Genomic DNA, 72,089 nt, shown 5'->3' with positions numbered 1-72,089 from the left:
TGCGAAAGTCCAATTAAGTGTCTAGATCTATCTCTATAGATCTTGATGCCCAATATATAAGCAGCTTCACTGAGGTCTTTCATTGAAAAATTCTTATTCAAGTATCCTTTTATGCTATTCAGAAATTCAGTATCATTTCCGATCAGCAATATGTCATCTACATATAATATCAGAAATGCTACAGAGCTCCCACTCACTTTCTTGTAAATACAGGCTTCTCCAAAAGTCTGTATAAAACCATATGCTTTGATCACACTATCAAAGCGTATATTCCAACTCTGAGAGGCTTGCATAAGTCCATAAATGGATCGCTGGAGCTTGCACACTTTGTTAGCACCTTTTGGATTGACAAAACCTTCTGGTTGCATCATATACAACTCTTCTTTAAGATATCCATTAAGGAATGCAGTTTTGACATCCATTTGCCAAATTTCATAATCATAAAATGCGGCAATTGCTAACATGATTCAGACGGACTTAAGTATCGCTACGGGTGAGAAGGTCTCATTGTAGTCAACTCCTTGAACTTGTCGAAAACCTTTTGCAGCAGGTCGAGCTTTGTAGACAGTAACATTACCGCCAGCCTCATTCTTCTTCTTGAAGATCCATTTATTCTCTATGGCATGCTGATCATCGGGCAAGTCAACCAAAGTCCACACTTTGTTCTCATACATGGATCCCATCTCAGATTTCATGGCCTCAAGCCATTTTGCGGAATCTGGGCTCATCACCGCTTCCTCATAGTTTGTAGGTTCGTCATGGTCAATGTCGGTGTCAAAACCGGCGGATCTCCAGTAGGGGGTCCCGAACTGTGCGTCTGAGGTTGATGGTAACAGGAGACAGGGAACACAATGTTTACCAAGGTTCGGGCCCTCTCGATGGAGGTAAAACCCTACGTCCTGCTAGATTGATATTGATGAGTATGGGGGTTACAAGAGTTGATATACCACACGATTGTAATGGCTAAAACCCTAGAAGTCTAGCCTGTCTGATTATGAGTATGATCCTCTCTACGGACTAAACCCTTCGGTTTATATAGACACTGGAGGGGACTAGAGTTGTACAAAGTCGGTTACATAGAAAGGAAATAGTACATCCGGCCACCTAGCTTGCCATCTACGCAAAGGAGAGTCCTATCCGAACATGGGAGAAAATCTTCTATCTTGTATCTTCATGGCCCAATAGTCCGGCCCATGTCCAACAGGCCAGCTGCCCGAGGACCCCTTAGTCCAGGACTCCCTCAGTAGCCCCCGAACCAGACTTCAATGACGAGGTGTCCATCGCGTAGATTGTCTTCGACATTGTAAGGCGGGTTCCCCCTCTGATTACTTCAAAGTCCCTGACTTAAAGAGCGGTATTCGGCTTTTCCATTTAATGTCACGCCCATCGGCTTCCGCACCTTCCTGACTTCAGTTTCCACATGGCGAGCGAATACGAGAGGTCTGGGTATTTTTGCACATACCACCCTGACCATATAAGAGAGGTGCCTATTTGAAGAGAATAGATCTTAGATCCATTCCACACCCTGTGAAAAAAATCCTCAGAGCTCACTAGGAGGAACCACTCCAACATGGCTAGCGCTCCCAGCTCTTCCTCTCGTCCCCACGGCTCCAAAAAAGGTGATTGGGAGAGATGTTCCGTATCTCACGATCAGCCGACGAAGCTGCAAAAACAGGGATTCCTTCCTCCCGTGGATCTTGTCCCCGTCCGAGCAGGATTCACGTCCTTCAGCGGTGGGGTTTAGGCGAAGAATTTCCCCAATCCGTCCAGGGGGAACGAGTATGCTTCATTCCCTTCTTACTAAGAGGTGTTGGATTTCCAATCCATCCCTTCCTCCAAGGATTTCTGGAGTATTACGGCCTCCAACTGCACAGTTTCACTCCCGCCTCCATCCTGCACATCGCCGGTTACGTTGCTCTATGCGAGCTATTCCTGGGCTGTGAGGCCCATTTTGAATTATAGAGAAAATTGTTTTGCCTCGTCCCTCGTAATCAAGGGGGATCAATATTCGAAGTGGGAGGAGCCAAGGTATGGCGTATCTCTGAGACCGGATACCTGTCCGGCACGCCGAAGAAGGCTTCCGAAGAGTGGCCTTCCGAATGGTTCTATATTGATGGCGTCGCTCTTCCTGACCCAGTCCGAATGGGTCTCCCCGAATTTTCAAGTGCTCCGTTGAAGAAACGCCATAGCTGGCGCCCTCGGAGCCTCGAGGAGGAGGATAGCGCGGAAGTCAGTGAGTTGATGGGCAAGATTAAGACGCTCGCCCAGTCCGGTTTATCAATAATCGAGGTAATGCCGATCTCCATAGTGCGGGGGTCCAACCACTCCTATACAGAGGGCTTCCCATGTGGCACTATAATGGGGAAGATGACGCCTCACGCTGCGGTCGGAAGGGTCCAGAAACCCCCGCCGCTTTGGCCAAAATATTGGCCGAACTGTACAAAGGGGAGAAGGAGTTCACTCATCTCCAATGTCGAAATGGATTTTCCATGCATAATCCTCCTAGCTGGGTGAGCTCCAATCCCACCATTTTACTCCTCTCCCTGAATCATTTTTGATGGATAGTAACCTATCCACTCGCAACAGGAATGGCGGAAGGCTACTGAGGGGATCCATAGCCCTGCCCCCCAGCCGGAGGGTCACAACCGGGACCTTGACCCCGGATTCGAAGAAGATCCGGACATATTTGTGGAGCTCGAGAATGGAGTATTCTATCAGACGAGCTACGATGGTATGGAAGTACCCATCATTGACGATTATCCCGGCCTCCTCCCTGCCTCGCATGTAAGTAATTTAAGAGACGCCTTCTTCGAAAGAGTTTCCTTATTATGCCTCACCCACTGCACTATTTCGTGTTCCAAAAGGGAGGCGCTCGACGTCACAACATGCACCAGAAGCGTCTTCAAGGAGAGCGACGCCCGCGCCGAGCACATCTTCGAAGAGGAAGGCAAATGATAATACGGCGGAACCTTCATCAAAGAGGTAAGGCTTTCTTTTCAAGAATACATCTCTTGATAGCCACATCAAATCGTGATGCCATTCGCTGCATTTTATCAGGAAAAGTGTCCGTCGGACTATGTCTGGGGATCCCGCTGGTCGTGCCTCCACTAGTCAGGTTCCAGACCCTGCCCTAAGGACAGTGGCTGACACGAGAGTGGCGCCGAACTGTCCTTCCATCGAGGATTCAGACAATATGTCTGTCACGAACTCTGAAGTGGAGAGCGCCATGAATCATCATCGTCGGAGGGCTGCTCTCCATGACCCCGGCTTTTCAAAGGAGGCATTCGATGCCTTCAGCTCGGCCGATGCGTACATCCGAGCTGCTCGGGATGGGCTTGCCAGAGCCACGGACCAGCATCTAAAAGATATGTGGGTAAGTGTAGATTTAATAATCATACACCAGTAGCCCCCGAGACTTAAAGCAGGTGACACAACTGATTTAAGGATCATTGTATAATCAGGCACTTATGAAGAAGAATAGCCTATTGTCTCAAGAGCTGGAAAAATGTCAGACTCAACTAACTGCAGCTACCACCGAATTGCAAAAATCCAAGGAGGCACCACCTGGTAATGTTTCTCCCCAGCGGAAAGAAGTATAATCATATACCAGTTATATTAACATTGTTGTGTTTTTGCTAACAGAAGCAGTAGAGCGACTGTGAGAGAAACTAAAGGACGCCCAGGCTAGTGAACAAGAGGCCAAAAGGCAACATGCGCAGGTGAACGTGTGCTAACGCGGGTCAGGGATGAGAGGAACAAGCTGCAGGATTCCCATACCCAACTGGGCAAAGAACTAAAAGATGTTCGAGCCCAACAAGCTGACGCCGTCAAGGAGAACAAGAGGCTACAAGGCGACATATTTAGTATGCTTTTCAAACTTGCCTCCCTATAATTCGGCGAGGGCCGGAACTGACAGATTTATGTCGGCAGGTATGCTGACTGACCGTCCTGAGGAAGAAATGTCCGGATCTCAAGGCGACCTGCTACAAGAGCTCTCCCAGATGGACGAGCGAGTTCGGCAGGCAATGCGTAGTGTTGCCAAGGCTTTATGGCCATCCGCCTCTCCTCCAGAAGGGTATGGCGGAGCTCGTGGATCTGTTCAAAGGGGCATGGTGGCGTATTCGTTTATGGAAGATATCAACCTGTCGGGATGGTGTGTGAGAGGCCTGGGCCATGGTAAAAACACGGTATACCAAGCTTGATCTGAATCATATGGCCCGGGTCGGACTGCTAGGGTCAGATGGGAAAGAAATTCCCGTTAATTTGGTATATGACCAAGTAGAAGTAGCGGCCAAATATTCTCAATAGGATTGTAAGCTAGACAGCCTGTTGGACGGTATAGAGGAGGAAGTTTTTGAGTCCAAGTGACTATGTACTTTCCTTAATATATTTTTTCCTAGCCGGATTGTAAAATGATTGTCATGGCCGACCTTTTCGCTTCGACCTCTGGACCCGAAGGTGCGGAGTGTTTCCGAATACTCGAGCGGTAAAATAGAACAGGGTATGCCTGGAAACCAGGCGTAGGGGTCATAGTTGCTTGAACAGACAAGTTGTATCCGGCTAGCTATGTTATATTACATTGTGATTGTAAGAAACATCTTCCAGAGAGAATAGTTCCGTTAAGGGTTCCTTTCCCTGGGTGCGCATGCGTTAATGTGCATGTCCGAACTATGATTGAAAACATCGCAGTATAGGTAACATCTGGGGGTTCATATTGGAAGAAATGTAAAACATCTTTAGTCCGTCGACCAAATATTCCCTTAAGAATGCTAGCTTTCGGCTTCACCCAGTCTGGGGTACACATCCGGATGACCCGACAGTAACATTCGCAGAGGTGCTCCCTTTATGCCCTAGCCGAACTAACGGGAACGTAGGGCATAAGCACAGGCGCCAGGCAACCCAGATTGGCCAAAACTTAAGTCATATCGATGCATATAATGGTGAAGAAAAGGTACATATGAGGAAAAAGCACATATGTGATGAGCTTGATGCTCGAAAAATAACAATAATATGCTTCTGTGCAAGAAGCCCCCAGGTATAATGGATGTACACATTTGAGAATGTGTATGTCATAGCTGTATGGTTTAGCCACACGAAAGCTTTAAGGTTAATAAAAGAGGGCGAAAAGAGAGATAAAAAATAATGTAAACAATAGGGAGGACGAAGCAAACGAAAGGTTCGGCTCTAGGCATATAATCTTTGGAGTCTGGCCGCATTCAAGGGGTTCGGTTCAAGGCGGTTGTCTTATGCATCACGCAGGCGGTACGCTCCTCCAGTGAGAACTTCGTCAATGATGAAGGGACCCTCTGATACGTCTCCAACGTATCTATAATTTTTGATTGCTCCATGCTATATTATTTACTGTTTTGAATGTTTATGGGCTTTATTATACACTTTTATATCATTTTTCGGACTAACCTATTAACCCAGAGCCCAGTGCTAGTTTTTGTTTTTACCCTGTTTTAGGTTTCGAAGAAAAGGAAAATCAAACAGAGTCCAATTGACCTGAAACTTCACGAAACTCTTTTTTGGAAGGAAAGAAGCCCAGAAGACTTGGAGTGCACGTCGGGGGATCTGCGAGGAGGTCACGAGGCAGGGGGGCGCCCACCCCCTGGGCACGCCCTCCACCCTCGTGAGCCCCTCGTGGCCCCCCTGACGTACTTCTTCCGCCTATATATCTCCATATACCCTAAAAACATCCATGAGCACAATAGATCGGGAGTTCCGCCACCAGAAGCCTCCGTAGCCACCAAAAACCAATCTAGACCCGTTCCGGCACCCTGCCGGAGGGGGCAATCCTTCTCCGGTGGCCATCTTCGTCATCCCGGTGCTCTCCATGACAAGGAGGGAGTAGTTCTCCCTCGGGGCTGAGGGTATGTACCAGTAGCTATGTGTTTGATCTCTCTCTTTCTCTCTCTCTCTCTCTCTCTCTCTCTCTCTCGTGTTCTTGAGGTGATACGATCTTGATGTATCGCGAGCTTTGCTATTATAGTTGGATCCTATGATGTTTTCTCCCCCCTCTACTCTCTTGTAATGAATTGAGTTTCCCCTTTGAAGTTATCTTATCGGATTGAGTCTTTAAAGATTTGAGAACACTTGATGTATGTCTTGCCGTGGATATCTGTGGTGACAATGGGATATCACGTGATTCACTTGATGTATGTTTTGGTGACCAACTTGCGGGTTCCGCCCGTGAACCTATGCATAGGGGTTGGCACACATTTTCGTCGTGATTCTCTGGTAGAACTTTGGGGCGCTCTTTGAGGTCCTTTGTGTTGGTTGAATAGATGAATATGAGATTGTGTGATGCATATCGTATAATCATGCCCACGGATACTTGAGGTGACATTGGAGTATCTAGGTGACATTAGGGTTTTGGTTGATTTGTATCTTAAGGTGTTATTCTAGTATGAACTCTAGGGCTGTTTGTGACACTTATAGGAATATCCCAACGAATTGATTGGAAAGAATAACTTTAAGGTGGTTTCGTACCCTACCATAATCTCTTCATTCATTCTCCGCTATTAGTGACTTTGGAGTGACTCTTTGTTGCATGTTGAGGGATAGTTTTATGATCCAATTATGTTAGTATTGTTGAGAGGACTTGCACTAGTGAAAGTATGAACCCTAGGACTTGTTCCCTAGCATTGCAATACCGTTTATGCTCACTTTTATCATTAGTTACCTTGCTGTTTTTATAATTTCAGATTACAAATACCTTTATCTACTATCCATATACCACTTGTATCACCATCTCTTCGCCGAACTAGTGCACCTATACAATTTACCATTGTATTGGGTGTGTTGGGGACACAAGAGACTCTTTGTTATTTGGTTGCAGGGTTGCTTGAGAGAGACCATCTTCATCCTATGCCTCCTACGGATTGATAAACCTTAGGTCATCCACTTGAGGGAAATTTGCTACTGTCCTACAAACCTCTGCACTTGGAGGCCCAACAACGTCTACAAGAAGAAGGTTGTGTAGTAGACATCAAGCTCTTTTCTGGCGCCGTTGCCGGGGAGGTTAGCGCTTGAAGGTATATCTTTAGATCTTGCAATCGAGTCTTTTAGTTTCTTGTTTTATCACTAGTTTAGTTTATAAAAGAAAACTACAAAAAATGGAATTGAGTTTGTCTCATACGCTTCATCTTTTTAATATCTTCGTGAGTATGATGGAAAGGATAATAGTGCTCAAGTGCTAGAAGAAGAGATCTCTAAAATGTTTGGCACTAAATATTTGAATGATGAGCATGATTGCAATGTTGTTAGTACGGATTCTTGGAATATCCATGATGCTAATGATGATTGCACTAGTTATGATGAAAATGCCTCCTATAAACATGTCAATTTTTGTGGAGTAGACTGGGTTTGCAAGTACACACCAAATAGGGAAGGTAGATATTGCAAGAGGCATAAGTACTTAGAAACCAAATTGTTGCAAGAAGAGCTAGATGAATGTGCTGAAAATTTATCTTTTCTCAGCCCTACTTGTGAACTTTGCAATGAACGTGATCATTTTAGTACCCAATGCAAATTGTTTCATGAGCGTATCATGTCCAAAAATTGTGATGACTTGATTTCCCTTGCACATCATAATGAACTTAGTTTGCTCTTGGGTTATGAAGAAATTAAACATAGAACTAAGGATATTCCAAAATTTTCCCTTGATAAAGTTCTTCATTTTGATCTAGAGGAAATTTATATGTATTGCGCGGTGAATTGCATTGAAAATCCTTATATTACCAATTACATAAAGAAAGGAAAACAAATAGAAGATGAAGAGAATGCTAACGAACGGGAAGAGACTTCCCAATATTCTCCTATTATTTCTTATGATGAATCAGGTAACGAAGAGGAGCCCTCTATTCAACCAATCTCATTAATAAGGAGCTCCAAAAAGAGGTAAAAAGATATCTCTCCCAAATAATGCTGCTCCTATTACTATTGTGCCTCATGAAAATATAATTGTGGAAGATAATGATACTTCTTATGATCTTGAAAATCTTTTTGGCACTTGCTTGGAAGAATATGATAATTGCTATACTATTGGTGCTATCCATACTATTAATGATGAGAGTGATTATGCTTATAATATGAAAAGGCCCAAGCTTGGGGATGCTATGTTTGATGAAGATGATGTTTTTGAGAATATATTTGCTGCAATTAATGTTTGTCCCAAGCTTGGGGATGCTACGCTTAATGAACATGATATTTTTAGTCTCTCAAGTTTTGATATGCAAGTTTATAATGATGATAGCATGCCTCCTACTTATGATGATTATTGTGATGATACTTATGCTATAAAAAGTAGTGATTATATTTATAAAACTTGTCATGATTATGATTAACCCTTCTCTGAACATTACTCTTTTAATGTGGAAGCAATTTATAGTATTCGAGTCTCTTATGATACTCCCACTATTATTCATGAGAAGAATCTTGCTTATGTGGAGAGTAGTAAATTTTCTATGCTTGTAGATCATGAAAAGAATGCTTTAGGTGCTGGTTATATTGTTGAATTCATTCATGATGCTACTGAAAATTATTATGAGGGAGGAACATATGCTTGTAGGAATTGCAATAATATTAAGTTTCTTCTCTGTGTGCTTAATGTTTTGAAGTTATGCTTGTTTTACCTTCCTATGCTAGTTGATTATTGTTCCCATAAATTGTTTGATCACAAAATCCCTATGGATAGGAAGTATGTTAGACTTAAATGTGCTAGTCATATTCTTCATGATGCTCTCTTTATGTTACAACTCTTATCTTTTATGTGAGCATCGTTGAAATCATCATTCCTAGCTAGGGGCGTTAAACTATAGCGCTTGTTGGAGGCAACCCAATTTTATTTTTGTTCCTTGCTTTTTGTTCCTGTTTACTAATAAATAATTAATCTAGCATCTGCTTAGATGTGGTTTTATGCTTTTAATTAGTGTTTGTGCCAAGTAGAACCTTTGGGAAGACTTGGGAAAAGTCTTGTTGATCATGCTGTAAAAAACAGAAACTTTAGCGCTCACGAGAACTGATGCCATTTATATTTGGAGAGTTTTATTTAGTTAATTCTTTTTTAATATGATTAATATATAAATTCATCAGGTCCATAAATTTATTTGAGAATTTTATGAGTTCAATAAGTATACGTTTGATCCATATTACTACAGACTGTTCTGTTTTTGACAGATTCTGTTTTCCATGTGTTGTTTGCTTATTTTAATGAATCTATGGCTAGTAAAAGAGTTTATAAACCATATAGAAGTTGGAATACAGTAGGTATAACACCAATATAAATAAATAATGATTTCATTACAGTACCTTGAAGTGGTGATTTATTTTCTTATACTAACGGAGCTTACGAGTTTTCTGTTAAGTTTTGTGTTGTGAAGTTTTCAAGTTTTGGGTAAAGATTCGATGGACTATCGAATAAGGAGTGGCAAGAGCGTAATCTTGGGGATTCCCAAGGCACCCCAAGGTAATATTCAAGGATATCCAAGAGCCTAAGCTTGGGGATGCCCCGGAAGGCACCTCTCTTTCGTCTTCATTCATCGGTAACTTTACTTGGAGCTATATTTTTATTCACCACATGATATGTGTTTTGCTTGGAGCGTCAATTTATTTTGTTAGGATTTGCTTACTGTTATTTAGAACAATGTTTTGCATTTTTTATTTCAATAAAAGTGGCATTGATAGCCTTTACTACGCCTATGTTACAAGTATACATGTTGCTGTTTGAAAACAGAAAGTTTACCGCTGTTGCAATAATTCCCTAGAAAAGTCAGAATGTGATAAAATGTCGAAACATTTTGCATATTAAGATCTGATAAATTTAATACAGTGGGAATTTTATTTCATAATTTTTGGAGTTAGGGAAGTATGGATGTTGCAGCATTCTTTACAGACTATCATGTTTAGGCAGATTGTTGTTATGTTTGCATATGTTTGCTTCTTTAATGATTCTATTTGAGGGTAGGACTATTAAATATGCAGAGGCATTTAGTATGCAATGTTGAATAATAATTTTAGTGATTTTCTACAGTAGAGTATGATAAGGTTTTTGCAATGGTTTATACTAACTTATCTCACGAGTCCTTGTTGAGTTTTGTGTGGATGAAGCTTTTGAGATTTAGGGAGACCGTGATATGAGAGGAATTAAGGAGACACAAAAGCTCAAGCTTGGGGATGCCCAAGGCACCCCAAGATAATATTTCAAGAAGTCTCAAGCGTCTAAGCTTGGGGATGCCCCGGTTGGCATCCCACCTTTCTTCTTCAACAACTATCGGTTAATATCGGTTGATCCTAAGTTTTTGCTTCTTCACCTGATGTTTGCTATTCTTAGATGTAATTTTATTTTGCTTTGCTTGCTGTTTGAATAGAGTACCAATATCTGAAATTATTAAATGTTAGAGAGTCTTCACATAGTTGCATAATTATTCGACTACTCATTGATCTTCACTTATATCTTTCGGAGTAGTTTGTCATTTGCTCTAGTGCTTCACTTATATCTTTTAGAGCATGGTCGTAGTTTTATTTTGAAGAAATATATGAACTCTCATGCTTCACTTAGATTCTTTTGAGAGTCTTAAATAGCATGGTAATTTGCTTAAAATCCTAATATGCTAGGTATACAAGATTAATAATAAAATTCTCTTATGAGTGTGTTGAATACTAAGAGAAGTTTGATACTTGATGATTGTTTTGAGATATGAGGATGGTAATATTAGAGTCATGCTAGTTGAGTAGTTGTGAATTTGAGAAATACTTGTGTTGAAGTTTGTGATTCCCGTAGCATGCACGTATGGTGAACCGTTATGTGATGAAGTCGGAGCATGATTTATTTATTGATTGCCTTCCTTATGAGTGGCGGTCGGGGACGAGCGATGGTCTTTTCCTACCCATCTATCCCCCTAGGAGCATGCGTGTAATACTTTGCTTTGATAAATTGTAGATTTTTGCAATAAGTATATGAGTTCTTTATGACTAATGTTGAGTCCATGGATTATACGCACTCTCACCCTTCCACCTTTGCTAGCCTCTCTAGTACCGCGCACCTTTCGCCGGTATCATACACCCACCATATACCTTCCTCAAAACAGCCACCATACCTACCTATTATGGCATTTCCATAGCCATTCCGAGATATATTGCCATGCAACTTTCCACCATTCCGTTTATTATGACACGCTCCATCATTGTCATACTGCTTTGCATGATCATGTAGTTGACATCGTATTTGTGGCAAAGCCACCATTCATAATTCTTTCATACATGTCACTCATGCATCATTGCACATCCCGGTACACCACCGGAGGCATTTATATAGAGTCATATCTTGTTCTAAGTATTGAGTTGTAATTCTTGAGTTGTAAGAAAATAAAAGTGTGATGATCATCATTATTAGAGCATTGTCCCAGTGAGGAAAGGATGATGGAGACTATGATTCCCCCACAAGTCGGGATGAGACTCCGGACGAAAAATAAATAAAAGAGGCCAAAGAAGCCCAAATAAAAAAAGAAAGAAAAGAGGCCATAAAAAAGAGAGAAGGCCCAAATAAAAAAATGAGAGAAAAAGAGAGAAGGGACAATGCTACTATCCTTTTACCACACTTGTGCTTCAAAGTAGCACCATGATCTTCATGATAGAGAGTCTCATATGTTGTCACTTTCATATACTAGTGGGAATCTTTCATTATAGAACTTGGCTTGTATATTCCAATGATGGGCTTCCTCAAAATGCCCTAGGTCTTCGTGAGCAAGCGAGTTGGATGCACACCCACTAGTTTCTTTTGTTGAGCTTTCATACATTTATAGCTCTAGTGCATCCGTTGCATGGCAATCCCTACTCACTCACATTGATATCTATTGATGGGCATCTCCATAGCCTGTTGATATGCCTAGTTGATGTGAGACTATCTTCTCCCTTTTTGTCTTCTCCACAACCACCACTCTATTCCACCTATAGTGCTATATCCATGGCTCACGCTCATGTATTGCGTGAAGATTCTAAAAGTTTGAGAACATCAAAAGTATGAAACAATTGCTTGGCTTGTCATCTGGGTTGTGCATGATTTAAATATTTTGTGTGGTGAAGATAGAGCATAGCCAGACTATATGATTTTGTAGGGATAGCTTTATTTGGCCATGTTATTTTGAGAAGACATAATTGCTTAGTTAGTATGCTTGAAGTATTATTATTTTTATGTCAATATGAACTTTTGTCTTGAATCTTTCAGATATGTATACTCATACCACAATTAAGAAGAATTACATTGAAATTATGCTAAGTAGCACTCCGCATCAAAAATTCTGTTTTTATCATTTACCTACTCGAGGATGAGCAGGAATTAAGCTTGGGGATGCTAATACGTCTCCAACGTATCTATAATTTTTGATTGCTCCATGCTATATTATTTACTGTTTTGAATGTTTATGGGCTTTATTATACACTTTTATATCATTTTTCGGACTAACCTATTAACCCAGAGCCCAGTGCCAGTTTCTGTTTTCATCCTGTTTTAGGGTTTCGAACAAAAGGAAAATCAAACGGAGTCCAATTGACCTGAAACTTCACGGAACTCATTTTTGGAAGGAAAGAAGCCCAGAAGACTTGGAGTGCACGTCGGGGGATCTGCGAGGAGGTCACGAGGCAGGGGTGCGCCCACCCCCCTGAGCGCGTCCTCCACCCTCGTGAGCCCCTCGTGGCCCCCCTGACGTACTTCTTCCGCCTATATATCTCCATATACCCTAAAACATCCGTGAGCACAATAGATCGGGAGTTTCGCCACCAGAAGCCTCCGTAGCCACCAAAAACCAATCTAGACCCGTTCCGGCACCCTGCCGGAGGGGGCAATCCTTCTCCGGTGGCCATCTTCATCATCCCGGTGCTCTCCGTGACGAGGAGGGAGTAGTTCTCCCTCGGGGTGAGGGTATGTACCAGTAGCTATGTGTTTGATCTCTCTCTCTCTCTCTCTCGTGTTCTTGAGGTGATACGATCTTGATGTATCGCGAGCTTTGCTATTATAGTTGGATCCTATGATGTCTTCTCCCCCCTCTACTCTCTTGTAATGAATTGAGTTTCCCCTTTGAAGTTATCTTATCGGATTGAGTCTTTAAAGATTTGAGAACACTTGATGTATGTCTTGCCGTGGATATCTGTGGTGACAATGGGATATCACGTGATTCACTTGATGTATGTTTTGGTGACCAACTTGGGGGTTCCACCCATGAACCTATGCATAGGGGTTGGCACACGTTTTCGTCGTGATTCTCCGGTAGAACTTTGGGGCGCTCTTTGAGGTCCTTTGTGTTGGTTGAATAGATGAATCTGAGATTGTGTGATGCATATCGTATAATCATGCCCACGGATACTTGAGGTGACATTGGAGTATCTAGGTGACATTAGGGTTTTGGTTGATTTGTATCTTAAGGTGTTATTCTAGTACGAACTCTAGGGCTGTTTGTGACACTTATAGGAATAGCCCAACGGATTGATTGGAAAGAATAACTTTGAGGTGGTTTCGTACCCTACCATAATCTCTTCGTTCGTTCCCCGCCATTAGTGACTTTGGAGTGACTCTTTGTTGCATGTTGAGGGATAGTTTTATGATCCAAATATGTTAGTATTGTTGAGAGGACTTGCACTAGTGAAAGTATGAACCCTAGGCCTTGTTTCCTAGCATTGCAATACCGTTTACGCTCACTTTTATCATTAGTTACCTTGCTGTTTTTATAATTTCAGATTACAAATACCTTTATCTACTATCCATATACCACTTGTATCACCATCTCTTCGCCGAACTAGTGCACCTATACAATTTACCATTGTATTGGGTGTGTTGGGGACACAAGAGATTCTTTGTTATTTGGTTGCAGGGTTGCTTGAGAGAGACCATCTTCATCCTACGCCTCCTACGGATTGATAAACCTTAGGTCATCCACTTGAGGGAAATTTGCTACTGTCCTACAAACCTCTGCACTTGGAGGCCCAACAACGTCTACAAGAAGAAGGTTGTGTAGTAGACATCACCCTCCCACTTGGGCTTGAGTTTGTCCTTTTTATTCTCCGGGAAGCATAGAACGAGTTCGCCAACATTGTAAGTCTTGGCCCATACTTCTCTTCTTTGATATCTGCGGGCCTCCTGTTGATAAAATGTGGAACGGGCTTTTGCAACATTGCGCTCCATCTCCAGGGCATCTATGTTGTCCTGGCGATCAAGCTTGGCCTCTCTCTCTTCGTACATGCGCACTCGAGGTGAGTCATGAGTAATGTCACAGGGTAACACATCCTCTGCACCATTAACCATGAAGAAAGGTGTATATCTGGTAGTGCGATTGGGCGTGGTCTGTAGCCCCCAGAGTACGGAGTCGAGCTCCTCAACCCAGTGCTTGTATGATTCTTTCAAAGATCGCACTAGCCTGGGTTTGATGCCGCTCATAATAAGACCATTGGCTCGTTCGACTTGACCATTTGTTTGCGGATGATAGATGGAGCATAATCGAGCTTAATTCCTAGATTAGCACACTAGGTTTTCACCTCATCGAATGTAAAATTAGAGCCGTTGTCGGTGATGATGCTGTGTTGGACACCATAACGGTGCACAACACCGGATATAAAGTCTATCACTGGTCCAGCTTCAGCCATTTTAACTGGTTTGGCCTCTATCCACTTAGTGAACTTATCTACCATGAATAGTAGATATTTTTTCTTATGGCTGCCTCCTTTAAGGGGTCCAACCATGTCAATCCCCTAGACCGCGAAAGGCCAAGTGATGGGGATTGTTTGTAGAGAAGTGGGTGACATATGGCTTTGGTTGGCGAAAAGTTGGCATCCGACGCAATGTTGGACAAGGTCCTGTGCATCTGCTCGGGCCGTCGGCCCATAGAAACCTGTATGGAAGGCCTTGCTTACAAGGGCTTGAGCTGCAGCGTGGTGACCATCGAGACCGGAATGAATTTGAGCCAAGAGCTGCCGCCCCTCTTCCTCGGAGATACATCTTTGAAGTACTCCGGTAGCGCTTTTCTTGTAGAGTTCTCCTTCGTGGACCTTATAGGCTTTCAAATGCCGAACAATGCAGCGAGCCTCATTCTGATCCTCAGGGAGCTCTCGCCTATTGAGTTAGGCCAAGAAGGGTTCGGATCATGGGGCAATGACTGACATGAGAAGATGGGCCGACGGTGTTATTTCGGTGGTTGAGCCTTCGATGGTATCGGTATGTTCGGAGTCTGGGGTTATGGTCAGATCCGGACTGACGTTGCCGCTCTCCCCTTGCCACACCACGAATGGCTTAAAAATCCTTTCCAAAAAGATGTTAGGTGGGACGGGGTCGCGCTTGGCGCCGATGCAAGCAAGGACATCCGCCGCTTTATTACTTTCTCGAGCCACATGGTGAAACTCGAGCCCCTCGAACCGAGCTGACAATTTGAGAACGGCGTTACGGTAGGCCGCCATCTTCGGATCCTTAGCATCGAAATCTCCATTTATTTGAGATATCGCGAGGTTTGAGTTCCCGCACACTTCCAGGCGTTGTATGCCTATGGAGACAGCCATCCGAAGAACATGCAATAAGGCCTCGTATTCGGCTGCATTGTTGGAGTCTGTGTATAATATTTGGAGTACGTATTGAACTATACCTCCAGTGGGGGATGTTAAGACAATGTCCGCCCCTAAGCCCGCCAGCATTTTGGAACCATCGAAGTGCATGACCCAGTTTGAATATGTGACGTACTCTTTAGGGAGTTCGGCTTCTGTCCATTCGGCGACGAAGTCTACCAGTACTTGGGATCTGATAGCTCGGCGTGGCTTATATGTTATATCGAATGGGAGGAGCTCGATGGCCCACTTGGCAATCCGGCCCATGGCGTCGCGATTGTTTATTATGTCGTTCAGTGGAACTTCCGAATCCACCGTGATCGAGCACTCTTGGAAATAGTGTCGTAGCTTCCAGGATGCCAAGAAGACCGTGTATGCTATCTTTTGATAATGAGGGTACCGGGTTTTGCATGGAGTTAGGACAGTGGATACGTAGTATACCGGCTTCTGGATCGGGAATTTGTGTCCGTCCTCCTCTCATTCGACGACGAGTACTATGCTCATCACCTGGTGTGTTGCGGATATGTATAATAACATTGGTTCGCTGACGCTTGGCGCGGCTAGGATTGGGTTGCTTGCTAAAAGATCCTTTATTTCTTCCAATCCGGCTGTTGCTGCATCTGTCCACTCGAAGTGATCGGTGCTTTGGAGAAGTCGATAAAGTGGCAATGCTTTTTCTCCTAGTCTGGAGATAAAGTGGCTTAAAGCTGTCATGCATCCAGCTAGCTTTTGGACCTGTTTAAGGTCTGTTGGTGTAGCCATTTGTGATAAAGCTCGGATTTTGGCTGGATTTGCTTTGATTCCTCTACTGGAAACAATGAAGCCCAATAGTTTTCCAGAGGGGACGCCGAAAACACATTTTTCCGGATTGAGCTTAATGTCATATGTCTGGAGATTGTCGAATGTGAGATATAAGTCATATATTAATGACTCAAAGCGCTTAGTCTTGATGATGACATCATCCACATATGCTTCAACTATCTTGCCGATTTGTTTCTCCAGGCATGTTTGAATCATGCGTTGGTACGTGGCACCGGCATTTTGGAGCCCAAAGGGCATAGTGTTGAAGCAGAAAGGCCCGTGTGGGGTAATAAATGCCGTTGCGGCTTGGTCGGATTCCTTCATTTTAATTTGATGATATCCGGAATACGCGTCGAGGAAACACGGTGAGTCGTGTCCTGCAGTGGCATCAATAATTTGATCGATGCGTGGGAGGGGGGATGGATCCTTGGGGTAAGCTTTGTTGAGGTCTTTGAAATCGATGCACAAGCGCCAGGATTTATCCATCTTTGGGACCATCACCAAGTTTGCTAACCAGTCCGGATGTTTTATTTCTCTGTTGAATCTGGCCTCAATTAGCTTGGCTAGCTCCTCCCCCATAGCTTGTCCTTTGGGTTTGAAAAAGCGCCGCAGTGTTTGCTTAACTGGCCTGTATCCCTTCAATATATTGAGACTGTTCTCAGCCAACCTGTGTGGGATTCCTGGCATATCAGAAGGGTGCCAGGCGAATATGTCCCAGTTCTCGCGTAGGAACGCTCGTAGTGCGGCCTCCACCATCGGGTCCAGCTGTGCACCGATGGAGGCTGTCTTCTTTGGGTCCATTGGGTGGACTTGAAATTTGACTATTTCATCTGCTGGTTTGAGGGAGGTGGATTTGGAGCGCTTGTCGAGGATTATGTCGTCCCTATCCACCGTTGAGCGCAGTGCAGTTAACTCTTCGACCACAGGGGCCACAGAGAGTGCCTCAAGGGCCAGGGAGGCTGTTTTGTTTTTAGTGCGGAGGGCTATATCCGGATCACTGGTGAGAGTGATAATACAGTTGGGCCTGGGCATTTTGTGCTTCATATACCCGTAATGAGGTATGGCTTGAAAGCATGTGAATGCATCTCGCCCCAACAGGGCGTGGTATCCACTGTTGAAAGGGGACACTTGGAAGGTTATCTCTTCGGACCGACAGTTCTCCGGCGTGCCGAATACCACGTCAAGTGTGATTTTTCCCGCGCATCGTGCCTCCCGATTGGGAATAATTACTCGAAAGGTGGTGCTACTTTGCTTGATACGGCTCATGTCTATTTCCATTTTACTGAGTGTATCCTCGTAGATTAGATTTAATCCGCTGCCACCGTCCATGAGCACCTTGGTGAGTTGAAAGCTGTCCACAATTGGATTGAGGACCAAGGCGGCTGGTGCCCGGACTGACCGGGTATTTGGTTCTTCACTGGCATTGAAAGTTATGGCCATGTCATTCCAAGGATTTATTGTTGCGAATTGATAGACTTCGGCAAGGTCGCGGAGTGCCCTTTTGCGCCGATTGTTTGAAGCGAAAGTATCGAAGACCGTCAATACTTTGCGGTCGTCGTGTTCCAGTGGGAGTTGTTCCGAGGTATTTTTGGTGAGGATATCCTCGCCACTCTTGGCAACTTGCCGGAGTATCCAACATGCTCTAAGGCTGTGGGTAGGTATGGTATCCGGTGTTGTGTGTATTTTGCACGGCCTATCGAGCCATCCCACCAGAACGGTTCTGTGCCCCGTAATGGGTTTGGATTTATTTACTGCTGTGTCAGGCGCCCCGTGAGGGTGCATCCTTTTTGTCCGGACGAAAGGTTGAGTGGGAGCTGGTGGTTCCCAACGAGCTGCCTGAGTTTCCCAAGCACTTTCCATTGCGAAGTACTTCTACACTATGGTTGCCAAGTCGGCAAAGTGTAATACGTGACGACAATTGATAGCGTTGAGGATTCCTTCGTCCGTACAATTACGACGGAATATTGAGATCGCGTCTTCGTCGCGACAATCTTTGATCTTGTTCTTGACAAGGAGGAATCTGGCCGAAAAGTGATGGACTGTTTCCTGAGACTGCTGCCGTAGGTATGTGAGATCGCATATATATGGGTGGGTGGGTGGATTTAAATTCGAACCCTGACCCAATTTGGGATCCGGAGTTTGAAAAAATTCCGAGCTTAATAGTTCGGGCTCCGGGAGATCGACCAATTTTTTAGGTCTACCATCTGATTCCCAGTTCAGAGGACAAGTCATGTCGTTCCATGGACAGGTATCCGGCTCTTCGAGCTCGGAGATCCGAACATAGTTCGTCCTCAGTATAGAGGGAGAGTTTTTGTTTTTCTCCTCCACTACCGCTATCTGATGGGTGATCGATGGAGATTTGATTTCTCTCTGATCGGGTTTAAGCCCAATCTGACCGTAGTCTGTAGCGACCCCCAAGGCGACAATGCAATCCAGGAGTTCGTTCAAGGACGATAATTCCATTGGATCCATCTCTTTGGAGCATTCGGAGTTAACTCGGAGGCGATTTTCGATGACCCGAGAAGTCATCGTCGGCTCACCGGCCGAACGGGCGGTCATGATAAAGCCACCCAATCGGAGGGTTTGGCCTGAGGCCAGGGCTCCATCGGTGGTGATGTTGTCCTTGATCACATGGCGAGCCATCAACCCTGACTTCGATGTCGGAGTTCAACTCTCAATGAAAGCACCAATGTTGGTGTCAAAATTGGCAAATCTCGGGTAGGGGGTCCCGAACTGTGCGTTTGAGGTTGATGGTAACAGGAGACAGGGAACACAATGTTTACCCAGGTTCGGGCCCTCTCGATGGAGGTAAAACCCTACGTCCTGCTAGATTAATATTGATGAGTATGGGGGTTACAAGAGTTGATCTACCACGAGATCATAATGGCTAAAACCCTAGAAGTCTAGCCTATCTGATTATGAGTATGATTCCCTCTACGAACTAAACCCTCCGGTTTATATAGACACCAGAGGGGACTAGGGTTGTACATGAGATAAAACTACAGACTACGAAAACATAACCCCCATATTCATTCTCAAGCACCCCTCTATTCGGTGCGTTCCCTCTTCAGCACGAACACGCAGAACCGAGCGGAAACCTATACGGAATGCCTTGCTTACAAGGGCTCGAGCTGCAGCGTGGTGACCACCGAGACCGGCATGAATTTGAGCCAAGAGCTGCCTCCCCTCTTCCTCGGAGAGACATCTTTGAAGTACTCCGGTAGCGCTTTTCTTGTAGAGTTCTCCTCCGTGGACCTTATAGGCTTTCAAACGCCGAACAATGCAGCGAACCTCATTCTGATCATCAAGGAGCTCTCGCCTATTGAGGTAGGCCAAGAAGGGTTCGGTCCATGGGGCAATGACTGCCATGATAAGATGGGCCGACGATGTTATTTCGGTGGCTGAGCCTTTGATCATATCGGTATGTTCGGAGTCTGGGGTTATGGTCGGATCCGGACTGGCATTGCCGCTCTCCCCTTGCCACAGCACGGATGGCTTAAAAAGCCTTTCCAAAAAGATGTTAGGTGGGACGGGGTCGCACTTGGCGCCGATGCGAGCAAGGACATCCACCGCTTGATTACTTTCTTGAGCCACATGGTGAAACTAGAGCCCCTCGAACCGAGCCGACATTTTGAGAACGGCATTATGGTAGGCCGCCATCTTTGGATCCTTGGCATCGAAATCTCCATTTATTTGAGATATCACGAGGTTCGAGTCCCCGCACACTTCCAGGCGTTGTATGCCCATGGAGACAGCCATCCGAAGACCATGCAATAAGGCCTCTTATTCGGCTGCATTGTTGGAGTCTATGTATAATATTTGGAGTACGTACTGAACTGTATCTCCAGTGGGGGATGTTAAGACAACGTCCGCCCCTAAGCCCGCCAGCATTTTCGAACCATCGAAGTGCATGACCCAGTTGGAATATGTGCCATACTCTTTAGCGAGTTCGGCTTCTGTCCATTCGGCGACGAAGTCTGCCAGTACTTGGGATTTGATAGCCTGGTGTGGCTTATATGTTATATCAAATGGGAGGATCTCGATGGCCCACTTGGCGCGGCTAGGATTGGGTTGCTTGCTAAAAGAGCCATTATTTCTTCCAATCCAGCCGTTGCTGCATCTGTCCACTCAAATTGATCGGTGCGTCGGAGAAGTCGATAAAGTGGCAATGCTTTTTATCCCAGTCTGGAGATAAAGCAGCTTAAAGCTGCCACGCATCCAGCAAGCTTTTGGACTTGTTTAAGGTCAGTTGGTGTAGCCAGTTGTGATAAAGCTCGGATTTTGGCTGGATTTGCCTCGACTCCTCTACTGGAAACAATGAAGCCCAGTAGTTTTCCAGAGGCGATGCCGAATACACATTTTTCCGGATTGAGCTTAATGTCATATGTCCAGAGATTGTCGAATGTGAGACGTAAGTCATCTATTAATGACTCGACGTGCTTAGTCTTGATTATGATGTCGTCCACATATGCTTCAACTGTCTTGCTCATTTGTTTCTTCGGGCATGTTTGAATCATGCGTTGGTAGGTGGCGCCATCGTTTTTGAGCCCAAAGGGCATAGTGTTGAAGCAGAAAGGCCCGTATGGGGTAATAAATGCCATTGCGGCTTGGTCGGATTCCTTCATTTTAATTCGATGATATCTAGAATACGCGTCGAGGAAACACAGTGAGTCGTATCCTGCAGTGGCATCAATAATTTGATCGATGCGGGGGAGGGGAATGGATCCTTAGGGCAAGCTTTGTTGAGGTCTTTGAATTCGACGCACAAGCGCCAGTATTTATCCTTCTTTGGCACCATCACCAGGTTTGCTAGCCATTCCGGATATTTTATTTCTCTGATGAATCCGGCCTCAATTAGCTTGGCTAGCTCCTCCCCCATAGCTTGTCGTTTGGGTTCGGAAAAGCGCCGCAGTGTTTGCTTAACTGGCTTGTATCCCTTCAATATATTGAGGTTGTGCTCAGCCAACCTGCGTGGGATTCCTGGCATATCAGAAGGGTGCCAGGCGAATATGCCCCAGTTCTCGCGTAGGAACACTCATAGTGTGATGATACATCTCTGTCGTATCTACTTTTCCAAAAACTTTTGCCCTTGTTTTGGACTCTAACTTGCATGATTTGAATGGAACTAACCCGGACTGACGCTATTTTCAGCAGAATTGCTATGGTGTTATTCATGTGCAGAAACAAAAGTTCTTGGAATGACCTGAAACTTCGTGGAACATCTATTCAGAAATAATAAAAAATCCTTGCAAAAGATGAAGACCAGGAGGGCCCACCACCTGTCCACGAAGGTGGGGGCGCACCTGCCTCCCTAGGGCGCGCCCCCTACCTCGTGGGCCCCCTGGAGCTCCTCCGACCTTAACTCCAACTCTATATATTTGGTTTCGGGGAGAAAAAAATTAGAGAGAAGAATTCATTGCGTTGTATGATACGGAGCCGCCATCAAGCCCTAAAACCTCTCGGGAGGGCTGATCTGGAGTCCGTTCGGGGCTCCGAAGAGGGGAATCCGTCACCATTGTCATCATCAACCATCCTCCATCACCAATTTCATGATGCTCACCGTCGTGCGTGAGTAATTTCATTGTAGGCTTGCTAGACGGTGATGGGTTAGATGAGATATATCATGTAATCGAGTTATTTTTGTTAGGGTTTGATCCCTAGTATCCACTATGTTCTGAGATTAATGTTGCTATGACTTTGCTATGCTTAATGCTTGTCACTAGGGCCCGAGTGCCATGATTTCAGATCTGAACCTATTATGTTTTCATCAATATATGAGAGTTCTTGATCCTATCTTGCAAGTCTATAGTCACCTATTATGTGTTATGATCCGTTAACCCCGAAGTGACAATAATCGGGATACTTACCGGTGATGACCGTAGTTTGAGGAGTTCATGTATTCACTATGTGTTAATGATTTGGTCCGGTACTCTATTAAAAGGAGGACTTAATATCCCTTAGTTTCCGCTAGGACCCCGCTGCCACGGGAGGGTAGGACAAAAGATGTCATGCAAGTTCTTTTCCATAAGCACGTATGACTATATTCGGAATACATGCCTACATTACATTGATGAAGTGGAGCTAGTTCTGTGTCACCCTAGGTTATGACTGTTACATGATGAACCGCATTCGGCATAATTCTCCATCACCGATCCATTGCCTACGAGCTTTCCATATATTGTTCTTCGCTTATTTACTTTTCCGTTGCTATTGTTACAATCACTACAAAATACCAAAAACATTACTTTTGCTATCATTACCTTTCGTTACCGTTACCACTACTGTCATATTACTTTGCTACTAAATACTTTGCTGCAGATATTAAGTTTCCAGGTGCGGTTGAATTGACAACTCAACTGCTAATACTTGAGAATATTTTTGTCTCCCCTTGTGTCGAATCAATAAATTTGGGTTGAATACTCTACCCTCGAAAACTGTTGCGATCCCCTATACTTGTGGGTTATCAAGACTATTTTCTGGCGCCGTTGCCGGGGAGCATAGTTCTATTCTTTGAGTCACTTGGGATTTATATCTGCTTATCATTATGAAGAACTTGAAAGATCCTAGAACCAAGATTTATCCCTCAACTACGAGGGGAGGTAAGGAACTGCCATCTAGCTCTGCACTTGATTCACCTTCTATTTTGAGTAAGCTCGTGACACCTAAACCTGCTTCTGCTATTCATTCTGATATGTCGCATGTTATTGATGATGCCACTTCTGCTATACATGACACTTATGATGAAACTACTTCTATGCTTGATACTACTGTGCCATTTGGTGAAATTCTTGATGAACAACTTGCTAGGGTTAGAGAGAATGAAAATATTGAATCTAATAATATTGATGAAAGTGATGATGAAGACTCACCTGTTATTCCTGAGGGTTATGTTTTTGAAAAAGAACCTGCTTTAGCTATTTTAGCTTGCAAAGATAAATACGAACTCAAGAGGTTATTAGCTAAATGGAAGCAGCAATCTCTTAATGCTAGAATGAAACCCGACCCTGCTTTGGCTACTTCACCTATCTGTGTTATTGATAAGGATTATGAATTCTCTGTTGATCCTGATATAATTACTTTGGTTGAATCTGATCCTTTTCATGGCTATGAATCTGAAACTGTTGTGGCGCATCTTACTAAATTAAATGATATAGCCACATTCACTAATGATGAGAGAACTCGCTACTTTTATATCCTTAAAATATTCCCGTTCTCATTAAAGGGTGATGCTAAGATATGGTTTAATTCTCTTGATCCTGGTTGTGTGCGTAGTCCCCAGGATATGATTTATTACTTCTCTGCTAAATATTTCCCTGCTCATAAGAAACAAACTGCCTTAAGGGATATATATAATTTTGTGCAAATTGAAGAAGAGAGTCTCCCACAAGCTTGGGGGAGGCTTCTCAAGTTACTTAATCCTTTGCCTGATCATCCTCTTAAGAAAAATGAAGTACTTGATATCTTTTATAATGGACCAACCGATGCTTCCAGAGATTACCTAGATAGTTGTGCTGGTTCTGTTTTCAAGGAAAGAACACCAGATGAAGCTGAAATTCTACTGAATAATATGTTGAGAAATGAAAATAATTGGACACTTCATGAGCCAACTCCTGAGTCTATTCCTAAACCAACTCCAAAGAAGAGGGGTGTTCTATTTCCCAGTTCTGAAGATATGCAAGAGGCAAATAAATCTATGAAAGAAAAAGGTATTAAAGCTGAAGATGTTAAGAATTTACCTCCTATTGAAGAAATACACGGTCTTAATTTACCGCCTGTTGAAGAAACATATGACCTTAACCCATCTCCTATTGAAGAAACTCATGGTCCTGATAACCCAACACAGGTAGTAAAGGTAAATTCAATCTATAGATATGATAAAGCTGAAATCCCATTTACTAAGTTTGCTAGCCCATGCTTAGATGAGTTTGATAAATTTATGGTAAAGCAAGAAGATTTTAATTCTTATTTGGGTATACAATTGAAATACAATTCAAATATGCTTGAACACTTGGGTGATTATATGGCTAATGTCAAAGGTGAACTTAAACTTATTAGTAAATATGCTTCTATGGTTACCACTCAAGTAGAACAAGTACTTAAAGCTCAAAATGATTTGCTCAATGAATTGAATAGTAAGAATAATGATAATGCTGTTAGAGTTATGACTAGAGGTGGTAAAATGACTCAGGAACCTTTGTATCCTGAAGGCCATCCTAAAAGGATTGAGCAAGATTCTCAGAGAAATAATGTGGATGCACCTAGTCCTTCTAATAGGAAGAAAAAGAAAAATGATAGGACTTTGCATGCTTCTAGTGAACCTATTGTTGAAACACCTGAGAATGCATATGATATCTCTATTTCTGATGCTGAAACACAATTTGGTAATGAACCTGTAACTAGTGATAATGTCAATGATAATGTTCATGATGATGCTCAACCTAGTAATGATAAAGATATAGAAATTGAACCTGCTGTTGATCTTGATAACCCACAATCAAGGAATCAACATTATGATAAGAAAGACTTTGTTGCTAGGAAACACGGTAAAGAAAGAGAACCATTGGTTCAGAAACCTATGCCTTTTCCTCCCAAACCATCCAAGAAAAAGGATGATGATGATTTTGAATGCTTTGCTGAAATGATTAGACCTATCTTTTTGCATATGCGATTACTGATATGCTCAAAATGAATCCTTATGCTAAGTATACGAAAGATATTGTTACAAATAAAATAAAGATACCGGAAGCTGAAATTCCCACCATGCTTGCTAATTATACTTTTAAGGGTGGAATACCAAAGAAACTTGGAGATCCAGGAGTACCCACTATACCATGCTCCATTAAAAGAAACTATGTTAAAACTACTTTATGTGATCTTGGAGCCGGTGTTAGTGTTATGCCTCTCTCTTTATATCGTAGACTTGATTTGAATAAGTTGACACCTACTGAAATATCTTTGCAAATGGCTGATAAATCAACTGCTATACCTGTCGGTATTTGTGATGATGTGCCTGTTGTGGTTGCAAACGTTACTATTTTAACAGACTTTGTTATTCTTGATATTCCCGAGGACGATAGTATGTCTATTATTCTTGGAAGACCCTTTTTGAATACTGTAGGGGCTGTTATTGATTGCACTAAAGGCAATGTCACTTTTCATGTTAATGGTAATGAGCATATGGTACACTTTCCGAGGAAACAACCTCAAGTTCATAGTATCAACTCTATTGGAAAAATCCCATCGATTATATTTGGAGGTTTTGAATTTCCTCTTCCTACTGTCAAGAAGAAATATGATATTCTTATTATTGGGGATGTGCATATCCCCATTGAGGTAACATAGTGTTATTCGAAATTTCTCTGGTTCCATGTTATTCGGAATGAGTTCGTTAACAAGACTTGATCAACCTTGTTAGTGGATTCCTTTTGATGATCATGAGATGGATGAAACTAGAAGGCACAACCTTCTGTACCCTCCTTTTACTTTCTGTTATTTATATTAAATAAAATAAAAATAGTATTTTTGTATCTGTTATCTGATTTATCCATGCAATATAAAAATACCCCGAAAATAAAAGTTCTCCAAATGCCGTGAAATTTAAATACGATTTTTCTGGAATATTTGAGAATATTTGGCACTGAGAACACAGCAGGAGGAGCTGGCACCTGGCCACGAGGGTCAGGGGCGCGCCCTACCCCCTGGGCGCGCCCCCTGCCTCGTGGGCCCATGGTGGCCCTCCTCCACTTATCCTTGCACCCACACACTCCTTCCTCCCACAAACACGAATATCCAGCTCAAACCCGAGTCCAAGCTCATTTTGCTGCCATTTTCGATCTCCTTGCTCAAAGCACCTCTCACAAAACTGCTTGGGGAGATTGTTCCTTGGTATGTGACTCCTCCATTGGTCCAATTAGTTTTTGTTCTAGTGCTTTATTCATTGCAAATTTGTGCTGCTTAGGTGACCCTGTTCTTGAGCTTGCATGTCAAATTTATATGGTCAAAAGTAGTTTTGATGCATGATATAGGCTCTAGGCACTTGTAGGAGTAGTTGCTATCAATATTATTGAGCTTTGTTCACTTTTATTTTGAAGTTACTAAAAATTTCAGATTTTTTCAGAAAATAATGAAGAGATTTTTGAGGGGCTCATCGAGCCGAAGCTCGAAGGAAAAGGCACAGAAGCCCAAGTATAATCTGCCTCGCACCGCGGAGGTTCGGCCGTGTGAATGGCCTTCTGATGATTTCTCGAGAGCAGCCGGGATTTATGATGATTTTTATGAATTGGTTGAGAATGCAGGCCTCACCGCCTTCCTCCACGACCAACGTGAACAGTATCTCTTACTCACAAATATCTTTGTGCAAAACTTTAATTTCCATTCTAGGAGCTCACCACCTACGGTGGAGTTTTATTTATATGATGAGCATAAGGAGATGTCACTTTATGATTTTTGTCGGGTTTGTTTGGTCCCTTTCGAGGACAATGACAGAGGAACCACACCGCAGCGATGTGGATGGGTTTATTGATACCATCACTGTAGGGGAAACGAGGAAGGTTTCCGATGCACGAATCACTAGCATACATTTTCCTGTTTTACGCTACTTTGCAATATTTGCTAGTTGTTGCTTAATTGGTCGCGGAAACTGTGGAAACCTTAGTGTTCTTGTTATTATTATTTTGTTCCACGGTTTATTCAGTGATAACTCTGTTAGTATGGGCGGTATTATTGCTAAACTGTTAAGTCTGAACCGTACAAAGGGCCCCATCTTTGGAGGCATATATGCTTCACGCCTAGCTGCACATTTTAACATACCTATTAGGCATTATGAGAAGGAAGAAAAGTTGCTGCCTCGTGTTTATTTAGATTATAAGAGTATGATAGCATACGATTTTATTGTTAAGAATAGGGAAGGAGAGCTTAAATACAAATTGTTATTTGATAAACATCATCCTGAGACTATTACCCTGCCTGCTCCTTCCTTGTTTGATTTATCTGCAAGCCAGTACCTTGTTCTGTTAGAGGCTATTCACGCCTATCGGAACCCTACATCAGCCACAGAGCCAGAGCCGAAACCACAAGTTGATCCTCCACGACAGTCTAATTACCATTGGGATCCGGAAATGATTGCCAACCAGTGGCAGTCAGAGTCTTCTTCTTCGCAGTACGACCCCAACTACTACTATGGATATCAGCCAGGCCAACCGTGGCCATAGACCAACTTAGGCCAAAAGCCTAAGCTTGGGGGAGTACGTATTTCTCACCGACATTACACTTATGTTCACACACTCATTGCTAGATGTTGGTGCTCATACTTTTTCATTGTATCATCCATGCTAGTTTATTTCCCTTTTTATGCTCTCTTCTTGTGTGTTTGATAAACCTTAAGAAAAACAAAAAAAATAGTTGTAGCTTTTAATATTAGTTTACTTTCCATGCTTGTAGTAGTAATTAAAAAGAAAACCCAAAAAGATTTCATGTTCTTCTTTTGCTTGTTGGGAGCTTTCCCGTGTAAATAGTTTTATTTCTTTTCTTTTCTCTAGGGATCGATAGGAGAAGACCATAGTTAAATTGTTGAAGTAGCTCTTATATGCATTATTGTTGATCTGACAAAAGAGCCCATATTCCCTTGTCTTCTCCTGTTTATTGAATGCTTGCAGATTCCAGCTTAGTCCAATGCACGTGCACTATTATTATTATTCACACTATTCGGTCGTGCAAGTGAAAGGCAATAATGATGATTATATGATGAACTTATTGAGATGATAAAAGCTGGTATGAACTCGACCTTTCTTGTTTTTGTAAATATGATTAGTTCATCGTTCCTGATTGAGCCTATTATGAATAAACATGTTTGCAATGACAAGTAGAGATCATAGTTTCTTGTGCCATGCTTGATTAGCTAGGAGCTTATAATGGTTTACATTGCGTGCGAACATGCTATTAAAATGGTTGTGATGTGGTATGATAGGGTGGTATCCTCCTCTGGATGATTTAAGTGACTTGACTTGGCGCATGTTCACGCATGTAGTTGAAACAATATCAACATAGCCTTCACGATATTTATGTTCATGGTGGATTATATCCTACTCATGCTTGCATTAGGTGTTGATTAATTTTAATGCATGTTCATGACTGTTGTCGCTCTCTAGTTGGTTGCTTCCCAGTCTTTTGCTAGCCTTCACCTGTACTAAGCGGGAATACTGCTTGTGCATCCAACTCCATAAACCCCAAAGTTATTCCATATGAGTCCACCATACCTACCTATATATGGTATCTACCTGCCGTTCCAAGTAAATTTGTATGTGCCAAACTCTAAACCTTCAAATAAATATCCTGTTTTGTATGCTCGAATAGCTCATGTATCAACTAGGGTTGTTTGTATCTTCCATGTTAGGCGGGTTATTCTCAAGAGGAGTGGACTCCGCTCCTCACTCACGAGAAAGTGGTTGGTCACCGGGATGCCCAGTCCCATGCTTTATGCAAACTAAATCAAAATAATTGCAAACAAAACTCCCCCTGGGACTCTTGTTAGTTGGAGGCACTCGTTGTTTCGAGCAAGCCATGGATCAATGCTTGTTGGTGGAGGGGAGTATAAACTTTACCATTCTGTTTGGGAACCGCCTATAATGTGTGTAGCATGGAAGATATTGCCATCTCTTGGTTGTTATGTTGACAATGAAAGTATACCGTTCAAAATATTATTCATCTCTATTTCAAAACCGAGCTCTGGCACCTCTACAATTCCCTGCTTCCCTCTGCGAAGGGCCTATCTATTAAAAAGCACTAGTTGGAGAGCACCGCCGTCATTTGCATTCATTACTGTTAGTTTACATTGAGTATGACTTGACTGGATCTCTTTTACCATGAATTACAATGTCTAGTCAGTCCTTGATCTTTAAAGGTGCTTCGCATTTATGTTTTGCGGTCTCAGAAAGGGCTAGCGAGATACCATCTTGTTATATCATATTATGATTGTTTTGAGAAAGTGCTGTCATCCGAGATTTATCATTATTGCTCGCTAGTTGATTATGCCATTGATATGAGTAAACTTGAGACCTGAGCATAATTGTTAATGTGGTTAGTCATAATCTTTGTTGAAAACTTGAATGCTAGCTTTACATATTTACAACAACAAGAGCAAACAGAGTTCGTAAAAGTTTTTCTTTATCACTTTCAGTTTATCAACTGAATTGCTTGAGGACAAGCAAGGGTTTAAGCTTGGGGGAGTTGATACGTCTCTGTCATATCTACTTTTCCAAACACTTTTGCCCTTGTTTTGGACTCTAACTTGCATGATTTGAATGGAACTAACCCGGACTGACGCTGTTTTCAGCAGAATTGCTATGGTGTTATTTATGTGCAGAAACAAAAGTTCTCGGAATGACCTGAAAATTCATGGAACATCTAATCGGAAATAATAAAAAAATCATTGCAAAAGATGAAGACCAGGGGGCCCACCACCCGTCCATGAGGGTGGGGGGCGCGCCCCCCTACCTCGTGGGCCCCCTGGAGCTCATCCGACCTCAACTCCAACTCTATATATTTGGTTTCTAGGAGAAAAAAAATCAGAGAGAAGAATTCATCGCGTTTTACGATATGGAGCCGCCGCCAAGCCCTAAAACCTCTCGGGAGGGCTGATCTGGAGTCCGTTCGGGGCTCCGGAGAGGGGAATCCGTCGCCATCGTCATCATCAACCATCCTCCATCACCAATTTCATGATGCTCACCGTCGTGCGTGAGTAATTCCATCATAGGCTTGCTGGACGGTGATGGGTTGGATGAGATATATCATGTAATCGAGTTAGTTTTATTAGGGTTTGATCCCTAGTATCCACTATGTTCTGAGATTGATGTTGCTATGAATTTGCTATGCTTAATGCTTGTCACTAGGGCCCGAGTGCCATGATGTCAGATCTGAACCTATTATGTTTTCATCAATATATGAGAGTTCTTGATCCTATCTTGCAAGTCTATAGTCACCTATTATGTGTTATGATCTGTTAATCCTGAAGTGACAATAATCGGGATACTTACCGGTGATGACCGTAGTTTGAGGAGTTCATGTATTCACTATGTGTTAATGCTTTGGTCCGGTACTCTATTAAAAGGAGGCCTTAATATCCCTTAGTTTCCGCTAGGACCCCGCTGCCACGGGAGGGTAGGACAAAAGATGTCATGCAAGTTCTTTTCCATAAGCACGTATGACTATATTCGGAATACATGCCTACATTACATTGATGAACTGGAGCTAGTTCTGTGTCACCCGAGGTTATGACTGTTACATGATGAACCACATCCGGCATAATTCTCCATCACTGATCCATTGCCTACGAGCGTTCCATATATTGTTCTTCTCTTATTTACTTTTCCATTGCTATTGTTACAATCACTACAAAATACCAAAAACATTACTTTTGCTATCATTACCTTTCGTTACCGTTACCACTACTATCATATTACTTTGCTACTAAATACTTTGCTGCAGATATTAAGTTTCCAGGTGTGGTTGAATTGACAACTCAGCTGCTAATACTTGATAATATTCTTTGGCTCCCCTTGTGTCGAATCAATAAATTTGAGTTGAATACTCTACCCTCGAAAACTGTTGTATTTGAAGTTATCTTATCGGATTGAGTCTTTAAAGATTTGAGAACACTTGATGTATGTCTTGCCGTGGATATCTGTGGTGACAATGGGATATCACGTGATTCACTTGATGTATGTTTTGGTGACCAACTTGGGGGTTCCACCCATGAACCTATGCATAGGGGTTGGCACACGTTTTCGTCGTGATTCTCCGGTAGAACTTTGGGGCGCTCTTTGAGGTCCTTTGTGTTGGTTGAATAGATGAATCTGAGATTGTGTGATGCATATCGTATAATCATGCCCACGGATACTTGAGGTGACATTGGAGTATCTAGGTGACATTAGGGTTTTGGTTGATTTGTATCTTAAGGTGTTATTCTAGCACGAACTCTAGGGCTGTTTGTGACACTTATAGGAATAGCTCAACGGATTGATTGGAAAGAATAACTTTGAGGTGGTTTCGTACCCTACCATAATCTCTTCGTTCGTTCTCCGCCATTAGTGACTTTGGAGTGACTCTTTGTTGCATGTTGAGGGATAGTTTTATGATCCAAATATGTTAGTATTGTTGAGAGGACTTGCACTAGTGAAAGTATGAACCCTAGGCCTTGTTTCCTAGCATTGCAATACCGTTTACGCTCACTTTTATCATTAGTTACCTTGCTGTTTTTATAATTTCAGATTACAAATACCTTTATCTACTATCCATATACCACTTGTATCACCATCTCTTCGCCGAACTAGTGCACCTATACAATTTACCATTGTATTGGGTGTGTTGGGAACACAAGAGACTCTTTGTTATTTGGTTGCAGGGTTGCTTGAGAGAGACCATCTTCATCCTACGCCTCCTACGGATTGATAAACCTTAGGTCATCCACTTGAGGGAAATTTGCTACTGTCCTACAAACCTCTGCACTTGGAGGCCCAACAACGTCTACAAGAAGAAGGTTGTGTAGTAGACATCACCCTCCCACTTGGGCTTGAGTTTGTCCTTTTTATTCTCCGGGAAGCATAGAACGAGTTCGCCAACATTGTAAGTCTTGGCCCATACTTCTCTTCTTTGATATCTGCGGGCCTCCTATTGATAAAATGTGGAACGGGCTTTTGCAACATTGCGCTCCATCTCCAGGGCATCTATGTTGTCCTGCCGATCAAGCTTGGCCTCTCTCTCTTCGTACATGCGCACTCGAGGTGAGTCATGAGTAATGTCACAGGGTAACACAGCCTCTGCGCCATTAACCATGAAGAAAGGTGTATATCCGGTAGTGCGATTGGGCGTGGTCTGTAGCCCCCAGAGTACGGAGTCGAGCTCCTCAACCCAGTGCTTGTATGATTCTTTCAAAGATCGCACTAGCCTGGGTTTGATGCCGCTCATAATAAGACCATTGGCTCGTTCGACTTGACCATTTGTTTGCGGATGATAGACGGAGCATAATCGAGCTTAATGCCTAGATTAGCACACCAGGTTTTCACCTCATCGGCTGTAAAATTAGAGCCGTTGTCGGTGATGATGCTGTGTTGGACACCATAACGGTGCACAACACCGGATATAAAGTCTATCACTGGTCCAGCTTTAGCCATTTTAACTGGTTTGGCCTCTATCCACTTAGTGAACTTATCTACCATGAATAGTAGATAATTTTTCTTATGGCTGCCTCCTTTAAGGAGTCCAACCATGTCAATCCCCTAGACCGTGAAAGGCCAAGTGATGGGGATTGTTTGTGGAGAAGTGGGTGGCATATGGCTTTGGTTGGCGAAAAGTTGGCATCCGACGCAACATTGGACAAGGTCCTGTGCATCTGCTCGGGCCGTCGGCCCATAGAAACCTGTATGGAAGGCCTTGCTTACAAGGGCTTGAGCTGCAGCGTGGTGACCATCGAGACCGGAATGAATTTGAGCCAAGAGCTGCCGCCCCTCTTCCTCGGAGATACATCTTTGAAGTACTCCGGTAGCGCTTTTCTTGTAGAGTTCTCCTTCGTGGACCTTATAGGATTTCAAATGCCGAACAATGCAGCGAGCCTCATTCTGATCCTTAGGGAGCTCTCGCCTATTGAGTTAGGCCAAGAAGGGTTCGGTCCATGGGGCAATGACTGCCATGAGAAGATGGGCCGACGGTGTTATTTCGGTGGCTGAGCCTTCGATGGTATCGGTATGTTCGGAGTGTGGGGTTATGGTCGGATCCGGACTGACGTTGCCGCTCTCCCCTTGCCACACCACGGATGGCTTAAAAATCCTTTCCAAAAAGATGTTAGGTGGGACGGGGTCGCGCTTGGCGCCGATGCAAGCAAGGACATCCGACGCTTTATTACTTTCTCGAGCCACATGGTGAAACTCGAGCCCCTCGAACTGAGCTGACAATTTGAGAACGGCGTTACGGTAGGCCGCCATCTTCGGATCCTTGGCATCGAAATCTCCATTTATTTGAGATATCGCGAGGTTTGAGTTCCCGCACACTTCCAGGCATATGTATGCCTATGGAGACAGCCATCCGAAGAACATGCAATAAGGCCTCGTATTTGGCTGCATTGTTGGAGTCTGTGTATAATATTTGGAGTACGTATTGAAATGTACCTCCAGTGGGGGATGTTAAGACAATGTCCGCCCCTAAGCCCGCCAGCATTTTGGAACCATCGAAGTGCATGACCCAGTTTGAATATGTGACGTACTCTTTAGGGAGTTCGGCTTCTGTCCATTCGGCGACGAAGTCTACCAGTACTTGGGATCTGATAGCCCGGCGTGGCTTATATGTTATATCGAATGGGAGGAGCTCGATGGCCCACTTGGCAATCCGGCCCATGGCGTCGCGATTGTTTATTATGTCGTTCAGTGGAACTTCCGAATCCACCGTGATCGAGCACTCTTGGAAATAGTGTCGTAGCTTCCAGGATGCCAAGAAGACCGTGTATGCTATCTTTTGATAATGAGGGTACCGGGTTTTGCATGGAGTTAGGACAGTGGATACGTAGTATACCGGCTTCTGGATCGGGAATTTGTGTCCGTCCTCCTCTCATTCGACGACGAGTACTACGCTCATCACCTGGTGTGTTGCGGATATGTATAATAACATTGGTTCGCTGACGCTTGGCGCGGCTAGGATTGGGTTGCTTGCTAAAAGATCCTTTATTTCTTCCAATCCGGCTGTTGCTGCATCTGTCCACTCGAAGTGATCGGTGCTTTGGAGAAGTCGATAAAGTGGCAATGCTTTTTCTCCTAGTCTGGAGATAAAGTGGCTTAAAGCTGTCATGCATCCAGCTAGCTTTTGGACCTGTTTAAGGTCTGTTGGTGTAGCCATTTGTGATAAAGCTCGGATTTTGGCTGGATTTGCTTTGATTTCTCTACTGGAAACAATGAAGCCCAATAGTTTTTCAGAAGGGACGCCGAAACCACATTTTTCCGGATTGAGCTTAATGTCATATGTCTGGAGATTGTTGAATGTGAGATATAAGTCATATATTAATGACTCGACGCGCTTAGTCTTGATGACGACATCATCCACATATGCTTCAACTATCTTGCCGATTTGTTTCTCCAGGCATGTTTGAATCATGCGTTGGTAGGTGGCACCGGCATTTTGGAGCCCAAAGGGCATAGTGTTGAAGCAGAAAGGCCCGTGTGGGGTAATAAATGCCGTTGCGGCTTAGTCAGATTCCTTCATTTTAATTTGATGATATCCGGAATACGCATCGAGGAAACACGGTGAGTCGTGTCCTGCACTGGCATCAATAATTTGATCGATGCGGGGGAGGGGGATGGATCCTTGGGGCAAGCTTTGTTGAGGTCTTTGAAATCGATGCACAAGCGCCAGGATTTATCCATCTTTGGGACCATCACCAGGTTTGCTAACCAGTCCGGATGTTTTATTTCTCTGTTGAATCTGGCCTCAATTAGCTTGGCTAGCTCCTCCCCCATAGCTTGTCGTTTGGGTTTGAAAAAGCGCCGCAGTGTTTGCTTAACTGGCCTGTATCCCTTCAATATATTGAGACTATTCTCAGCCAACCTGTGTGGGATTCCTCGCATATCAGAAGGGTGCCAGGCGAATATGTCCCAGTTCTCGCGTAGGAACGCTCGTAGTGCGGCCTCCACCATCGGGTCCAGCTGTGCACCGATGGAGGCTGTCTTCTTTGGGTCCATTGGGTGGACTTGAAATTTGACTATTTCATCTGCTGGTTTGAAGGAGGTGGATTTGGAGCGCTTGTCGAGGATTATGTCGTCCCTATCCACCGTTGAGCGCAGTGCAGTTAACTCTTCGACCACAGGGGCCACAGAGAGTGCCTCAAGGGCCAGGGAGGCTGTTTTGTTTTTAGTGCGGAGGGCTATATCTGGATCACTGGTGAGAGTGATAATACAGTTGGGCCTGGGCATTTTGTGCTTCATATACCCGTAATGAGGTATGGCTTGAAAGCATGTGAATGCATCTCGCCCCAACCGGGCGTGGTATCCACTGTTGAAAGGGGACACTTGGAAGGTTATCTCTTCAGACCGACAGTTCTCCGGCGTGCCGAATACCACGTCAAGTGTGATTTTTCCCGCGCATCGTGCCTCCCGATTGGGAATAATTCCTCGAAAGGTGGTGCTACTTTGCTTGATACGGCTCCTGTCTATTTCCATTTTACTGAGTGTATCCTCATAGATTAGATTTAATCCGCTGCCACCGTCCATGAGCACCTTGGTGAGTTGAAAGCTGTCCACAATTGGATTGAGGACCAAGGCGGCTGGTGCCCGGACTGACCGGGTTTTTGGTTCTTCACTGGCATTGAAAGTTATGGCCATGTCATTCCAAGGATTTATTGTTGCGAATTGATAGACTTCGGCAAGGTCGCGGAGTGCCCTTTTGCGCTAATTGTTTGAAGCGAAAGTATCGAAGACCATCAATACTCTGCGGTCGTCGTGTTCCAGTGGGAGTTGTTCCGAGGTATTTTTGGTGAGGATATCCTTGCCACTCTTGGCAACTTGCTGGAGTATCCAACATGCTCTAAGGCTGTGGGTAGGTATGGTATCCGGTGTTGTGTGTATTTTGCACGGCCTATCGAGCCATCCGACCAGAACAGTTCTGTGCCCCGTAATGGGTTTGGATTTATTTACTGCTGTGTCGGGCGCCCCGTGAGGGTGCATCCTTTTTGTCCGGACGGAAGGTTGAGTGGGAGCTGGGGGTTCCCAACGAGCTGCCTGAGTTTCCCAAGCACTTTCCATTGCGAAGTACTTCTACACTATGGTTGCCAAGTCGGCAAAGTGTAATACGTGACGACAATTGATAGCGTTGAGGATTCCTTCGTCCGTACAATTACGACGGAATATTGAGATCGCGTCTTCGTCGCGGCAATCTTTGATCTTGTTCTTGACAAGGAGGAATCTGGCCCAAAAGTGATGGACTGTTTCCTGAGACTGCTGCCGTAGGTATGTGAGATCGCATATATATGGGTGGGTGGGTGGATTTAAATTCGAACCCTGACCCAATTTGGGATCCGGAGTTTGAAAAAATTCCGAGCTTAATAGTTCGGGCTCCGGGAGATTGACCAATTTTTTAGGTCTACCATCTGATTCCCAGTTCAGAGGACAAGTCATGTCGTTCCATGGACAGGTATCCGGCTCTTCGAGCTCGGAGATCCGAACATAGTTCGTCCTCAGTATAGAGGGAGAGTTTTTGTTTTTCTCCTCCACTACCGCTATCTGATGGGTGATCGATGGAGATTTGATTTCTCTCTGATCGGGTTTAAGCCCAATCTGACCGTAGTCTGTAGCGACCCCCAAGGCGATAATGCAATCCAGGAGTTTGTTCAAGGACGATAATTCCATTGGATCCATCTCTTTGGAGCATTCGGAGTCAACTCGGAGGCGATTTTCGATGACCCGAGAAGTCATCGTCGGCTCACCGGCCGAACGGGCGGTCATGATAAAACCACCCAATCGGAGGGTTTGGCCTGAGGCCAGGGCTCCATCGGTGGTGATGTTGTCCTTGATCACATGGCGAGCCATCAACCCTGACTTCGATGTTGGAGTTCAACTCTCAATGAAAGCACCAATGTCGGTGTGAAAATTGGCAAATCTCGGGTAGGGGGTCCCGAACTGTGCGTTTGAGGTTGATGGTAACAGGAGACAGGGAACACAATGTTTACCCAGGTTCGGGCCCTCTCGCTGGAGGTAAAACCCTACGTCCTGCTAGATTAATGTTGATGGGTATGGGGGTTACAAGAGTTGATCTACCACGAGATTGTAATGGCTAAAACCTTAGAAGTCTAGCCTATCTGATTATGAGTATGATTCCCTCTACGGACTAAACCCTCCGGTTTATATAGACACCAGAGGGGACTAGGGTTGTACATGAGATAAAACTACAGACTACGACAACATAACCCCCATATTCATTCTCAAGCACCCCTCTATTCGGTGCGTTCCCTCTTCAGCACAAACACGCAGAACCGAGCGGAAACCTATACGGAATGCCTTGCTTACAAGGGCTCGAGCTGCAGCGTGGTGACCACCGAGACAGGCATGAATTTGAGCCAAGAGCTGCCTCCCCTCTTCCTCGGAGAGACATCTTTGAAGTACTCCGGTAGCGCTTTTCTTGTAGAGTTCTCCTCCGTGGACCTTATAGGCTTTCAAACACCGAACAATGCAGCGAACCTCATTCTGATCATCAAGGAGCTCTCGCCTATTGAGGTAGGCCAAGAAGGGTTCGGTCCATGGGGCAATGACTGCCATGATAAGATGGGCCGACGATGTTATTTCGGTGGCTGAGCCTTTGATCATATCGGTATGTTCGGAGTCTGGGGTTATGGTCGGATCCGGACTGGCGTTGCCGCTCTCCCCTTGCCACAGCACGGATGGCTTAAAAAGCCTTTCCAAAAAGATGTTAGGTGGGACAGGGTCGCACTTGGCGCCGATGCGAGCAAGGACATCCACCGCTTGATTACTTTCTTGAGCCACATGGTGAAACTAGAGCCCCTCGAACCGAGCCGACATTTTGAGAACGGCGTTATGGTAGGCCGCCATCTTTGGATCCTTGGCATCGAAATCTCCATTTATTTGAGATATCACGAGGTTCGAGTCCCCGCACACTTCCAGGCGTTGTATGCCCAGGGAGACAGCCATCCGAAGACCATGCAATAAGGCCTCTTATTCGGCTGCATTGTTGGAGTCTATGTATAATATTTGGAGTACGTACTGAACTGTATCTCCAGTGGGGGATGTTAAGATAACGTCCGCCCCTAAGACCGCCAGCATTTTGGAACCATCGAAGTGCATGACCCAGTTGGAATATGTGCCATACTCTTTAGCGAGTTCGGCTTCTGTCCATTCGGCGACGAAGTCTGCCAGTACTTGGGATTTGATAGCCTGGTGTGGCTTATATGTTATATCAAATGGGAGGATCTCGATGGCCCACTTGGCGCGGCTAGGATTGGGTTGCTTGCTAAAAGAGCCATTATTTCTTCCAATCCAGCCGTTGCTGCATCTGTCCACTCAAATTGACCGATGCGTCGGAGAAGTCGATAAAGTGGCAATGCTTTTTATCCCAGTCTGGAGATAAAGCAGCTTAAAGCTGCCACGCATCCAGCAAGCTTTTGGACTTGTTTAAGGTCAGTTGGTGTAGCCAGTTGTGATAAAGCTCGGATTTTGGCTGGATTTGCCTCGACTCCTCTACTGGAAACAATGAAGCCCAGTAGTTTTCCAGAGGCGATGCCGAATACACATTTTTCCGGATTGAGCTTAATGTCATATGTCCGGAGATTGTCGAATGTGAGACGTAAGTCATCTATTAATGACTCGACGTGCTTAGTCTTGATTATGATGTCGTCCACATATGCTTCAACTGTCTTGCTGATTTGTTTCTCCGGGCATGTTTGAATCATGCGTTGGTAGGTGGCGCCATCGTTTTTTAGCCCAAAGGGCATAGTGTTGAAGCAGAAAGGCCCGTATGGGGTAATAAATGCCATTGCGGCTTGGTCGGATTCCTTCATTTTAATTCGATGATATCTGGAATACGCGTCGAGGAAACACAATGAGTCGTATCCTGCAGTGGCATCAATAATTTGATCGATGCGGGGGAGGGGAATGGATCCTTAGGGCAAGCTTTGTTGAGGTCTTTGAACTCGACGCACAAGCGCCAGGATTTATCCTTCTTTGGCACCATCACCAGGTTTGCTAGCCATTCCGGATATTTTATTTCTCTGATGAATCCGGCCTCAATTAGCTTGGCTAGCTCCTCCCCCATAGCTTGTCGTTTGGGTTCGGAAAAGCGCCGCAGTGTTTGCTTAACTGGCTTGTATCCCTTGAATATATTGAGGTTGTGCTCAGCCAACCTGCGTGGGATTCCTGGCATATCAGAAGGGTGCCAGGCGAATATGCCCCAGTTCTCGCGTAGGAACACTCATAGTGTGGTGATACATCTCTGTCGTATCTACTTTTCCAAAAACTTTTGCCCTTGTTTTGGACTCTAACTTGCATGATTTGAATGGAACTAACCCGGACTGACGCTATTTTCAGCAGAATTGCTATGGTGTTATTTATGTGCAGAAACAAAAGTTCTCGGAATGACCTGAAACTTCACGGAACATCTATTCAGAAATAATAAAAAATCCTTGCAAAAGATGAAGACCAGGAGGTCCCACCACCTGTCCACGAAGGTGGGGGCGCACCTGCCTCCCTAGGGCGCGCCCCCTACCTCGTGGGCCCCCTGGAGCTCCTCCGACCTTAACTCCAACTCTATATATTTGGTTTCGGGGAGAAAAAAATTAGAGAGAAGAATTCATTGCGTTGTATGATACGGAGCCGCCATCAAGCCCTAAAACCTCTCGGGAAGGCTGATCTGGAGTCCGTTCGGGGCTCCGAAGAGGGGAATCCATCACCATTGTCATCATCAACCATCCTCCATCACCAATTTCATGATGCTCACCGTCGTGCATGAGTAATTCCATTGTAGGCTTGCTAGACGGTGATGGGTTAGATGAGATATATCATGTAATCGAGTTAGTTTTGTTAGGGTTTGATCCCTAGTATCCACTATGTTCTGAGATTGATGTTGCTATGACTTTGCTATGCTTAATGCTTGTCACAAGGGCCCGAGTGCCATGATTTCAGATCTGAACCTATTATGTTTTCATCAATATATGAGAGTTCTTGATCCTATCTTGCAAGTCTATAGTCACCTATTATGTGTTATGATCCGTTAACCCCGAAGTGACAATAATCGGGATACTTACCGGTGATGACCGTAGTTTGAGGAGTTCATGTATTCACTATGTGTTAATGATTTGGTCCGGTACTCTATTAAAAGGAGGCCTTAATATCCCTTAGTTTCCGCTAGGACCCTGCTGCCACGAGAGGGTAGGACAAAAGATGTCATGCAAGTTCTTTTCCATAAGCACGTATGACTATATTCGGAATACATGCCTACATTACATTGATGAAGTGGAGCTAGTTCTGTGTCACCCTAGGTTATGACTGTTACATGATGAACCGCATCCGGCATAATTCTCCATCACTGATCCATTGCCTACGAGCTTTCCATATATTGTTCTTCGCTTATTTACTTTTCCGTTGCTATTGTTACAATCACTACAAAATACCAAAAACATTAGTTTTGCTATCATTACCTTTCGTTACTGTTACCACTACTATCATATTACTTTGCTACTAAATACTTTGCTGCAGATATTAAGTTTCCAGGTGCGGTTGAATTGACAACTCAACTGCTAATACTTGAGAATATTCTTTGTCTCCCCTTATGTCGAATCAATAAATTTGGGTTGAATACTCTACCCTCGAAAACTGTTGCGATCCCCTATACTTGTGGGTTATCAAGACTATTTTCTGGCGCCGTTGCCGGGGAGCATAGTTCTATTCTTTGAGTCACTTGGGATTTATATCTGCTTATCATTATGAAGAACTTGAAAGATCCTAGAACCAAGATTTATCCCTCAACTACGAGGGGAGGTAAGGAACTGCCATCTAGCTCTGCACTTGATTCACCTTCTATTTTGAGTAAGCTCGTGACACCTAAACCTGCTTCTGCTATTCATTCTGATATGTTGCATGTTATTGATGATGCCACTTCTGCTATACATGACACTTATGATGAAACTACTTCTATGCTTGATACTACTGTGCCACTTGGTGAAATTCTTGATCAACAACTTGCTAGGGTTAGAGAGAATGAAAATATTGAATCTGATAATATTGATGAAAGTGATGATGAAGACTCACCTGTTATTCCTGAGGGTTATGTTTTTGAAAAAGAACCTGCTTTAGCTATTTTAGCTTGCAAAGATAAATACGAACTCAAGAGGTTATTAGCTAAATGGAAGCAGCAATCTCTTAATGCTAGAATGAAACCCGACCCTGCTTTGGCTACTTCACCTATCTGTGTTACTGATAAGGATTATGAATTCTCTGTTGATCCTGATATAATTACTTTGGTTGAATCTGATCCTTTTCATGGCTATGAATCTGAAACTGTTGTGGCGCATCTTACTAAATTAAATGATATAGCCACGTTCACTAATGATGAGAGAACTCGCTACTTTTATATCCTTAAAATATTCCCGCTCTCATTAAAGGGTGATGCTAAGATATGGTTTAATTCTCTTGATCCTGGTTTTGTGCGTAGTCCCCAGGATATGATTTATTACTTCTCTGCTAAATATTTCCCTGCTCATAAGAAACAAGCTGCCTTAAGGGATATATATAATTTTGTGCAAATTGAAGAAGAGAGTCTCCCACAAGCTTGGGGGAGGCTTCTCAAGTTACTTAATCCTTTGCCTGATCATCCTCTTAAGAAAAATGAAGTACTTGATATCTTTTATAATGGACTAACCGATGCTTCCAGAGATTACCTAGATAGTTGTGCTGGTTCTGTTTTCAAGGAAAGAACACCAGATGAAGCTGAAATTCTATTGAATAATATGTTGAGAAATGAAAATAATTGGACACTTCATGAGCCAACTCCCGAGTCTATTGCTAAACCAACTCCGAAGAAGAGGGGTGTTCTATTTCCCAGTTCTGAAGATATGCAAGAGGCAAATAAATCTATGAAAGAAAAAGGTATTAAAGCTGAAGATGTTAAGAATTTACCTCCTATTGAAGAAATACACGGTCTTAATTTACCGCCTGTTGAAGAAACATATGACCTTAACCCATCTCCTATTGAAGAAACTCATGGTCCTGATAACCCGACACAGGTAGTAAAGGTAAATTCAATCTATAGATATGATAAAGCTGAAATCCCATTTACTAAGTTTTCTAGCCCATGCTTAGATGAGTTTGATAAATTTATGGTAAAGCAAGAAGATTTTAATTCTTATTTGGGTATACAATTGAAATACAATTCAAATAAGCTTGAACACTTGGGTGATTATATGGCTAATGTCAAAGGTGAACTTAAACTTATTAGTAAATATGCTTCTATGGTTACCACTCAAGTAGAACAAGTACTTAAAGCTCAAAATGATTTGCTCAATGAATTGAATAGTAAGAATAATGATAATGCTGTTAGAGTTATGACTAGAGGTGGTAAAATGACTCAGGAACCTTTGTATCCTGAAGGCCATCCTAAAAGGATTGAGCAAGATTCTCAGAGAAATAATGTGGATATACCTAGTCCTTCTAATAGGAAGAAAAAGAAAAATGATAGGACTTTGCATGCTTCTAGTGAACCTATTGTTGAAACACCCGAGAATCCAAATGATATCTCTATTTCTGATGCTGAAACACAATCTGGTAATGAACCTGTAACTAGTGATAATGTCAATGATAATGTTCATGATGATGCTCAACCTAGTAATGATAATGATATAGAAATTGAACCTGCTGTTGATCTTGATAACCCACAATCAATGAATCAACATTATGATAAGAAAGACTTTGTTGCTAGGAAACACGGTAAAGAAAGAGAACCATTGGTTCAGAAACCTATGCCTTTTCCTCCCAAACCATCCAAGAAAAAGGATGATGAGGATTTTGAACGCTTTGCTGAAATGATTAGACCTATCTTTTTGCGTATGCGATTAACTGATATGCTCAAAATGAATCCTTATGCTAAGTATACGAAAGATATTGTTACAAATAAAATAAAGATACCGGAAGCTGAAATTCCCACCATGCTTGCTAATTATACTTTTAAGGGTGGAATACCAAAGAAACTTGGAGATCCAGGAGTACCCACTATACCATGCTCCATTAAAAGAAACTATGTTAAAACTACTTTATGTGATCTTGGAGCCGGTGTTAGTGTTATGCCTCTCTCTTTATATCGTAGACTTGATTTGAATAAGTTGACACCTACTGAAATATCTTTGCAAATGGCTGATAAATCAACTGCTATACCTGTCGGTATTTGTGATGATGTGCCTGTTGTGGTTGCAAACGTTACTATTTTAACAGACTTTGTTATTCTTGATATTCCCGAGGACGATAGTATGTCTATTATTCTTGGAAGACCCTTTTTGAATACTGTAGGGGCTGTTATTGATTGCACTAAAGGCAATGTCACTTTTCATGTTAATGGTAATGAGCATATGGTACACTTTCCGAGGAAACAACCTCAAGTTCATAGTATCAACTCTATTGGAAAAATCCCATCGATTATATTTGGAGGTTTTGAATTTCCTCTTCCTACTGTCAAGAAGAAATATGATATTCTTATTATTGGGGATGTGCATATCCCCATTGAGGTAACATAGTGTTATTCGAAATTTCTCTGGTTCCATGTTATTCGGAATGAGTTCGTTAACAAGACTTGATCAACCTTGTTAGTGGATTCCTTTTGATGATCATGAGATGGATGAAACTAGAAGGCACAACCTTCTGTACCCTCCTTTTACTTTCTGTTATTTATATTAAATAAAATAAAAATAGTATTTTTGTATCTGTTATCTGATTTATCCATGCAATATAAAAATACCCCGAAAATAAAAGTTCTCCAAATGCCGTGAAATTTAAATACGATTTTTCTGGAATATTTGAGAATATTTGGCACTGAGAACACAGCAGGAGGAGCTGGCACCTGGCCACGAGGGTCAGGGGCGCGCCCTACCCCCTGGGCGCGCCCCCTGCCTCGTGGGCCCATGGTGGCCCTCCTCCACTTATCCTTGCACCCACACACTCCTTCCTCCCACAAACACGAATATCCAGCTCAAACCCGAGTCCAAGCTCATTTTGCTGCCATTTTCGATCTCCTTGCTCAAAGCACCTCTCACAAAACTGCTTGGGGAGATTGTTCCTTGGTATGTGACTCCTCCATTGGTCCAATTAGTTTTTGTTCTAGTGCTTTATTCATTGCAAATTTGTGCTGCTTAGGTGACCCTGTTCTTGAGCTTGCATGTCAAATTTATATGGTCAAAAGTAGTTTTGATGCATGATATAGGCTCTAGGCACTTGTAGGAGTAGTTGCTATCAATATTATTGAGCTTTGTTCACTTTTATTTTGAAGTTACTAAAAATTTCAGATTTTTTCAGAAAATAATGAAGAGATTTTTGAGGGGCTCATCGAGCCGAAGCTCGAAGGAAAAGGCACAGAAGCCCAAGTATAATCTGCCTCGCACCACGGAGGTTCGGCCGTGTGAATGGCCTTCTGATGATTTCTTGAGAGCAGCCGGGATTTATGATGATTTTTATGAATTGGCTGAGAATGCAGGCCTCACCGCCTTCCTCCACGACCAACGTGAACAGTATCTCTTACTCACAAATATCTTTGTGCAAAACTTTAATTTCCATTCTAGGAGCTCACCACCTACGGTGGAGTTTTATTTATATGATGAGCATAAGGAGATGTCACTTTATGATTTTTGTCGGGTTTGTTTGGTCCCTTTCGAGGGCAACGACAGAGGAACCACACCGCAGCGATGTGGATGGGTTTATTGATACCATCACTGTAGGGGAAACGAGGAAGGTTTCCGATGCACGAATCACTAGCATACATTTTCCTGTTTTACGCTACTTTGCAATATTTGCTAGTTGTTGCTTAATTGGTCGCGGAAACTGTGGAAACCTTAGTGTTCTTGTTATTATTATTTTGTTCCACGGTTTATTCAGTGATAACTCTGTTAGTATGGGCGGTATTATTGCTAAACGGTTAAGTCTGAACCGTACAAAGGGCCCCATATTTGGAGGCATATATGCTTCACGCCTAGCTGCACATTTTAACATACCTATTAGGCATTATGAGAAGGAAGAAAAGTTGCTGCCTCGTGTTTATTTAGATTATAAGAGTATGATAGCACACGATTTTATTGTTAAGAATAGGGAAGGAGAGCTTAAATACAAATTGTTCTTTGATAAACATCATCCTGAGACTATTACCCTGCCTGCTCCTTCCTTGTTTGATTTATCTGCAAGCCAGTACCTTGTTCTGTTAGAGGCTATTCACGCCTATCGGAACCCTACATCAGCCACAGAGCCAGAGCCGGAACCACAAGTTGATCCTCCACGACAGTCTAATTACCATTGGGATCCGGAAATGATTGCCAACCAGTGGCAGTCAGAGTCTTCTTCTTCGCAGTACGACCCCAACTATTACTATGGATATCAGCCAGGCCAACCGTGGCCATAGACCAACTTAGGCCAAAAGCCTAAGCTTGGGGGAGTACGTATTTCTCACCGACATTACATTTATGTTCACACACTCATTGCTAGATGTTGGTGCTCATACTTTTTCATTGTATCATCCATGCTAGTTTATTTCCCTTTTTATGCTCTCTTCTTGTGTGTTTGATAAACCTTAAGAAAAACAAAAAAAAATAGTTATAGCTTTTAATATTAGTTTACTTTCCATGCTTGTAGTAGTAATTAAAAAGAAAACCCAAAAAGATTTCATGTTCTTCTTTTGCTTGTTGGGAGCTTTCCCATGTAAATAGTTTTATTTCTTTTCTTTTCTCTAGGGATCGATAGGAGAAGACCATAGTTAAATTGTTGAAGTAGCTCTTATATGCATTATTGTTGATCTGACAAAAGAGCCCATATTCCCTTGTCTTCTCCTGTTTATTGAATGCTTGCAGATTCCAGCTTAGTCCAATGCACGTGCACTATTATTATTATTCACACTATTCGGTCATGCAAGTGAAAGGCAATAATGATGATTATATGATGAACTTATTGAGATGAGAAAAGCTGGTATGAACTCGACCTCTCTTGTTTTTGTAAATATGATTAGTTCATCGTTCCTGATTGAGCCTATTATGAATAAACATGTTTGCAATGACAAGTAGAGATCATAGTTTCTTGTGCCATGCTTGATTAGCTAGGAGCTTATAATGGTTTACCTTGCGTGCGAACATGCTATTAAAATGGTTGTGATGTGGTATGATAGGGTGGTATCCTCCTCTGAATGATTTAAGTGACTTGACTTGGCGCATGTTCACGCATGTAGTTGAAACAATATCAACATAGCCTTCACGATATTTATGTTCATGGTGGATTATATCCTACTCATGCTTGCATTAGGTGTTGATTAATTTTAATGCATGTTCATGACTGTTGTCGCTCTCTAGTTGGTTGCTTCCCAGTCTTTTGCTAGCCTTCACCTGTACTAAGCGGGAATACTGCTTGTGCATCCAACTCCATAAACCCCAAAGTTATTCCATATGAGTCCACCATACTTACCTATATACGGTATCTACCTGCCGTTCCAAGTAAATTTGTATGTGCCAAACTCTAAACCTTCAAATAAATATCCTGTTTTGTATGCTCAAATAGCTCATGTATCAACTAGGGTTGTCTGTATCTTCCATGTTAGGCGGGTTATTCTCAAGAGGAGTGGACTCCGCTCCTCACTCACGAGAAAGTGGTTGGTCACCGGGATGCCCAGTCCCATGCTTTATGCAAACTAAATCAAAATAATTGCAAAAAAAACTCCCCCTGGGACTCTTTAGTTGGAGGCACTCGTTGTTTCGAGCAAGCCATGGATCGATGCTTGTTGGTGGAGGGGAGTATAAACTTTACCATTCTGTTTGGGAACCGCCTATAATGTGTGTAGCATGGAAGATATTGCCATCTCTTGGTTGTTATGTTGACAATGAAAGTATACCGTTCAAAATATTATTCATCTCTATTTCAAAACCGAGCTCTGGCACCTCTACAATTCCCTGCTTCCCTCTGCGAAGGGCCTATCTATTAAAAAGCACCAGTTGGAGAGCACCGCCGTCATTTGCATTCATTACTGTTAGTTTACATTGAGTATGACTTGACTGGATCTCTTTTACCATGAATTACAATGTCTAGTCAGTCCTTGATCTTTAAAGGTGCTTCGCATTTATGTTTTGCGGTCTCAGAAAGGGCTAGCGAGATACCATCTTGTTATATCATATTATGATTGTTTTGAGAAAGTGCTGTCATCCGAGATTTATTATTATTGCTCGCTAGTTGATTATGCCATTGATATGAGTAAACTTGAGACCTGAGCATAATTGTTAATGTGGTTAGTCATAATCTTTGTTGAAAACTTGAATGCTAGCTTTACATATTTACAACAACAAGAGCAAACAGAGTTCGTAAAAGTTTTTCTTTATCACTTTCAGTTTATCAACTGAATTGCTTGAGGACAAGCAAGGGTTTAAGCTTGGGGGAGTTGATATGTCTCTGTCATATCTACTTTTCCAAACACTTTTGCCCTTGTTTTGGACTCTAACTTGCATGATTTGAATGGAACTAACCCGGACTGACGCTGTTTTCAGCAGAATTGCTATGGTGTTATTTATGTGCAGAAACAAAAGTTCTCGGAATGACCTGAAAATTCATGGAACATCTAATCAGAAATAATAAAAAATCATTGCAAAAGATGAAGACCAGGGGGCCCACCACCCGTCCATGAGGGTGGGGGGCACGCCCCCCTACCTCGTGGGCCCCCTGGAGCTCCTCCGACCTCAACTCCAACTCTATATATTTGGTTTCTAGGAGAAAAAAAATCAGAGAGAAGAATTCATCGCGTTTTACAATATGGAGCCGCCGCCAAGCCCTAAAACCTCTCGGGAGGGCTGATCTGGAGTCCGTTCGGGGCTCCGGAGAGGGGAATCCGTCGCCATCGTCATCATCAACCATCCTCCATCACCAATTTCATGATGCTCACCGTCGTGCGTGAGTAATTCCATCATAGGCTTGCTGGACGGTGATGGGTTGGATGAGATATATCATGTAATCGAGTTAGTTTTATTAGGGTTTGATCCCTAGTATCCACTATGTTCTGAGATTGATGTTGCTATGACTTTGCTATGCTTAATGCTTGTCACTAGGGCCCGAGTGCCATGATGTCAGATCTGAACCTATTATGTTTTCATCAATATATGAGAGTTCTTGATCCTATCTTGCAAGTCTATAGTCACCTATTATGTGTTATGATCTGTTAATCCTGAAGTGACAATAATCGAGATACTTACCGGTGATGACCGTAGTTTGAGGAGTTCATGTATTCACTATGTGTTAATGCTTTGGTCCGGTACTCTATTAAAAGGAGGCCTTAATATCCCTTAGTTTCCGCTAGGACCCCGCTGCCACGGGAGGGTAGGACAAAAGATGTCATGCAAGTTCTTTTCCATAAGCACGTATGACTATATTCGGAATACATGCCTACATTACATTGATGAACTGGAGCTAGTTCTGTGTCACCCTAGGTTATGACTGTTACATGATGAACCACATCCGGCATAATTCTCCATCACTGATCCATTGCCTACGAGCGTTCCATATATTGTTCTTCGCTTATTTACTTTTCCATTGCTATTGTTACAATCACTACAAAATACCAAAAACATTACTTTTGCTATCATTACCTTTCGTTACCGTTACCACTACTATCATATTACTTTGCTACTAAATACTTTGCTGCAGATATTAAGTTTCCAGGTGTGGTTGAATTGACAACTCAGCTGCTAATACTTGATAATATTCTTTGGCTCCCCTTGTGTCGAATCAATAAATTTGAGTTGAATACTCTACCCTCGAAAACTGTTGCGATCCCCTATACTTGTGGGTTATCATAAGGCGTCCACCATTGGGTCCAGTTGTGCACCGATGGAGGCTATCTTCCTTGGGTCTGTCAGGTGGACTTGAAATTTGACTATTTCATCAGCTGGTTTGAAGGAGGTGGATTTGGAGCGCTTGTCGAGGATTATGTCATCCCAATCCACCGTTGAGCGCAACACAGTTAACTCTTCGGCCACAAGGGCCTCAGAGGGTGCCTCAAGGGCCAGAGACGCTGTTTTGTTTTTAGCGCGGAGGGCTATATTCGGATCACTGGCGTGAGTGATAATACCATTGGGCCCGGGCATTTTGAGCTTCATATACCCATAATGAGGTATGGCTTGAAAGCGTGTGAATGCATCTCGCCCCAACCGGGCGTGGTATCCACTGTTGGAAGGGGACACTTGGAAGGTTATCTCTTCGGATCGACAGTTCTCCGCGTGCCGAATACCACGTCAAGTGTGATTTTTCCCGCGCATCGTGCCTCCCGATTGGGAATAATTCCTCGAAAGGTGGTGCTACTTTGCTTGATACGGCTCCTGTCTATTTCCATTTTACTGAGTGTATCCTTGTAGATTAGATTTAATCCGCTGCCACCGTCCATGAGCACCTTGGTGAGTTGAAAGCTGTCCACAATTGGATTGAGGACCAAGGCGGCTGGTGCCCGGACTGATCGGGTTTTTGGTTCTTCACTGGCATTGAAAGTTATGGCCATGTCATTCCAAGGATTTATTGTTGCGAATTGATAGACTTCGGCAAGGTCGCGGAGTGCCCTTTTGCGCCGATTGTTTGAAGCGAAAGTATCGAAGACCGTCAATACTCTATGGTCGTCGTGTTCCAGTGGGAGTTGTTCCGAGGTATTTTTGGTGAGGATATCCTTGCCACTCTTGGCAACTTGCCGGAGTATCCAACATGCTCTAAGGATGTGGGTAGGTATGGTATCCGGTGTGGTGTGTATTTTGCACGGCCTATCGAGCCATCCCTCCAGAATGGTTCCGCACCCTGTAATGGGTTTGGATTTCTTTACTGGCACCCCATGAGGGTGCATCCTTTTTGTCCGGACGGAAGGTTGAGTGGGAGATGGCGGTTCCCAACGAGCTGCTTGAGTTTTCCAGGCGCTTTCCATTGCGCAGTACTTGTGTACTATGGTTGCCAAGTCAGGGACGTGTAGTACGTAACGGCGGTTGATAGCGTTGAGGATTCCTTCGTTCGTACAATTACGGCGGAATATTGAGATCGCGTCTTTGTCATAGCAATCTTTGATCTTGTTCTTGACAAGGAGGAATCTGGCCCAAAAGTGATGGATTGTTTCCTAAGACTGCTGCCGTAGGTATGTGAAATCGCATATATCTGGGTGGGTGGGTGGGTTTAAATCTGAACCCTGACCCAATTTGGGATCCGGAGTTTGAAAAATTTACGAGCTTAATAGTTCGGGCTCCGGGAGATCGACCGATTTTTTAGGTCTACCGTCTGATTCCCAGTTCGGAGGACAAGTCATGTCGTTCCGTGGACAGGTTCCGGCTCTTCGATCTCGGGGATCCAAACATAGTTCATCCTCAGTATAGAGGGAGAGTTGTTGTTTTGCTCCTCCACTACTGCTATCTGATGGGTGATCGATGGAGATTTGGTTTCTTCCTGATCGGTTTTAAGCACAATCTGACTGTAGTCTGTAGCGACCCCCAAGGCGGCAATGCGATCTAGGAGTTCATTCAAGGACGATAATTCCGTTGGATCAATCTGTTTGGAGTATACGGAGTCAACTCGGAGGCGATTTTCGATGACCTGAGAAGTCATCGTCGGCTCATGATACGTCTCCAATGTATCTATAATTTTTGATTGTTCCATGCTATTATATTATCAACCTTGGATGTTTTATATGCACATATATGCTATTTTATATGATTTTTGGGACTAACCTATTAACCTAGAGCCCAGTGCCAGTTTTTGTTTTTTCCTTATTTTTGAGTATCGCAGAAAAGGAAAACCGAACGGAGTCCAATTGACCTGAAACTTCACGGAACTTATTTTTGGACCTGAAGAAGGATATGGAGTAAAAGAGTTGGGCCAGAAGAGTCTCGGGCTGCCCACGAGGGTGGGGGGCATGCCCCCTGCCTCGTGGATAGCCCAGAGACCCCCCTGCCTTGTTCCTGACTACAACACCTCTTATATAACCCAAAACTTCCAGTAAGAAACCTAGATCGGGAGTTTAGCCGCCAGAAGCCTCCGTAGCCACCGAAAACCAATCTAGACCCGTTCCGGCACCCTGCCAGAGGGGGGAATCCCTCTTCGGTGTCCATCATCATCATCCCGGCGCTCTCCATGACGAGGAGGGAGTAGTTCACCCTCGGGGCTGAGGGTATGTACCAGTAGCTATGTGTTTGATCTCTCTCTCTCTCTCTCTCTCTCTCTCTCTCTCTCTCTCCCTCTCTGTCGTGTTCTTGAGTCGGCACGATCTTGATGTATCGCGAGCTTTGCTATTATATTCGGATCTTATGATGTTTCTCCCCCTCTACTCTCTTGTGATGAATTGAGTTTTCCCTTTGAAGTTATCTTATCGGATTGAGTCTTTAAGGATTTGAGAACACTTGATGTATGTCTTACATGTGCTTATCTGTGGTGACAATGGGATATCACGTGATCCGCTTGATGTGTGTTTTGGTGATGAACTTGCGAGTTCCGTGACTTCTTGAACTTATGCATAGGGGTTGGCACACGTTTTCGTCTTGACCCTCCGGTAGAATCTTTGGGGCATTCTTTGAAGTTATTTGTGTTGGTTGAATAGATGAATCTGAGATTGTGTGATGCATATCATATAATCATACCCACGGATACTTGAGGTGACATTGGAGTATCTAGGTGACATTAGGGTTTGGTTGATTTGTGTCTTAAGGTGTTATTCTAGTACGAACTCTTGAATAGATCGATCAGAAAGAATAACTTTGAGGTGGTTTCGTACCCTACAATAATCTCTTTGTTTGTTCTCCGCTATTAGTGACTTTGGAGTGACTCTTTTTTGCATGTTGAGGGATAGTTATATGATCCAGTTATGTCATTATTGTTGAGAGAACTAGCACTAGTGAAAGTATGAACCCCAGGCCTTGTTTCAATGCATTGCAATACCGTTTTCGCTCACTTTTATTATTAGTTACCTTGCTGTTTTTATATTTTCAGATTACAAAAACCTATATCTACTATCCATATTGCACTTGTATCACCATCTCTTTGCCGAACTAGTGCACCTATACAATTTACCATTGTATTGGGTGTGTTGGGGACACAAGAGACTCTTTGTTATTTGGTTGCAGGGTTGTTTGAGAGAGACCATCTTCATCCTACGCCTCCCACGGATTGATAAACCTTAGGTCATCCACTTGAGGGAAATTTTCTACTTTCCTACAAACCTCTGCACTTGGAGGCCCAACAATGTCTACAAGAAGAAGGTTGTCTAGTAGACATGAAGCTCTTTTCTGGCACCGTTGCCGGGGAGGTTAGCGCTTGAAGGTATATCTTTAGATCTTGCAATCGAATCTTTTTCTTTCTTGTTTTATCACTAGTTTAGTCTATAAAATAAAATTATAAAAAATTTGGAATTGAGGGTACCTCATATGCTTCACCTTTTTAATGTCTTTCGTGAGAATAAGGATTCCGGTAATTGTGCTCAAGTGCTAGAAGAAGAAATCTATAAAATGTTTGGCATACATATTTTGATTATGAGCATGATTGCAATGTTATTAGTATGAATTCTTTGAATATCCATGATGCTAATGATATGCAAAGCCACAAGCTTGGGTATGCTATGTTTGACGAAGATGATATTTTTTGTCCCCCATGTTTTGATGAGCAAATTTATTATGATGATAGCATGCCTCCTATTTATGATGATTATATTGATGAAAGTGGGTTTCGAAGAGTTTCAACTTTAGGAAGTAATGATCCCACTATTTTGGAGGGTGTTAAATCTTATTGTGATAATTATGAAAGTGGATTTGGAGAGGTCATGACTCTATTTAGTGATGAATCCACTATTTCGGAAGAGGTTCCAATTGGTTATGAGAACAAAGTTGCTATCTATGATGATTATTGTGATGACTTGTATGCTATTAAGAATATGATAACCATGAAACTTGTCATAATGATTTTAGTTTTCAATTGGATTATGCCTCACATAATAATTATTTTGTTGAGTTTGCTCCCACTACTATTCCGAATGAAAAGAATTTTGCTTATGTGGAGAGTAGTAAATTTTCTATGCTTGTAGATCATGAAAAGAATGCTTTATGTGATGGTTATATTGTTGAATTAATTCATGATGATACTGAAAATTATTATGAGGGAGGAACATATGCTTGTAGGAATTGCAATAATATCAAGTTTCATCTCTATGTGTTGAAAATCTTGAAGATTTGCTTGTTTTACCTTCCTATGCAAGTTGATTCTTGTTCCCATAAATTGTTTGCTCACAAAATCCATATGCATAGGAAGTGGGTTAGACTTAAATGTGTTAGTAATATGCTTAATGATGCTCTCTTTATGTTTCAATTCTTATCTTTTATGTGAGCATCATTGAAATCATCATGCCTAGCTAGGGGTGTTAAACGATAGCGCTTGTTGGAAGGCAACCCGATTTTATTTTTGTTCCATGCTTTTTTTCCCTGTTCAGTAATAAATAATTCATCTAGCCTATGTTTAGATGTGATTTTATGTTTTAATTAGTGTTTGTACCAAGTAGAACTTTTGGGAAGACTTGGGGAAAGTCTTTGCGATCTTGCTGTAAAAAATAGAAACTTTATCGCTCACGAGATTTGCTGCTATGTTTTACTGGAGAGTGATACTTAGTTTATTAATTTTGGAGATGATTAATAGATAACTTCCTCACGTCCAGCAATTTATTTTAGAATTTTTGGGGTTCCAGAAGTATATGTTTGATCCAGATTACTACTGACTGTTCTGTTTTTGACAGATTCTGTTTTCTATGTGTTGTTTGCTTATTTTGATGAATCTATGAGTAGTATCGGAGGGTATGAACCATAGATGAGTTGGAATACAGTAGGTATTACACCAATATGAATTTATAATGAGTTCAAAACAGTACCTAAGTGGTTATTTATTTTCTTATACTAACGGAGCTTACGAGTTTGCTGTTAAGTTTTGTGTTGTGAAGTTTTCAAGTTTTGGGTAAAGATTCGATGGACTACGGAATAAGGAGTGGCAAGAGCCTAAGATTGGGGATGCCCAAGGCACCCCAAGGTAATATTCAAGGAAACCCAGAGCCTAAGCTTGGGGATGCCGCGGAAGGCATCCCCTCTTTCGTCTTCGTTCATCGGTAACTTTACTTGGAGCTATATTTTTATTCACCACACGATATGTGTTTTGCTTGGAGCGTCATTTTATTTTAGTTAGTTTTGCTTGCTGTTTGAATAATATCCCAAGATCTGAAATTCTTAAATGTTAGAGAGTATTCACATAGTTGCATAATTATTCGACTACTCATTGATCTTCATTTATATCTTTTGGAGTAGTTTATCATTTGCTCTAGTGCTTCACTTATATATTTTTAGAGCATGATGGTAGTTTTACTTTGAAGAAATAGATTAACTCTCATGCTTCACTTATATTATTTTGAGAGTCCTAAACAGCATGGTAATTTGCTTCGGTTATGAATTTAGTCCTAATATGATGGGCATCCAAGAGGGATATAATAAAAACTTTCATATAAAGTGAATTGAATACTATGAGAAGTTTGATACTTGATAATTGTTTTCAGATATAAAGGTGTTAATATTAGAGTTGTGCTAGTTGAGTAATTGTGAAATTGAGAAATACTTGTGTTGAGGTTGGCAAGTCCCATAGCATGCACGTATGGTAAACGTTGTGTGACAAATTTGAAGCATGGGGTGTTCTTTGATTGCTTTCCTTATGAATGGCGGTCGGGGACAAGCGATGGTTTTTTCATACCAATCTATCCCCCTAGGGGCATGCGTGGTAGTACTTTGCTTCGAGGGCAAATAAACTTTTGTAATAAGTATAGGAGTTCTTTATGACTAATGTGAGTCCATGGATATTGCGCACTCTCACCCTTCCATAATTGCTAGCCTCTTCGGTACCGTGCAGTGCCCTCTCCCGCCTTGAGAGTTGGTGCAAACTTCGCCGGTGCATCCAAACCCCGTGATACGATACGCTCTATCACACATAAACCTCCTTATATCTTCCTCAAAACAGCCACCATACCTACCTTTTATGGCATTTCCATAGCCATTCCGAGATATATTGCCATGCAACTTTCCACCGTTCCATTTATTATGACATGCTCCATCATTGTCATATTGCTTTGCATGATCATGTAGTTGACATCGTAGTTGTGGCAAAGCCACCATTCATAATTCTTTCATACATGTCACTCTTGATTCATTGCACATCCCGATACACCGCCGGAGGCATTCATATAGAGTCATATTTTGTTCTAAGTATCGAGTTGTAATTCTTGAGTTGTAAGTAAATAAAAGTGTGATGATAATCATTATTAGAGCATTGTCCTAGTGAGGAAATGATGATGGAGACTATGATTCCCCCACAAGTCAGGATGAGACTCAGGACGAAAAAAAGAGAAAAAAGGCCATAAAAAAGAGAAGGCCCAAAAAATTGAGAGAAAAAGAGAGAAGGGGCAGTGCTACTATCCTTTTACCACACTTGTGCTTCAAAGTAGCACCATTATCTTCATGATAGAGTGTCTCCTATGTTGTCACTTTCATATAATAGTGGGAATCTTTCATTATAGAACTTGGCTTGTATATTCCAATGATGGGCTTCCTCAATTGCCCTAGGTCTTCGTGAGCAAGCAAGTTGGATGCACACCCACTTAGTTTCTTTGATGAGCTTTCATATATCTATAGCTCAAGTGCATCCGTTGCATGGCAATCCCTACTCCTTGCATTGACATCAGTCGGTGGGCATCTCCATAGCCTGTTGATTAGCCGCGTCAATGTGAGACTTTCTTCCTTTTTGTCTCCTCACATAACCCCTATCATCATACTCTATTCCACCCATAGTGCTATGTCCATGGGCTGCGCTCAGGTATTGCGTAAGGGTTGAAAAGGCTGAAGCACGTTAAAAAGTATGAACCAATTGTTCGGCTTGTCATCGGAGTTGTGCATGATGGGAGCATTTTGTCTGACAAAAATGAATCATGGCCAAACTATATGATTTTGTAGGGATAAGATTTCTTTGGCTATGTTATTTTGATAAGACATAATTGCTTGGTTAGTATGCTTGAAGTATTATAATTTTTATGTCAATATTAAACTTTTGTCTTGAATCTTATGGGTCTGAATATTCTTGCCACAATAAAGAAAATTACATTGATAATTATGTTAGGTAGCATTCCACATCAAAAATTCTGTTTTATCATTTACCTACTCGAGGACGAGCAGGAATTAAGCTTGGGGATGCTTGATATGTCTCCAACGTATCTATAACTTTTTATTGTTCCATGCTATTATATTATCAACCTTGGATGTTTTATATGCATTTATATGCTATTTTATATGATTTTTGGGACTAACCTATTAACCTAGAGCCAAGTGCCAGTTTCTGTTTTTTCCTTGTTTTTGAGTATCGCAGAAAAGGAAAACCAAACGGAGTCCAATTGACCTGGAACTTCATAGAACTTATTTTTGGAGCAAAAGAAGGATATGGAGTAAAAGAGTTGGGCCAGAAGAGTTCCGGGCTGCCCACGAGGGTGGGGATCCCGCCCACCCCCCTGGACGCGCCCCCCTGCCTTGTGGACAGCCCGGAGACCACCCTGCCTTGTTCCCGACTCCAGCACCTCTTATATAACCCAAAACTTCCAGAAAGAAACCTAGATCAGGAGTTCCGCTGCCAGAAGCCTCCGTAGCCACCGAAAACCAATCAAGACCCGTTTCGGCACCCTACCGGAGGGGGGAATCCCTCTCCGGTGGCCATCTTCATCATCCTGGCGCTCTCCATGACGAGGAGGGAGTAGTTCACCCTCGGGGCTGAGGGTATGTACTAGTAGCTATGTGTTTGATCTCTCTCTCTCTCTCTCGTGTTCTTGAGTCGGCACGATCTTGATGTATCGCAAGCTTTGCTATTATATTTGGATCTTATGATGTTTCTCCCCCTCTACTCTCTTGTGATGAATTGAGTTTTCCCTTTGAAGTTATCTTATCGGATTGAGTCTTTAAGGATTTGAGAACACTTGATGTATGTCTTGCATGTGCTTATCTGTGGTGACAATGGGATATCACGTGATCCACTTGATGTGTGTTTTGGTGATCAACTTGTGAGTTCTATGACCTTGTGAACTTATGCATAGGGGTTGGCACACGTTTTCGTCTTGACTCTCCGGTAGAATCTTTGGGGCACTCTTTGAAGTTCTTTGTGTTGGTTGAATAGATGAATCTGAGATTGTGTGATGTATATCATATAATCATACCCACGGATACTTGAGGTGACATTGGAGTATCTAGGTGACATTAGGGTTTGGTTGATTTGTCTCTTAAGGTGTTATTCTAGTATGAACTCTTGAATTGATCAATCAGAAAGATTAACTTTGAGGTGGTTTCATACCCTACAATAATCTCTTCATTTGTTCTCCGCTATTAGTGACTTTGGAGTGACTCTTTGTTGCATGTTGAGGGATAGTTATATGATCCAGTTATGTTATTATTGTTGAGAGAACTTGCACTAGTGAAAGTATGAACCCTAGGCCTTGTTTCAATGCATTGCAATACCATTTTCGCTCACTTTTATCATTAGTTACCTTGTTGTTTTTATATTTTCAGATTACAAAAACCTATATCTACTATCCATATTGCACTTGTATCGCCATCTCTTCGCCGAACTAGTGCACCTATACAATTTACCATTGTATTGGGTGTGTTGGGGACACAAGAGACTCTTTGTATTTGGTTGCAGGGTTGTTTGAGAGAGACCATCTTCATCCTACGCCTCCCATGGATTGATAAACCTTAGGTCATCCACTTGAGGGAAATTTGCTACTGTCCTACAAACCTCTGCACTTGGAGGCCCAACAACGTCTACAAGAAGAAGGTTGTGTAGTAGACATCAGCTCACCGGCCGAACGGGTGGTCATGATAAAGCCACCCAATCGGAGGGTTTGGCCTAAGGCCAGGGCTCCATCGGTGGTGATGTTGTCCTTGTTCACAAGGCGAGCCATCAACCCTGACTTCAACGTCGCAGTGGAACTCTTGATGAAAGCACCAATGTCGGTGTCAAAACCGGCAGATCTCGAGTAGGGGGTCCCGAACTGTGCGTCTGAGGTTGATGGTAATAGGAGACAGGAAACACAATGTTTACCCAGGTTCGGGCCCTCTCGATGGAGGTAAAACCCTATGTCCTGCTAGATTAATATTGATGAGTATGGGGGTTACAAGAGTTGATCTACCACGAGATCATAATGGCTAAAACCCTAGAAGTCTAGCCTATCTGATTATGAGTATGATCCTCTCTACGAACTAAACCCTCCGGTTTATATAGACATCGGAGGGGACTAGGGTTGTACAAAGTCAGTTACATAGAAAGGAAATAGTACATCCAGCCACCTAGCTTGCCATCTACGCAAAGGAGAGTCCTATCCGGACACGGGAGAAAATCTTCTATCTTGTATCTTCATGGCCCAATAGTCCGGCCCATGTCCAACAGGCCAGCTTCCCGAGGACTCCTTAGTCCAAGACTCCCTCAGTCAAGTAACATGACCTCCAGAACAGGATTACCGCACCACTCTGGTGCGGATCTTACTCTGGTTGACCTACGAGGTTTGGTAGTAACTTGATCAGAAGTTTCATGATCATCATCATTAGCTTCCTCACTAGTGTAGGAATCACTAGAACTAATTTCTGTGATGAACTACTTTCCAATAAGGGAGTTGGTACAATTACCTCGTCAAGTTCTATTTTCCTCCCACTCACTTCTTTCAAGAGAAACTCCTTCTCTAGAAAGGATCCATTCTTAGCAACGAATATCTTGCCTTCGGATCTGTGATAGAAGGTGTACCCAACAGTCTCCTTTGGGTATCCTATGAAGACACATTTCTCCGATTTGGGTTCGAGCTTATCAGGTCAAAGCTTTTTCACATAAGCATCGCAGCCCCAAACTTTAAGAAACGACAACTTGGGTTTCTTGCCAAACCACAGTTCATAAGGTGTCGTCTCAACGGATTTTGATGGTGCCCTATTTAACGTGAATGCAGCCGTCTCTAAAGAATAACCCCAAAACAATAGCGGTTAATCAGTAAGAGACATCATAGATCGCACCATATCTAATAAAGTGTATTTACGATGTTCAGACACACCATTATGTTGTGGTGTTCCAGGTGGCGTGAGTTGCGAAACTGTTCTGCATTGTTTCAGATGAAGACCAAACTCATAACTCAAATATTCTCCTCCATGATCAGATCATAGAAACTTAATTTTCTTGTTATGATGATTTTCCACTTCACTCTGAAATTCTTTGAACTTTTCAAATGTTTCAGACTTATGTTTCATCAAGTAGATATACCCGTATCTGCTTAAATCATCTGTGAAGGTAAGAAAATAATGATACCCTCCGCGAGCATCAACACTCATTGGACCGCATACATCAGTATGTATTATTTCCAACAAGTCTGTTGCTCGCTCCATTGTTTCGAAGAATGGAGTCTTGGTCATCTTGCCCATGAGGCATGGTTCGCAAGCATCAAGTGATTCCAAAAGTCCATCAACATGGAGTTTCTTCATGCGCTTTACACCAATATGACCTAAACGGTAGTGCCACAAATAAGTTGCACTATCATTATTAAACTTATATCTTTTGGCTTCAATACTATGAACATGTGTATAACTACTATCAAGATTTAGTAAAAATAGACCACTCATCATGGATGCATGACCATAAAAGATATTACTCATATAAATAGAACAACCATTATTCTCTGATTTAAATGAATAACCGTCTCGCATCAAACAAGATCCAGATATAATGTTCATGCTCAATGCTGGCACCAAATAACAATTATTTAGGTCTAAAACTAATCCCGAAGGTAGATGTAGAGGTAGTGTGCCGACGACGATCACATCGACTTTGGAACCATTTCCCACGCACATCATCACCTCGTCCTTAGCCAATCTTTGCTTAATCTGTAGCCCCTGTTTTGAGTTGCAAATACTAGCAACAGAACCAGTATCAAATACACAAGCGCTACTGCGAGCATTAGTAAGGTACACATCAATAACATGTATATCAAATATACCTTTCACTTTGCCATCCTTCTTCTCCTCCAAATACTTGGGGCAGTTCCGCTTCCAGTGATCAGTTCCTTTGCAATAGAAGCACTCAGTCTCAGGCTTAGGTCCAGACTCGGGCTTCTTCACTTGAGTAGCAACTTGCTTGTTGTTCTTCTTGAGGTTCCCCTTCTTCCCTTTACCATTTTCTTGAAACTGGTGGTCTTGTTGACCATCAACACTTGATGCTCTTTCTTGATTTCTACCTCCGTAGCCTTTAGCATTGCGAAGAGCTCGGGAATTGTCTTATCCATCCCTTGCATATTATAGTTCATCACGAAGCTCTTGTAGCTTGGTGGAAGTGAGTGAAGAACTCTGTCATTGACACTATCATCAGGAAGATTAACTCCCAGCTGAGTCAAGTGGTTGTGGTACCCAGACAATCTTAGTATATGTTCACTGACAGAACTATTCTCCTCCATTTTGTAGCTGTAGAACTTATTGGAGACTTCATATCTCTCAATTCGGGCATTTGCTTGAAATATTAACTTCAACTCCTGGAACATCTCATATGCTCCATGACGTTCAAAATGTCGTTGAAGTCCCGGTTCTAAGCCGTAAAGCATGGCACACTGAACTATCAAGTAGTCATCAGCTTTGCTCTGCCAGACATTCATAACATCTGGTGTTGCTCCTGCAGCGGGTTTGTCACCTAGTGGTGCTTCCAGGACGTAATTCTTCTGTGTGGCAATGAGGATAATCCTCAAGTTGCGGACCCAGTCCATGTAATTTCTACCATCATCTTTCAACTTAGCTTTCTCTAGGAACGCACTAAAATTCAACGAAAGAACAGCACGGGCCATCTATCTACAACAACATAGACATGCAAAATACTATCAGGTACTAAGTTCATGATAAATTAAAGTTCAATTAATCAAATTACTTAATAACTCCCACTTAGATAGACATCCCTCTAATCATCTAAGTGATCACATGATCCATATCAACTAAACCATGTCCGATCATCACGAGAGATGGAGTAGTTTCCAATGGTGAACATCACTATGTTGATCATATCTACTATATGATTCACACTCGACCTTTTGGTATCAGTGTTCTGAGGCCATATCTGCATATGCTAGGCTCGTCAAGTTTAACCTGAGTATTCCACGTGTGAAAAACTGGCTTGCACCCGTTGTATGTGAACGTAGAGCTTATCACACCCGATCATCACGTGGTGTCTCGGCATGACGAACTGTAGCAACAATGCATACTCAGGGAGAACACTTGTACCTTGAAATTTAGTGAGAGATCATATTATAATGCTACCGCCGAACTAAGCAAAATAAGATGCATAAAGGATAAACATCACATGCAGTCAATATAAGTGATATGATATGGCCATCATCATCTTGTGCCTTTGATCTCCATCTCCAAAGCACTGTCATGATCACCATCATCACCGGCTTGACACCTTGATCTCCATCGAAGCATCGTTGTCATCTCGCCAACTATTGCTTCTACGACTATCTCTACCGCTTAGTGATAAAGTAAAGCAATTACATGGCAATTGCATTTCATACAATAAAGCGACAACCATATGGCTCCTGCCAGTTGCCGATAACTCTATTACAAAACATGATCATCTCATACAATAAAATTTAGCATCATGTCTTGACCATATCACATCGCAACATGCCCTGCAAAAACAAATTAGACGTCCTCTACTTTGTTGTTGTAAGTTTTACGTGGCTACTACGTGCTGAGCAAGGACCGTTCTTACCTACGCATCAAAAACCACAACGCGGTATAGTGATTGCTTTTTGATCTTCAGAAAGAACCCTGTTCATTGGATCCGATTCAACTAAAGTTGGAGAAACTGACACCCACCAGCCACCTGTGTGTGAAGCACGTCGGTAGAACCAGTCTCGCATAAGCGTACGCGTAATGTCAGCCTGAGCCGCTTCATCCAACAATACCGCTGAATCAAGAATCAACTAGTGACAACAAGAAATATGTATATACCCATGCCCACAACTCCTTTGTGTTCTACCCGTGCATATAACATCTGCGCATAGACCTGGCTCGGATGCCACTGTTGGGGAACGCAGTAATTTCAAAAAAAATCCTATGCACACGCAAGATCTATCTAGGTGATGCATAGCAACGAGAGGTGAGAGTGTTGTCCATGTACCCTCATAGACTGTAAGCGGAAGCGTTATGACAACGTGGTTGATGTAGTCGTACGTCTTCACGATCCGACCGATCCTAGCACCAAAGATACGGCACCTCCGCGATCTGCACACGTTCAGCTCGGTGACATCCCACGAACTCTAAATCCAGCTGAGTATTGAGGGAGAGCTTCGACAGCACGACGGCGTGATGACGGTGATGATGAAGTTATCGATGCAGGGCTTCGCCTAAGCACTATATAATGATATGACCGAGGTGGAAATCTATGGAGGAGGCCACCGCACACAGCTAAGAGATCAACTTGTGTGTCTATGGGGTGCCCCCTCCCTCGTATATAAAGGAGTGGAGGAGGGGAGGGCCGGCCCTCTCTATGGTGCGCCCTAGGGGGAGTCCTACTCCCACCGGGAATACGATTCCCCCCTTTTGGAGTAGGAGAGAAGGAAGGGGGAGAGAGAGGGAAGGAAGGGGGCGTCCCCCCACCCAATTCAGATTGGGCTAGGGGGCGCTCCCTCCACCTTGGCCTTCCTCTCCTCCATTCCACTAAGGCCCAATAAGGCCCATATACTCCCCGGGGGGTTCCGGTAACCCCCCGGTACTGCGGTAAATGCCCGAACTCACCCGGAACCATTCCGATGTCCAAACATAGGCTTCCAATATATCGATCTTTATGTCTCGACCATTCTGAGACTCCTCGTCATGTCCGTGATCATATCCGGGACTCCAAACTACCTTCGGTACATCAAAACACATAAACTCATAATACCGATTGTCACCGAACGTTAAGCGTGCGGAACCTACGGGTTTGAGAACTATGTAGACATGACCGAGACTCATCTCTGGTCAATAACCAATAGCGGAACCTGGATGCTCATATTGGTTCCTACATATTCTACGAAGATCTTTATCGGTCAAACCGCATAACAACATACGTTGTTCCCTTTGTCATTGGTATGTTACTTGCCCGAGATTCGATCGTCGGTATCTCAATACCTAGTTCAATCTCATTACCGGCAAGTCTCTTTAATCGTTCCGTAATGCAACATCCCGTAACTAACTCATTAGTCACATTGCTTGCAAGGCTTATAGTGATGTGCATTACCGAGAGGGCCCAGCGATACCTCTCCGATACACAGAGTGACAAATCCTAATCTCGATCTATGCCAACTCAAGAAACAACATTGGAGACACCTGTAGAGCATATTTACAGTCAGCCAATTATGTTGTGATGTTTGATAGCACACTAAGTGTTCCTCCGGTATTCTGGAGTTGCATAATCTCATAGTCATAGGAACATGTATAAGTTATGGAGAAAGCAATAGCAGTAAACTAAACAATCATCGTTCTAAGCTAACGGATGGGTCAAGTCAATCACATCATTCTCTAATGATGTGATCCCATTCATCAAATGAGAACTCTTTGTCCATGGCTAGGAAACTTAACCACCTTTGATTAACGAGCTAGTCAAGTAGAGGCATACTAGTGACACTCTGTTTGTCTATGTATTCACACATGTACTAAGTTTCCGGTTAATACAATTCTAGCATGAATAATAAACATTTATCATGATATAAGGAAATATAAATAACAACTTTATTATTGCCTCTAGGGCATATTTCCTTAGCTTCGGTCCTTTTGGTTTAGATCAAAGAATATGCATTTCATGAAATCATGCCATTAGGTTCGGCCTTTTTGTTCGGACCAAGAAATATGCACTTCGTGATATCATGCCCTTAGGTTCGGCCTTCTTGGTTCGGATCAAGGAATATAACTTCAAGAAATCATGCCCTTAGGTTCGCCCTTTTGGTTCGAATCAAGGATGCGTAATTTTCTTCACGCGGACATGTGTGTCTGGGGAACATATAATGCCAACATCAAATTGTCATGAGGGGCGCTAATATCACCAAAATATCAACTATATGGTAAATTTTTGGCCTTATTCCATTAACAAGGTAAAATATTGACACGGCGCATAAAGAATATCACGCTAATGAAATTTATATTCAGTGTACTTTGTCAAATATTCATCTCATATCACATATAATGCTAGACCTTGAGTTTAATTTCAAAAATAATAATTAACATGTGCACCACACCATAAACTCTAATTAGCCATTAATTAATAGCCAATTAAGGCCTAAACCATTAAAATATGGCTATGCTGCATGCATGCATAGGGTGGGGTGATACCAAGGCCCACACATTAATTAGAATGAAAAAAGGAGTTTAGCCCCATGCCAGTTAGTACGCACGTAGTGGAGTTGGTCAGTCAAACTACCTTGAGATTAGCTGGTGATTAAAGAAATATAATAAACAAAGGAAAATCAGCATTTTGAAGAGCCCTCCAAGTATACATAGTTCAATGCATACTCTTTGGTCTAACATTGAACTAGTCAAATGCATGCAAGTATACATAGTTTAATGCATTGAACTAGTTCACCCTACAAGTATACATAGCTCAGGATATTTTTTTTAAATAATACATTTTTTATTAATTTTCAGAAATAATACACCGTTTTGATATTTTTCACAAATAATACGGCATCATCTTCCTGGAGGACGATTGGACCTAATCGTCTTCCTGGTGGACGATTGGATCTAATCGTCTTCCTGGTGGACGATTGGACCTAATCGTCTTCCTGGTGGACGATTAGGGTCCAGTCGTCCACCAGGAAGCCGACTGGGCAATCATCTATAGGGTTGGGCACTAGTCATCTTGCAGGAAGATGATAAGTTACAGTCGTCTTGCAGGAAGATTATTAGTTGCAGTCGTCTTTCAGGAAGATTATTAGTTGCAGTCGTCCACATGAAAGATTATTATTACTAATCGTCCACCAGAAAGATGATTAGTTCCAGTCGTCCACCAGGAAGATGATTAGTTCCAACCACATACATATGTAGCATACGTACGTCCCTCGCGTACATAGATAGATATAGTGGTAGACAAGCATCAGCCACGTCGTCCGGCACGTCGTGGAGGTGGTGTAGGCGGCGTCGGCCACATATACCTGTGGGGTGCCCGAATGTTACAGGGAGGAAGCTCAGACCATGTCTGGTCATGTTGTGTTTCCTGTGTGGGAGGTGGTGCAGGAGTCGTATATATGTCCATCCACTCATTGTGATGCGACAAGAAATCCTGTTTGTTATGCCCACCTTCATGGTCACTATCCTACCCGGATTCGGACATAGACGCTTCATGTCCATACAGCTGATATCCGTAGGACCCTGTTGGATGGACGAACATAAGTAATGATGAAATACATAGGCCCAATTGATATTCACAAGAATAAATATGAAGAAACATACCTGTAGGCGGAGGTCGTGGCCGAAACATGTAGGTAGACGTGGGATCCGGTTGGTGCTGCCACGCCGAACTACCGGCCTGGTCAGGAAGTGGTGGCCTGGTCGTCCACTGCTCTGCTAGACGTGGACGCGGATCATGTTAGTGATGCGTGGGTTTGAGCTGACCAGTCGAGTGACGCAGCGGCTGCTGGTGCGTGGAGTGGCGGGGGGATGCTGGTGAAGTACGTCTGAAGTGTGTGTGTGTGTGTGTGCATGTAATAGCCCGATACACAGATCGTACTTTCTCCTCAATGTGTGACATCTAGGTCTGGACCTGAGCCCGAGGAAGCATTAGAGGTGCAGACGACAGTGAACGCTGAAAGGTGGACACCTCCTCGCCAAGTCCGCGAGTTAACTCAACCTGAAATTGTGAGGACGATTATTGCATGCGCACGGCAAAGTATGTATGGACTACTTGCATTATATGAATAGAATATATCTTACCGCTTGCTGCCTAGAGCCCGAAGTATCATAGCTCGGGTACATATCCGCCGTATTAGGGGCAGGTATCTCATGTAGGTGATTGTGATGAATGATGCATAACCGTGTTCCGATCATGTACCACTACAGATAGAGATTGAATTCGTCCATATCAAAGTTGTGATTCTCGTGCCACAGATGTGTGCTCACAGTCTCCCATTGTGTAACGTACGACTGAACCCTATATAGCCACTCAGTAGCAGTCCTGTTGATCCCCTTCTTTGTGATTCTAAAATTTTGGTGTTCGTTGAACAATTAACTAACAGCTTAACTATGGACAATTTTGAAGGATAGTGCAATATTAATAACTAGACAGTACCTGTGGATGTCTCTGTGCGGCGGGACCTCTATAGAGGGAGGTGTCTCCAATTACAGAAGACCAAATTGCCTCATAACCCTCTGTTGGGCCATCTCCTCGACGAAGACATCGAAGATGATCTTCGATTTCGTCATCCAATAATCAGCATCTCTTGTGCACAGCACGGAGAAACCGACGGGGTATCTTGCATCTATGGCTTCTTGTGTGTACGGCTGCCAGATCGCCCCAGTGTATGCATCAAACTGCTCGTTTAATGTCGTGTAAGCTCGTCTGGTCTGATCAGCAGCAAAGCGTCTCTGCGGAAAACAAAAATTAGATTGAACCCTAGTGTACAAAACGAACAAAACTTGGATTGTGACATACCCTGCGACGTGTCCAACTGAGACCGAAGGTAGGCATGTCGATGCCGTCAGCATCGAACATGATATCCATAGGCTCATCAACACGTACGTCTGGTCATCCTACGGAGAACCTCTCGCATGACCACAGTTGCAGAAAGAGAGGGCATCCAAGAAGGGCGGACGTGGGTGACGTAAGCTGGCAGGCGTTGCACATAGCTCGGTATGTATACGCTAAGACAGCCGAACCCCAACTCCTCTGTGTGATCTGATTCGGCGTCTCAGCGCTCGCGATCTCAAGTGCAATAGGGATGTAGCTTGCACTAATAGTGTTGAGATGGTTCTCTGTGAACATCACCTTGCTGAGAAGCCACAATATATATGCCTCCAGACTTCTAGTGATCTATGTCGCATTCAACGGGACGCTTGGATACCACGGGAACTTTTGGATATGTTTTAAGCAAAGAGAGTATTAGTACATAGCGAAGGTATGTTCTGTAAGAACAATTGCAAGACAAATGAAACTTAAGCGACAGGGGAACTAACCTGGAAATGGAGCAACCATTCGTACTTAGGTCCATGATTATCCGATGTCAACACCGGAGCTCGGTCATAAATACCCGCGAAAAGCTGTGCAATACCAAGCTGCCAATCAGCCGGTGCCTCCAACGGTCCTATGGCATGACCTGCCAATGGTAGTCCCAATAAAAAGGCCACATCCCGGAGAGTAGGAGCCATCTCTCCCCAGCGGAAGTGAAACATGTGGGTCTCAGGTCTCCACCGGTCCACTAAGCATGTGAGCGAAGAGGCGTCAATGGCGAGGCATTTGGAGGTCTGCGTGGACTCAACCAGACGCGCGAAAGGTAAAAGGCCAACCCATTTCAACCTGCATGTGAGGACAAATCAGTAGGTGTGTCTCATCCATATATTCTTGAAGGAAATAAGTAAAGTGCGTACCGCTGAACCCATCCCTCGTGTATTTTCCAATCTTCCTTTTGAGTGCGAGTGACCAGCGCATCAAGCTTGCGCTCAGAACCTATCGCAGCGCGATGCTTTCAATCAATGCCCGCACTAAGCAACCCCATTCCCGCCATTCCTGCATTTACAAATTTCAAACATAGTGTCAAACTTAATACAAATTTCAAACCTAGTGCTAGACTTAATACAAATTTCAAACGTAGTGCCAGACTTAATACAAATTTCAAACATAGTGCCAGACTTAATACAAATTTCAAACATAGTGCCAGACTTAATACAAATTTCAAACATAGTGCCAACACTAACACAAATTTCAAACATAGTGCCAGAATTAATAAAAATTGCAAATATAGTGCCACACTTAATACAAATTTATAACTTAGTGCCTAGCTTCTGCCTTGACCTCTTCCTCCTCTTGCTCTTGCTCCTCGTCCCCGTTCCCTTCGTCCATGCCCAGTGATGAAAGTGGGACAATTAGTGTCCCTGTCGGTGTCAAAACCGGCGGATCTCAGGTAGAGGGTCCCGAACTGTGCGTCTAAGGCGGATGGTAACATGAGGCGGGGGACACGATGTTCACCCAGGTTCGGGCCCTCTCGTTGGAGGTAATACCCTACGTCCTGCTTGATTGATCTTGATGATATGAGTATTACAAGAGTTGATCTACCACGAGATCGTAGAGGCTAAACCTAGAAGCTAGCCTATGGTATGATTGTTCTTGTCCTACGGACTAAACCCTCCGATTTATATAGACACCAGAAGGGCTAGGGTTACACAGAGTCAGTTACAAGGAAGAAGATCCACATATCTGTATTGCCAAGCTTGCCTTCCACGCCAAGGAGAGTCCCATCCGGACACGGGACGAAGTCTTCAATCTTGTATCTTCATAGTCCAACAGTCCAGCCAAAGGATATAGTACGGCTGTCCGGAGACCCCCTAATCCAGGACTCCCTCAGTAGCCCCTGAACCAGCCTTCAATGACGATGAGTCCGGCACGCAGATTTGTCTTCGGCATTGCAAGGCAGGTACTTCATCCGAATACCCCATAGAAGATTTTGAACACAAGGATAGTGTCCGGCTCTGCAAAACAAGTTCCACATACCATCATAGAGAGAATAATATTTCCACAAATCTAATCTACTGACACGTCTGACAGCATGACATCATACCATGGCCTGGTCATTATTCGAACCATTTTTCTCAACCAGCACTGCACATATCGCCAGGCGGTTTTCTTGACATGTCTTGTCGAAGCAGAGATCGTGTCCCCTTATCACAGGATTCTCATCAATACGGGTATGGGTAACCCAACCGCGCCATCAATTACGGCGTTTAGGGAATAAGTGATTTTACCAGGTAAGTGGGGAGGTGCATCGCCTCTTCCACCCTTACAAAGGGACAAAGATTCACCCTTTTTACCCACGCCTTCTTCCTCCTTGCTTATCCATTCCCGCACACTTGAGCTCCAGCGCCCAAGTTCGTGTCTTTATCCTCAAACCACTCCAAGCATGTTCGGTGCAGGAGGCAAGTCGATGGTCTCCTCCGTCACAGAGGAGAACATCACAAAGCTACGAGAAGCCAGATATCTAGCCGCGGACATCGCGCACCGGCTGCCAGATGCGGGGCAGATCATCCCTACGCCCGAACCCCATGAGAGGGTAGTTTTCCTTACCCACTTTGTCCGCGGACTGGGATTTCCCCTTCACCCATTTGTCCGCGGGCTCATGTTCTACTACGGGCTAGATTTCCATGATTTGGCCCCTAGTTTCATCCTCAACATCTCGGCGTTTATCGTCGTGTGCGAGGCCTTCCTCCGCATCAGGCCCCACTTCGGCCTGTGGCTAAAGACCTTCAATGTTAAACCGAAGGTGGTGGTCGGCCAGCAAGCAGAGTGCGGAGGCGCCATGGTGGGCAAAATGCCTAACGTCACCTGGCTCGAAGGCTCCTATGTGGAGACCATAAAGGGGTGGCAATCGGGGTGGTTCTACATCACCGAGCCACGCGACATCAACTGGGTGGCGGCCCCCGAATTTCAATCCGGAATCCCCACGTGGCTCACTTCCTGGAAAGAGAAGGGTCTGTCCTGGGGTTCCCCGATAGAGCTGACCGGACTCTAGACATGCATCAAGAACATGATGAGCAAGAAAATCAAGCTCGTCAACGTGGTCCAGGTCATGCTCTTCCGTCGGATCCTCCCGTGTCAATGACGGGTATTCAATTTGTGGGAGTTCGACCCGACCAAGCACCAGACGCTGCGAGAGCTCTTCGACACGATGCACAAGGACGTCTGGAAGGTGCTGTTCAAGGGCGCCGAGGTACCTCCTCCCCTTACCGAGGACCGCGGACACAGCGCAAAGCGCCATGCCAATCCGTAAGTTTTTATATCTCATAGGATATTTATTTGCCCCAATTTAATCATGTGCGGGATCTAAGCTTCCATGCCATTAACAAGACTGGGTAGAGACATCGGAGCAGATCGATTGCCCAGCCCCCCTGCCTGAAGATCCTGCAGATGCTCTCCTAACGAAGATGCTGGTTTTGACGCCCTACGAGGTGCCGGTGAAGAAGGCCAAGAAGAAGGCCACGGGGACCCGAAAGGGTTTCCGGCGCAAGGTTATATCGGACTCATCATCCGATAACTCCGAAGCACACTCCTCCCACGAAAACGAGGAGGAGGAAGAGAAAAGTTCTCCCCCCCCCCCACCGGGGGAGACAAGAAAACGAAGGCCGCCCCAACCGGGGAGGTCGAAGGGTCCAAGAAGGGAAGGATCCTCCTTTCGGACTGTTCCACGACGGCCGCCTACAACGGCGACGAGTGGTTGCCCAGGACAAGCCCCTGGCAAAGTCGTAAGTATCCAGATACCATAGTAATTCATGGTATGTTTTATTGCACTGCTTCTCCTTACGCCGAATATGATTATGCAGTCCGTCCCGAGCCCATCTCGACGTATCTTCATCAGACCGTTCTTTGGACTCATCGGATATGAATAGCGATTCACTTCCGACCGCCTCCATCCCTTGCCCTACGGACAACGTCGAGGTGTTGTCTCAAAAGGCACCGAGCCGAGGGGAGGTAGTCCTGGGGGCGCCTCGAGGCGACCTTCCGGACCCTAGGCACAAAGGGAGCAAGACTCCCACGGGCTCCAAGTTCGACCCCCAGCCGAACACTGCGCCGGAACCTTCGGTGGTTCCGAGCTCCGGCGGGCTACCCCCCGTTAAGAGGGGAAAGCCGCCCATGCCGGTGGCCTCTGTCCATCCAGAGGCACCGGACAACTTGCTGGAAGCGCTTCGCGGCGCTTCCATCGACAAAGAGCACCGCACTATCATGAGTGTGGTGATCGAGAAAGTTCAGTCCGCCAAAAACGAACTAACCAAAGCTTGTGCCAGCCTCCTAACAGGCTTTCAGGTAAGCAATCAAAATATAGGAAAATATTACCACATAAACAGTAGCCCCTGATGCTCTGTTTGGCGTTTGCGAAGAAAGGCCGGATAGAGGATCAAATAATGACTCAGGAGTCTAATCCAAATATGTCTATGTGCATATGCAGGCTTCACTACTGGCCACTGCCGCACGTACTGTGGAGGTCCCTGCACTGAAGCAGGACCTTGAACGGTCCGAGGAAGAGCTCGGCCTTACCAAGAGGCAGCTCGAGGAGAGCAAAGGTAAGCAATACATTGTCTATATATTAAAAATAAATTCGGTTGTAAAGTAATAGGATCATCATGAATTTGCCAGGGGCCACAACCGAGGTGGCGACCCTGAAGAAGGCGCTGTCCGAGGCCGAAGACAAAGCGTCCAAGGAGCGCATTGAGCGGGAAAAGCAAGAAGCTCGGGTAGGCGAGGTGCAGCAAGAGCTCGACGCTCTCGCCAAAAAACACAAGTCCTTGGAACTTGACTCTAAGACGCGAGAGTCCGAGCTTGCGAAGGCGCTTGAAAGTGCATGGATCACCAAGGCTGAAGCCCACAAGGCCCTCCAAGAAATTGATGCGGTGAAGAAGATAGCAGTGGGTAAGGCATTCATTATGCAAAGCAAGCATGTGAAGGAAACTTCCCTTTTACTTACCCGAGTTCGGAGCTCTCTAGGAGCATTCACGGATCTTCCCCGCAGTGTACTGCATGCCACGGAGTTTTACCGAGCTGAGGAGGGGAGCTCGACAGAAAAGTTGTTCTGGTCTCAGTATACTGGGACCGAACACCCAATACCCTTGAGCGACCAGCTGAAGCAACTGGTCGAGCTTCACAAGGCGGCCGAACAGGCCATGAAGGGTCTTATAGTCCGGATGTGGCCCGGCGATC

Source organism: Triticum aestivum, chromosome 1A (genome assembly GCF_018294505.1).
Source record: "Triticum aestivum cultivar Chinese Spring chromosome 1A, IWGSC CS RefSeq v2.1, whole genome shotgun sequence".
Lineage (NCBI taxonomy): Eukaryota > Viridiplantae > Streptophyta > Magnoliopsida > Poales > Poaceae > Triticum > Triticum aestivum.
Note: the sequence above shows the minus strand (reverse complement) of the source record.